This window comes from Corvus cornix, chromosome 8 (assembly GCF_000738735.6).
Source record: "Corvus cornix cornix isolate S_Up_H32 chromosome 8, ASM73873v5, whole genome shotgun sequence".
NCBI classification, from domain to species: Eukaryota; Metazoa; Chordata; class Aves; order Passeriformes; family Corvidae; genus Corvus; species Corvus cornix.
The window spans coordinates 20,605,973-20,678,061 of NC_046338.1; the positions used below are offsets into that span (position 1 = coordinate 20,605,973).

General features: G+C 36.7%; 1 long non-coding RNA gene across 1 annotated transcript; it reads right to left on the reverse strand.

The window, feature by feature from the left end:
* Positions 1-15,737: 15,737 nt before the first annotated feature.
* On the reverse strand, positions 15,738-44,541 carry LOC120410359. The gene is made up of 3 exons (XR_005602436.1): positions 44,475-44,541; positions 19,777-19,851; positions 15,738-18,680 (listed from the first exon to the last, which is right to left on the reverse strand). It is a non-coding gene; the product is annotated as an uncharacterized LOC120410359 (long non-coding RNA).
* Positions 44,542-72,089: the final 27,548 nt, after the last annotated feature.

Sequence of the window (72,089 nt, forward strand, 5' to 3'; positions counted from 1 at the left end):
TGATTAGGTTAAATAATTATTAGTTCAATTGTCATAAATCCCAACTTGAGCAGGCAGCCTCAGGGATGCTATTCTTTCAAACCCAAAAAATCACCATAAGTAAACAAAACATTTTTTTGAAATTATTACTACAATTATTATTTTTTGGTTTACTAAACAAAAAAATTTGGTCTGCACCATATTTGACACAGGTGAAAAGTATCAGCACCCAGAGAGGATGCGTGGAAGAAGCACCTAACAAACTGCAGCACATTCAACATTACTGAATCATCCCTTAATGCAGATTTGACTTTCTTGCTTATGAGGTTAAAAATAGTTTCCTTTGACAGGATTTATGTGCTAAACCTACAATAAATTACAAATTGTCCTGTTAAAAAATAGAATATAAAATATTTAGGAGGAAGGAAGTGTAGATTTACATCTATTGTGACTTAAAGCACTCACAGAAAGAGCTGGAGGAGAAAAATAAGGCTTCCAAAAAAGGATGAAATCAAATAAGTACCGTGTTGTGTTGGAAAAAGTTGGCATCTGAGACACAGATAATTACAAAATCTCTTCATCTCTTAGCTTAGATTTCATTAACTGAATTTTAGGTCTTATTAAAAAAAAATTGATGATAAAAATGAGTTCTGAGTGACCTTGAGAAGAAAAAGTTTTTTAGAAAGTTATTGTCACTTAGAAGGTTTTTAATAATCCAAGTCCTAGGAAGTACCTGACATGATGTTAATTTTAGGTATGTGGATTCTAGAACATTCATTAGCCTTCTTTATTGTCAAATAATTTTACTGGAATTCTGTAGTAGCATGGGTATCAACAGAAAATCACTCTATTTCCCTCTCTGCTTCAGCTGTCACCATAGATTTCACATGCCAACTACATAATTAAACCTCACAATATCATTAAGAAACTTAATATTTCCTTGCCGTGGTGCTGTTGGCAGAGTCAACACACTGCAGTGGAGGGTCTATGGCATTTTCAAATGCCTCAGGGATGCATGGGACTTCTAAATAGGGACTTCACATATTCAAGCCATTTTTCCAAAGGGGATCATTTTTGTTGTCAGTCTTGGAAGAACAATGATGGCAGGTCATTACAGGACAAAAATGTGATAGAATTGAATCCTGCTCTGACTGTCAGAAATGTCAAGACTGAATTTCATTCATTTTGGTAGTAGGTCTCCTTGTACAGAAAGATGTTTCTCACTGTACCTTGCAATGTGTAAACATTTGTGAGTGTACAAATACACACTTTCAGGCAACTTGCAAAACAAGTCATTCCTGCAGGTAAAAAAATTATAGTATTGGTTCCTCCTGATGGTACTATTTGCATGAATTATTTATTCCAGAGCACAATACTCAGTATTGAGCAAGCAGGATGTAATCAATTGATAGTCATCATAACTCTGAAAGTCATAATCTACATAGAAGCTGTTTTCAAGCCATGGATGTCAGTGCAACCCAGCTCTGTAGTGTTCAGACATAAGCAGCTAGACTGAAAAAGCCTGCAGATGGTAGGTTATGTCTTGGCATACTATATTTTTAGAATATTTAGGTTTATTTCATAAACCAACAGGTTTTTCTGTTACTATCATTTTTTATATTACTATTAAGCAAATACAAAGAGCACTATACAAACAGGAGCTGCTCACCTTTCTGCTGCCTACACCCAACCAGATACAAAACACATAGATGTTATTTAATGCCTGTGTAAATTCCCAAGTTTTTAGCTGAATAGGCATAAGAGCCTACACACTGTAGTAAATCAGGGCCAGAGTGTCTTCAAACAGAGCTGTGAAAAAATAGATGGGAATAAAACTGTTATATTTTGTCATTCTGCTTTTAAAGGGTAGGCAAGGCATTTACTAACTGGATGAAGAGGCTGCGAAAAAAAAAATCTAGAAGGCTGAAGTACGCAACTGAAAGAAAAATAAAGTGCAGCAAATGATATTTAAATGAAAGAAATGGAGAAAAAGTAACCATTAAAAGAAGTGAATACTTCCCTGTGCTGTTAAAAGCTGGAAGCTTGGGAAATTTGTTCATGTTTCTCTGTGATTATTTTTTTTATGTATACGTATGTCCATACCTATAAACATTAAAGACAGGAAAGGGACATTTCAATAGGCTTGTATAAAGAATTTGGGATTACCATATGACCAAATTTGGGGTGCAGAGGTAGATAAGAATAAAAAGCCAGCACGCATGAATATTGGTTTTTTTCCTACTTCCAACCATCTTATTGTTATCTTTTTTTCCAGACACAAACTGAAGAAAACAAGCCTATATACCTATACATCCTTCCATAAATTAAATCTTAATGTAGCATATCAAAACAACCCACTGGAATAAGCTGTAGAATATAGTTTTAAATTATTACAGTGTTATGCTGTCTGAGCTGAGTCGTGGACAACTCGTTAACAAAATAAAAGCTGTGTAGTTCATTGCAAGGAAAACTTAACTCTTTCCCTTTGCTTTCACAGTGGTTTTATAATGGGAAAAAAAAGCAAAGGTTGTGATACCACAGACAAGTGAACCCATCCTCCACTTCACAAGAAGCAGTGGATCCCCTCCCTCTCACCAGCAGCCAGAAAGAGGGGACCTTAGGGAAGGAGGGGAGTCAAAAGGCGTTTCTATGTTGACTCATGAATATCAAATGCAGTATTTTTCTAAATTGTCAGCGGTGTCCTCAGATTACAATTACTTATTCTGAGCAGATTACTCAAAAGCTTTATATTCTACAGACATTCACTAATATTTTTATCACTATTGGCAGTTTGTTCTATCCTAACCACCTGCAAAACTTCCTTTGCCTTCTTATTAGTTAGGATACTGCAAAATCTGGAGAATATCCTGTAAGAATTAGAGACTGCCAAACTTTAGATGAAAAATTAATTGGACTATTCTCACCTGAAACACCTTCTCACAATAGAAGGTAATTCTTAGAGGCTAGCAGACCAGTTCTGGAACTTTACCCAGACAACTTAGAACACTGAAGTAGTTCATGTAGGAAACCAGGTAAAATAAAATTAAATCTCTGTGGGGTTAAAAGCCACAAAGAAAGAATATGTGTATTATAGCCCTGCTTCTTATCAGGGATCTCTGAGTATTTGCAGTAGTGAAGGGTCATCTGAGTCAACAAAATTTTCATGTTCTATAATAAGGTTATTCAAGTCACAGACATTGATTAGGACCTAAAGTTTGAATAAATTTGGTCTGGATCTTCCCCACTCCTGCTCCTTGATAGCACAAGGTCTCAGCAATGAAAATACCATCTCTTAGAGATCCTAGGATCTTTTTGTCAAAATGCCTTCCCAGACATCATGGCTTCTCAGGAAGAGAGCAGAGGACTATTTTAATTACCATGTGAATTGCAGTAGTTGATCAAATGAGTTATTCCACTGACTGATTCTGAGGAACGGGCTGAAGGTCAAAGGACAGTGACTTTCCACCTTTGCTTCACTGTAATCTTTGTATGGATTTTTTCTTTTGCAGTTGACCTTCCAGCTCTGCCTTCCTGCTCTACAGATTCCAAGGTACTTCAATCTTCATTTCAAACTTCACTGAAACTGGCTCTTTTTCTGTAGTAAAATTGGAAATCTTAATTTTAGTAGTAGGCTAATTTTAAGTGGAATTTTAAAAGATCTTTCCAAGTTATTTTAGTTTCCTAATCTTCCAAGCAAACTAGATAAGATGGTTTCATTCTGTATAATGAAATTTTGAGCATTCAGTGAAATGTCTCCAATTTATTATTATTCCTTATGTCTTTGTTCTAAAAATTGCACACTTTTAAAATTACTGTATATCAAAGCAATTTCATCACTAAAAGCCTCCTTATAGCCTGTGCTGCAGTAACAATCTAGAACTTGTATTTTGTTGAACCAGCTAAGAGTCTGCAGAATGAAGCTCTCTACAAACTCTTCACATGTGCATATTTCTCTCCTACACAGCAGGACCGGGTTTCACACTGAGGTATCTTTTCAAGTCAACCTTGCAGGTATAATTTCAGTGTAAAAACTTAGGGAGACAAGGGAGGGAAAAAGAATTTGCTATAGATTAAGGGCCAGCTAATGCTCCAAGTTATCTTGATAAAGTTTCAGAACTGATGAAGTTTCCAAGAATTACCTTCTACTGTGAGAAGGTGTTCAAAATAAGGATAAGCCAGTAAACTTTTCATCTGAAGTTTGGCAGAGTCCAATTTTCTCTCTTTGAGAATTGTCCCAGAAAAAATGCATTAAAAAACAAAACTTAAATAAGATCAGAAATGAACTATCAAATCAAGTTGCTAAACAATCAAGCCTTCTGCTACTTAACTATGCTACAATGTCATTCCATGGCAAAGCTGTTCCTACCTTTAATTACCTCACAATCCTCTTTGGCTATTTCCATGTTCCTGTCATGAAACAGTCAATAAAAATAGCCTAAACTGTTGTTGTTACTGGCTGTGTGCACTGACCAACAAATAGACCTTCTACATCACACAGTCATCTCAAAATGAATGCTTCTATATGACCAGTGAAAAACCTCTCACTGCTGCTTTAGCTAACATAATCTGTAACTTCAGTTGTATTGTGTGCTTTTTAATTAATATTATACTATGAAAATTAACACTTATTTAAGAGATCTCTTCTGTGAACTACCAAAATTTTTGAAAATGAGGAGTTCTTTGCCAAGGTGTGCTCTTCTTTCAGCTAAATTCTCAGCCACAAATAATGCCAAGACAAGCAAGATTTTTTTTCAAGAAGACCATTTATAATTCTTTTAAATAATAAAGTGGGGGAACTGGTTCCCCAAGAAAAGTGTCAAAAGTGATTCTAGTCACAGAAGTCAGAAGCTCACTGTACTTGACTTGTGATTCAACATTCATTTCCAAGCAAGAAAATGTTGATTACTTAGAGGCTGTGCTAATTTGCAGTTCTAGTTTCAAAAACCAATTCATAAAGATGTCTGAAAAACTGAAACATTGTTCACACCAAAACAATCCCTTTTAACGAACTTTTTAATCAAACTATTTCTATTGAAGAAAAATAATGTGGAATTGAATGAATTTGTTGTAAATACAGTTTCTTATTTTCATTTAAATGAAAAGTATGTATTTGGAAATGACAGCTGGGGTTTTGGGGGCTGTGTGCAGGGTGGGGTGTAATTTTATTTCTCAACTTCAAGGATTTAATTTTTAAATTTTTGTATGAAACCAAAAACATCTGGGTTTTTTATCTTGGATGCTTCTCTCTGTCACTCAAATGAAGATATTACTATCGGCACAAGAATATATTATGACTATTTAAACACTAGAACCACATTTATAGTAAGATTAAATAGAAATATTTCAAAATATAATCCAGTCCATGAAGGAAAATTCTGCAACATCAGATTGACAGTTTACAAATATGGAAACTCTATATTACAATATCAATTATAATACAATTAATCTATATTAAAATGATCAAATTTTTAACTTTGAAACACCTTTTATTATATGTACTTTTGAACAATAAGGCAGTTACTAATAAAAAATATGCTTTCAGAATTAGGGTTTGGAGATTAAAAAGTCCATCTTTTCAATTAAAATGAAAGTCTGTGAGGATCTCTCAGGTCCTGGCACAACCTCAGATCTCTCATCTATCTTTATATCTTAGTCATATAACAGAATACTGATCACATTAGATGTCTTGTTTAGGGAAACTGTAAGTAATCACATAAATAGGGACACTATTACTATGTAGACACACAAAACAGGCAGAAAAATGGGGGAATTTTAAGGCTGCAGCTTTTGTTTTGACATTTCCAAGTTGTGAAGTACTCGACTGCATACTTCCAATAGTGTTTATACTAACTACATAGAGTAAAATGTTCTCATGCCTGACTCTTTATCTTATATTACTTCTCTGTGCTGAGTAGCACAGATGGTACCTGATGCCTCATTCTCAATGCTTCTTTTTTTTTTTTTTTGTTCCTCTGAAAGTGTTTAATAAACCTAAAATTCCTGGCTTGATCTAGTTTCCACTGAAGAAAATGGGAATACTCATTTTGGTTTAAGTGCTAGAAAAATCCAATCAAAAATTAGGAAACACATTTATATGTTTCCTGAAATATGATCCAGCAAATAATTACAATTTAGTTGTTCTCTACAACACCTTATTTATTTACTTATTTTTCCTACACTGTTAGAGGAAAGGGGAAAAACCCACCATAGGAAATTTAGAGTACTCCTCTCATCTGCATCTTGTAAAGTTATCTTTGTTTTCTTCTTTTTCTAAATGTATTTAGTCCTCATGCCTAATGTATGCTTCCAATTATTATCATCACATAACTGTAATTCAAAAGTCAAAAAACTCCTACAGTCAACTGTCCAAAGGCAAAAAAAAAACCCAACTGGCCCAGTCTGAACTAATAAACAATAATAGTAAATAAAATAACAATTGGCCCAGTCTAAACAACAACAAAGTCTTAATTTTATCTTTTTTGAGGTTCTTTTTTCTTTTTCCTTAACCAATATTTTGATATTCAAAATTTCCTACATATTTTCACAGACTAAATCTGTATTAAAAGAATACAAGAAAAAGTATATTACCATATGAATGGTACAATTATCTACACTCAAAAAAAGTCAAATATGATTCACTATCTACAAGACCTGAAAATAGATCAGTATCTATCATGGCAATAATAATTACAATTTGTATTTCAATATGTCACATTTTTCCCTGTCAGGCCCAGACCAAAGTCAATGCAAACCATTGCTGAATCACCGGATAGTTAAATATAATAAGCATATTTAATTTGGTTTTATATCCTGGAATTTGATTCTACTGCCATACGGATTTTGCTTTCTTCATAAATGATAGATAATAAAATGTAGACCTAGCCTTATTTTATTAAGAGAATTAGTTTGCCAAACTCTTTATTACTAATTTTAAGTATAGTTAACATGAAATTAGTGCAGATTTGAGGAAAGAGATCAGGTGTTTGGGTTATAAGAAGGAATAGCACCGTGATTTATGTTTAATGCACAATTTTAGGAGTTAATTTCTTCTTCAAAGCCCAAAATTAGTATTACATTAAATTCTTTCAATGCCTTAAGGACAAAAGCAACATACAAGCATCCACCATGTTGGTGTCAAATCTGTAAATAATATGAGACAATAGGCATGTAAAATTACCAATAACCCATAATTTAACAGCCATAGCTGATGAAGAGCTAAACAGATTGATTATCTTAGGCAAGATCCATATCTATTTTGTGAACACTGCAACAAAGCATGTGCATGTGTGAAACTGATACGGTGCAGCACTTGCCAAAAATACTTCCCAGAACTCTGATTCTGTATTAAGGTTGCACGTCATACCTAAAATTAAAGTACATTTTGCCCACTAAAGGCTACACGGGAAGGAAGTGTGAGAAATCAGCTGTGTAGTCCCTTCCACTTATTTTGAAGCAATTTTTCCTTTGTAATGTGCTTTAAACTGCAGCACTGACATTTTTACCTTTGAATTGGCCAGAAGGTGCTCAGACAAAGCCAAAATTTCTCGGTTGTGTCCATTTGGGATCAATGGGAAGAAGCAGGCTCTTCATATTTCCTCAACAAGGCACCTTCACAGAAGCCCCAACCAGGACAGGCGTGGGAGTGGGAACATCTGACCGTGGGCCTCTCCTCACTTGCTCCAGAAGGATGGAAGGAGTGATTTGTGCTTCACCAGAGATACCTGACAGTGTTGAAGGCTTTGTAAGGCTTATCTACATACAAAGCATTTCCAGAAACAGACCAACCCCATTAAAGACCCCATTCAGCTACACAGTCCTTTTTCTCTTCTCTCCTGTAGGCCAAATCCTGACCTTATTTATCATAGGTAAATGTCCAATCTGGAAAATGTGAGTTGGCTAAAAATGTGTGCAAATGCTTTCCTATTCCTGAGGGAAAGAGCTCTCTTCAGGATATTGCCAAGGAAACTGAAGCCATTTTCATGCAAAAGGCAGACTGCTTGGAAAGGCAGAAACCAGCACAACGAAAAAGCCCTTTGTGTTGTATTTTCCACTCGTGTAGTACCAACAGGATAAGTACTTACAACATCCAAGTGTAGGAGAACAACACCTAAAAATGGTTCAATTTAAAACTAAGTGAAAAGTAATATTATTTTCAAAAATACATATATTATTTTATCTAGCAGAGGGACACCACTGTTTGACTGCTTGAAATAAGGGAAGGCTGTCACTTTCGACACGAATATTCAATATAAGAAGGTTTAAAATTAGATCCTATTTAATATAAGCAAGGAAGATATTTCCAATGCAGCCTGCTATCAAAACTTGTCTGTCTGTAGCTCTTTGAGAGCGCAGATTATGCATTAGCTTCTCAATATTAGAATGTGAGTTGAGCAAAACAGTGAGATGATCCTTGTGCCTTAACCCCAGGTTTGCAAAGGTTACAGACACATTCACTGTAGGTATAACATATTTCCTTGCTCTTAACAAGAATTCCTGGGAGCACCATTTTAGGTTATCAGTCTATTTGTATTATTTATATGTTAGAAAAGTAATAGATTTGGTACCTATTTGTAACTCCACTGCTGGGGTTTTCTTTATCTGGTTCTGTTTGGTTGGTTGGTTTGGATTTTTTTGATTCTTTGGGGGTTTTTTTAACCTTGTAAGCACCATTATTACATGCAAAAAATATTACTTTGGTCCAGCAGTTTCATTTAACGACATTGAAAAACGTGCCACAATTACAGAATTTATTGAAGAAAAACACAGATTTCCTCTACTATGTCTTATTCAGTCACTATCACAGGCATTAATACAAAATTAAATGGAAATAAGCATGCAGCACAAAAAAATAATTTCTCCTGATTTTCCATACTCATCATTAATACTGAAGAGACTGACCCATAGTAAAGGAACTCCAGAAACATCTCTGAGGCTCTTTAGGTATATAAATGTTTCACTGTGTTGTTTTGCTAGATTCAAAGATGCTCTCAGGGCTTTATCCTGGTCCCAGTTGAGCTGATGTAAGGATTCCCACTGACCAGTCATAATATCAGGGTTAATACCAGTAGAATTCGTACAATATCACAGAGTAATCATTTGTACTGGTTATAATGTCAAAAATGGTAAAGAATCTCTGTTCCACTCGATTTACTGGCAAAAATACAAGAGTGCTTTTCCTTGGAAAGAGAAAAAACCAGGAATTTAATGTGGCTTCAAACTATGATAGGAGCTCTTGAGTTGCAATTTTTTTCATTATTGGACATTGAATGTACTTTCCAATTAATTCCCAAAGAACACATTTGAAACAGGAACAGACTGTGTAGTCAGTGCTTTACTCTCTGCAGGCCTGGAACTCTAAGGTAGGCTGTTACTGCTTCCTGCTGAGTTGTTGCAGAAACATTTCCTTTAAATTCAAGCTCTATGTTAATTTGTCATAGAAAATAACAGGACTATTAGAGGCTATTAACAGATTATTTTGACTTTTAACTAGGATAAATCTCATAATGACATGAAACAAAATCAACATTTCCTGAAATGCTGTTTTTTACCCTAACAAGTCCAATCTTGCACTGGAACTGAGAAAGAAATTTTTTTGTGTGTTTGCTTGGGTTTTTGCCTTTTTTTGTTTGTTTGTTTTTTACTTTTCTTTTGTTGTAATAAAGCAGTAGCTATCAGATCAAAAAGACAAAATGTTACCAAAATTCAGTGCCCTGTGTATTCTTTGGAAACAGAGTACCATGACAGTGAAGTTTGTAGAGCTTGGTACTTCTCAGTAGCCACATTAGTCCTGTTTCCCTAGAGTTACTTTTATAATGGACTTCTTATTGCCTGCAAATTATTTATTTCCCCCTCTTTTTATAAAAATATCAGTATTCATCATCAGTCACCTGCACCCAGGCAAGTAGATGGCCCTCAGTGCTCATGTGACCACTGCAGCCACAAGGCCAGAAGTAAATGCTAATACTTTGGGGACTTTTAGGTGGTTCTTTTTCTACTATTTTCACCTATGTCTTTGCGAAAAATAAGTGATGGTCACCTGAAAACGGGCATGCCTGTTCTGTGTGGGCACTACACACAGGAGATTTGCCCCTTGATAACTGATTCTTGTTTGCATTTTAAATCAGACATTGCAGACTACAAAGAAAAGACACTTTAAAGAAAAATTAAGACAGGACACATTATACATTCTGTCTCCAGACTTGATTTAAATCAATGCTCTAACCTTTTTAATAACCTTCTGACTCATCAATATTGCCCAATGGGGCAAATTCTTTTCTCATCTCTGATTTTCTGTTGAACATAAAAAACATGTTTTAACTTATTTGAGGTTCTTACTTGCAAATTACATATCACTATTCCACATGCAACACGTTTCTTCTGGAATCCTTTTGCTGGATTCTTCTTTTGTGTTCCTTTAATCAAAGTGCATCAACATTGATGATTCAGGTCAGACCAATACTGTGTTTCTGAGATGATTTTTTTTCTTCTCTCTTTTTTTGTTTGGTTTTGGGTTTTTTTTTTTGGTTTAATAAGTCAACATTATTTAAAATCCTTGGGTTTAGCCTTACAGCTTTCCCCAGCTGGATTAAGGTTAGAATGGACTTCATGGATTTTTATGTGTTACAGGGCATGGAAGTGAAATTTTGGATAAAGTCCAATATGCAAATCAAGGTAAATAATTCATCTAAGCAAATATCTCAGTTCTAGAATGCTTTCCTTGAAAAACTCTTTAACCTCAATCTACATTTTTACCTTTCTCTGTTGGACAATTTTTCCAAAGATAGAGCCTTATTTTACCAGCCCTCAGCTAACAGATGGCAAACAGCAATGCCATTGAGACTGAGGCAGTAACAGGCTGTAAAACTCTCCATCAGCATGGAGCTTGTCTCCTGACTGGCTCTATGCACAGCATTCTCCACAGTTTGCACTGCTCTATGGCCAATCCAAGTGCAGAGGCCCATGGCAGAGATGAACAACCTTGGATTATGCCCTCTCCAACGCCAGCCTGATTTTTCATTCCAGCTATAATTCACATTGATGACTCCTGCATTGCTGCTGGGTTTTCCTGCATCCTAATCAGGTCAAACCCTTATCAAGCAAAATCTCCTGCATTTGCATATGATAGAGCCATGCCACTGCTGGTAATCAGCAAGGTGCATGTGCAGCTTCTTAATACAGATTCAAGTTTATGGCATCATTCCTTCAAGGTGAAAAATCTACTTTTGATTCTGCTCCTCATTCATTGCTCTTTAGGTCTCATTTTGATGAAGATCAAAATTTCATTATCTTTTTGAGGCTGAGAGTTAAGATATTTACCAATTCATGATTATTAGAAGAATGTGTATGAAAATATGCTGACACATAAATGTGTTTCACCCTACAAATATTTCTGAAACTCTATCCTCAGTTAAATGGTTCCTAATCATGACTCCATTTAAATTATACCTCTTTACACATCTACAGCTGTAGCTAGACCTGATACTGGTCCACACATATGCAATTATCAATGACAATTAAGAGAAAACAAAATCCTCTAAGTTACAGTTTGAAGCCTACTATTAATTCTTAAAAACATTTTCAGAAGCTTACATCAGAAAAAATTGTTAGCTGTGTAGATTAATATCCTAGAAAAAAGAAGAAAAATAATGTGGAATAATGAGGGCACTGCAGGAAGAGGTAGAGAATTCTCATTACTTGTGAAGAATCTTTTACTTTTCAATCTCAACTTTGAAGATACTGACTTTCAGCAAAGGGACAGAAATTAGCATATAATCAGTGGTTTTGTACATAAACCCACAATCATTTAACCTGCTTAGTATTCTTGTCAAGGGAGAGTGACCTTCAAAGTAAATGTAAACAAATTACTCTTACTTGGGTAGTACTTGAAGACCCAGAGCCTTTGTTACACAACTCCATACAGAGGTATGGATCTCATCAACTGAGCTCCAAGCAGAGCTCTGAGACAGGAAGCTGTTAGAAGAGAGTTGAGACAATAGGAAGGAATATTTGGCACTTTGCTGGTTTAAACCAGAGATTAGGAAGTTAAAATAAATTTTGTCCCAGGGTACACTCAGAAGGCCTGGGACAGGCTTTGACAGCAGAAGAGAAAATCCAGCAGTTTGCCATATGGCAAAAATACACTGCCCTTTTTTTTCTTTTTAAGGAAAAAAAAAAAAACTAGATACCTTAATATAATAGGGGACAGAGATGCTGGTGAAATAGATCTTTATGGTGTGATTTTTAACTTCTCAGTTAAAATGGAATGTAGGGCAAGAAAGAATAATATTTCAGGGTCTTAATGCAGGAAGTGAAGAACAGAAATACTTGTGAACACCTTCTCCTCTTCCGAGCAACTGCTTTTTTTAGATTTTCAGCCATAGTAGCATAGAAATTTTGCTTTTGTTTTGGCTCCAAGAAGGTTTTTCACTTTCTAGTTAAAATGCATATTTATCAAGTTAATGTTGTTACTTTCATTTATCTAACAATAGCTGCAGGATCTACCTGCAATTTAGCATCTTTAAGAGTAGCTGGAAGAGTTTTACTGTTGTCAAATCTCTGATTGAGGCTACAAGATTAGAAAATCCCATTTAAAAGATTTTTCACACAAATGTGTAGTATTTTTAGAGACATGCTCATTTTTAGAGATATGCTCTTTTCCAACATTGCACTGTCTTGAATTAGTTTGAGCTACAGTGGAAATAAAATATTCTTTGGTCAGATTGTGGGCTTAGCAGAAAGTGCTGAGTCTGCTTTCACCAAGAAATTCTATTCATAAATAACATTATTTTTCACAGATAACAGCAAGCGGAATGTAGTGCCAATAGAGGAAGCCTGAATGTGACTTGCTGAAGCATTCAAGCAGTGTGAAGGAGTGACATAATAATTTCAAAAAACTTTCTGCTCTCTGGATAAAATGTTCACAGTTTGGACAAAAAAAAAGCATATTCTGAAACTGGATTGTGTAATAAAGGCATTCTAGGAACAAAATAGAAGGATCTCAAGTTTAGCATTACCTCTATAGTTACAATGGCTAATGACCATGCAATCGGTGATAGCCAACCACTACAAGCTGTGAAGAATTACCAGTACAGTTTATCCATTTTGAATCCAGAGAAGAGAAGCCAAAGAAATCACATATTTTTCCTCTAATGGAAGCAAGGAGCCATGAAAAAGCAATTCAGTGCTAAATGTCTTAGTTAATCGCTTATTATGTGGTTCCTTTCACAGAAACACTGGAGTAAAACTAATTATAGCGAAATTCAAAGCATTAAATTTTGGTAAATGTTTTTCAAAGATTATTGAAACTATAATTATTTGTTGGTATCAGAATAGCCTTTACAAACTCCCAAGTTCCATTAAACCAAGCGTATTCACAGAGCATATTCCCTCTGCACAGAAACTTGTAACCTAGAAAATGAAACAAAACAGGAGAGACACAATAGTTGTGGTTTGGTTACATGGAAATGGGAACAAAAGGAGGGAAACTGGGACATGGGAAATTACCTGCTCATGGTTAGAGGAGGAGTCAATTGCAAATCCAGCAAATAAATCCAAGTTCTTCATTGCCATTACTGAAGACCCTTCCTTCCTGCTCAAATCTCTTGTCATCTACATTTGTTTAAATAAGTTTGATGGAAAAAGGAATTGTCAGCTATCACAGCAGGTTGTCCTTTGATATTTCTATACTTTGTTATTACTGTCTAATAAATCTGGTTTATTGCAAATTCTTAATTTGGAAGACTTTTCATATATATTTATTTTTGATAAAGCAATCTGAATAAAAACATCAAACTGTGGGTAAATCACTAATATCTTTACAAAACCTTTTTTTCTATCTCTTTTTTCCTCAAAATTTTCTCTTGAAATCATAACTTATGCTACTATAAATCTTTGCAAGTGAAATACTGGAATACTGGAAACTTTTTTCCAGAACAGCCTATTTTGTTTCTTTCTTTTTTTCCCTCTTCTCAGAAAGGAATAACATCTTTGCTCAAATTCTAAGGTAATATTATGTTTTAGAAAGTCAAGTCATCAGTAGATCTCTGCACAGGTATTTATCCATCTTCTCCTTATAATTACAACATTGCCTCTTAAAGATGTTTCCATCGTGTTTGGGAGATTTTACTGTAAATACTTTTGATGGGTAATGCCAGATCTTTTACATTTTAAATCAATATTTGTTAAATCTGAATAAAGTTAATTCTACTCACAGCAATATCTTCTTGCTTATTTGTTCCAATGATAAAATCCAACAGATCATAGATAGTTTTTAAATATGACTGAGAAAACATCTCCCTTTTTATTGCCTACTCAATTACCTGTGAAACTGTCAACTGAATTAGAGCATATTCTTAGACAATTTTTCAGGTTTACCCAGGTATATAAACACAACTAATTTTTACAGCATAAATAAAACCAGGAAGGGATTGCATTTCTACACTTCCTTTTTAGTGAATTATTCTGGTAATACAAACTGATTTTTTTTTTTTTTTACAATCTTAAATATGAATAAACACACAAATAAAAATCAAACCTCTGCCCCTTCCCTGAGCCTAGAGACATCTTTTTCCACCTTTAATACTCAGTTTCTCACTGCTGGTTCTCATAGCATCTGAGAATGAGTTGCTGCCCCCAGCTCTTTCTCTTCTGGGGGAAGAAAAGTTACTTAAGGTATAGAAAGAGTCAATCATTTTTCTGTAAATACTACTCTAAGCTGCTTCCACTGCTCTAAAAGGACTCAAGAAAATGATACCAGAGTATCAAACATCCTGTAATATTCCACTTCAGGGACTCATCAACCCCCTACAAAATGTGTGTGACAGATCTTTGAAGAACCTCCACTGACTGTCAGGGTCCTTTATTTGTGTAAAACAGCTAACCTACCTTTAGCAGTCATAGAGCAATTAAGTACATAGACCTTCAATTCCTTCTCTCTGAAGAACAGATAAAACCATAAAAGTGACTGCAAAGTTTGTGCTTTCTGGAATAGAGGAATAGTAAAGTAAAGATAGAAAGCAGGTTAATAGTGCAACTAGAAAGGGGAGGGAAGCAACTCAATCTCATCAAAAGCACATCTTTATATGTCTAAAAATATACAATACAACACCCAAACCAATCCAGAACCACATGCCTTAATTCAGCCCACCCTGTATATCCCAGCACAGAGACATCTGGCCTAGCTTGAATATGGGAAACAGTAAGCTCTACATACATGAAATTAACCTGTTTAATTTTTCGTTTCAACAAGGTGTTTTATTTCCAACTGTCAGTTTTGTGACCTGTAAAGTATAGGATCTCCAAGAGTACTGTAAAACCTGAATACATTGACACTCATTTTCTGAATTGCAGCATTTTAGGCCAGAGAGAATAGGAGAAAGGACAAGAGGACACTTCCCAAGTTATTCAGAAGAGAAGCCTGATAAGTCTTGCCCAAATGCTTAACCAGCATTAAAGTTTTTGTTACAACAGATATCAAAATGTCCACACAACCCCTGCTGCACAGCACAATGCCAATGCTTTTTGCACCTTACAGCTACCAGGGAAGACAGTGATATCTCTAGAAAATTGTTCGCTTATTCCAGGAACAAAACCTCAAAAAGCTGGCAAATAGTTGGTTCAATATATAAAAAATGCATTAAAAAATCTACACTAAACTGAGAGTTAAAAAAAAAAAAAAAAAAAAAAAACCATAATTTTAGAGTGTACTCACTCCAGTAAGTTAATCTGAATTCTATTGCATGTCCTTAGTATCAAGAAAGCAGAATTTTATCAGTCATGCTGCGATCAGATTAACTTAGCCAATGTTGCTGAATTTACAGGAATATGAGAAAATGAGTAAGTTAGACATGGAAGGTAGCATTCCTACCTTCAGTGTACTTAACAGGGAGTAAAGAGATGCCAATAACACCATAAATGCAGGAAAATTAATATTTGAATATTAATGTAACATTGTATGTGTGTTTTATAAAGTATTTAGCTTACCATAGGATGATTTAATGCAATGAGCTATTTCCTATCTCAAACACAGAATGTACAGTCAGTGATCAAATTCACCAATGAAAAATTAATTTTACTACATGGTCAATAACATATTAGGCAATTAGGTAATGAAATAATTACAGTATACTTAAACACCATGCTGAAATATGCTTATGAAAGATTGCAGAAATTACTACTGAAATTTCCAACAGCACACATATGCAGAATTCTGCATATTTAACTAGTATTCCTTTATTTCAGAAGTGCCAATAAATTAGAGGAAATTTTATTTCACATTAATTTCTATGATGAAGCAGTACATACAAAGCCCATCAATTACAGTGATAGAAATAATTAGGCCTTCAGTTCCTATGAATTAACAGTGCCTCATGTTCTCAGGGATAAGTGGCACGCATGATTATCTCTGATTGTATCCATCCACTTAATTTTTAATGAATGTCATAGGATGTATGCAGATTTTAATTGACAATAAAAACAGGTAGATTTATTAGTTGTTTTCAACTTTATTATTTAAACTTGTGCTATGTTAATGATCCTTATGCTCAGTAATGGAGATTTCTCAGTGTAAAATTGAATGCTCTCAGTGTTACATATTTGGACAGGGTGAGAGCTGTGACAGTTAATAAATAGTTAAACTGCTAAATATGGAACAAACCAGCTGCATTCTGACTCTGCATTCCAGTAAATGAGAATCTATAACAAAGTCATAAAATGTCCTGTTGTGGACCATGCAAGTGCTAATAGACTCCTGTGAAAGTTGCAATAGGTGTTCAAATGGCTCCTTCTCCTTTTTTATTTTTCCACATAATACAAATATATCATTTGTATACTTTTATACAAAAGCTTTTTGCCTTGAGTATTATGGAGCACCTGAGTGTAAGAAGTGGAGAGCTTATAAAACTTAGTGTATGTTGTACCTCTTATATATTAAATATTACAGGTAGCTAATAATTTATTCTCTTTTTTTTCCCCACAGTTATGAGGCTGGGTATAAAAAGACAGGATTGGATCCATTTTGTCCCCATGGGCAGACTACTCCACTATTTTTTTTTTCTCAGAGCTAAACAATCTTATTTTATAGAATCATAAGCCAAGGAAGACATATTTTCACAGAGAGAGACCAGACAATTTAAAATATCAATATTAATGTTGACCTTGATATACATGAAAACTCTGCTATACATATATATATATGTTTATTTATATTCATTTATATCTTAGAAAAAAGTCACACAAAGTATTAGTTTCCAAAATTCTTGTTTTCCTCTTTTTTTTTTTTACTAAACAAAGCATATTCACTCTCTACACAAGCACAGACATACACACTATTATAACCTAGAAATTGCTGTAAAATCATTTAATCAATATGGTGAATTAGTGCAGTCCCTTTTCACAAGAACTGCTGAATGAATGAGAACTGTGGTCTCATTGAAAATGTGCCAACAATTCAGCTGTGATTGCTATTGGAGAAATGCATTAGAGTAATATCATTAGTCATAACATATGCTTAGGGCTTTTTTATTTATTTAAACACACTTAATTAAAGGATATTAAAGAAAGGACAGATGAGTAAGGGTCTACTTCCAGGGAAAATAATGAGGAAGGTATTAACATAATTTTGTTTTTATTTCTGCACTTGTATACATCAACTGACATTCCTTTAATAGTTTCATGCTCTCTTTCATGTTTGCTTTGCCATCTTTCATTTGCAAGCCTTTTGGCACCTAAAACACCTCGGGCAATAAACAACTTTCTAACATTTGTCATCGAAAAAACACATTGCATTCAAAGGCTGAAGGACCAGAGGCCAGGCGCACATGAAAGTCACACTTCATTTACCATCCATTACCCCAGCCTCGCCCCTGCCCTCCCTCCCCTCCTCCCTACCTCTGGTAGGCAGAGGTTCCACTGAGTGTTTATGCACCCCTTCAGGGAAGAGCTCTTGGACTCTTTTGCTATGTCATTCTGCAAATTGATGTTTGAATCAACTCATTCTTTAAAAATTCATGAATTTAATTAATGTCACATCCTGTTCCCTGTTTCACTGGACTTAGAACATTCACTTGGTGTTACTGGTCACAGCTCTTTCCTGCTGATAGAAGCAATCAAAAACAAACTGGGGGGGTGTCCTATTTTATTTTTTTCTCTTATTTCACATCAAAGAAATAAGTGAAAAAAATCAAATTTAATATACCACCAGATATATATTTTAGAATTATTTGTAACTGAATATGGTCTTTCAAGAGAAGTAGCCAATTGGTTGTCTTAAGGTATAATGCAGCTCTCATCATTAAGTATTTTCTACTTAAATTTGATCAAGTTCCAGAGAAATGAAATTTCACAAAATTCTCTTTTCTTTTTTTCACTGATTACCCAAATATCTTTCTGAGACATAACTCATCAGGAAATTAAAAAAAAATCATCTTATTTTCTCCTCTTCTCTTTGATTACCTTTTTTTCTTGTCTTATTCTCATGGGATTTTTACCTTTATTTTAGGAGGTGCCTACCAACCTCTGCACACAGCTGAGCAAGGAGCAAGATGTTATTGGGTGATCCAGAAGTAGAGAGATTCCAGAGCAGTTCTCTTGTCTGGAAACACTTCCACAGTTGCACACCCAAAGATTACGTGCAGCTCATGAGCCGGACAGCTGGGCCTCTCCAGTGCTGGTGGGCACGGAGCTGTTGAGCTCCTGCTTCCAGCCTGCAGGGATACAGGAAGGTCATTGGGACTCAGTGGCACAGCATTCACAATTTCTTCATAATAAAGTAAAACATATCTAAAGTCAAATTTTAAAGCAGTCTATGCTGGCAAAAGTAGGGTCAATGTTATCAAAAGAAGTTTTCACTTGACAGTGACAACTCAGAAATATTGTAGGTTAAGGAATAATGGAAATACAGTCCTTACATAAAACACATGTTATTTAAGTAAATAGAAAATACGAGGCAGGAACCCCATGGGAGATATATTGGAATTTAATAATAGATTACAAAATAGCTTTAGAATTTCCCAGAAAAGGTTTTAGAGAGAAGATATAAACAAACCTCATCAAATTAATCTCTTCATTGTTCCTAATCTCATGTGCTGCCATAAGATTACCAATGCTTGTTCTCATATCAGATATTAAATTTCACCCCTACACAATGGCTTGTTGGAGAAAGGGGTGGTTTAGTGGAAGACTAAACTAAAACAGAACAAATTAAATGAAATTTTTTGGTACTCTCTAGTTGAGATTTTCTCTCCTAGCCCATTATTAAGTAGCCACAGGAGCGTCTCTGAAGAAGGAATCAATGCACAGGATATCACAGCTGGAAGACATAAGCGACACTAAATAATAATTTATCTTAGGAACGTGAAGGGTAGTTCTACATTTAATGTGGAACATGTCCAGGAAACAGGTGATAGTTTCATACATTTACTGTGAAGGTTTTTGATTACAAACATGATGAAAGATGGGCAGCAGCAGCATCTTTATGGTCTTTGTTGTTCACCTTTCCGTTTATTTGAACAAACAGGGGTAGGGAAGACCAGATCTGAAGTCCCGTGATGATCTGGGAGATTTTACAAATAGCATAAAATGATAAGTGATACACGCTCGCATGCAAAGTGATATTCTCATAGTCCCTGGAAAAGCCTGCTTTAAACGAGGTTTTTAGTTCTCCATTTCTGGAAACTTAATGGTTGTATCACTCTCTCTACTGTAACTCCTTCATATCTTCTTTTGTTTTAATTCTACACATTTTTTATGTTTTGAAGGACACAGTATTTCACTCTCCATTTTTGCAGAGCTGCAAAGTACCTGTCTTTGTGCCTGCTGGTCCGGTGGGTTCCGGGAGAATGAATCCCACTGCTCGGCAGCAGAGAGAGGTGCAAACTGTACGGAAGAATGATTACCAGAAACCAAAGGAAAACGTAAAGAACAAAACCAGGTAAGGATAAGGACTGTAGAGTTATATTTTTTAAAATCCATTCAACCATCTGGTTTGGATTAAGCATAAATCTTCAGCCTAATCGGATAGGTTGAAGGCAGCACATTAAATATCTCTGCCATGTGACTGGGCTATTCAACAGGTCAGAAGAGAAATTCAATGCAACTAAATAAGCAGGTTTCAGATGAAGTCTTGCTCTGTCAGCCAGGAGTCAACAGCAGACACAGTGCTAACAGACAGGCAGGACTGTCTACAACAAAACCCAAGTCTAATACATGCACCATTTGTGCTTGCATTCTGTACTTTGCAGCATTTGGTTCATTGTAACAACTGTTGTTAAATAATATGAAACACCCCAATATACATTTACAAAAGTACTTTGTGGTTTTCAGAGTCACTTAAATACCTTAAATAGGTACTTCTGGAAAGTCTCACTTTTCAAAGATTCTCAGATTAAACATACAAAATTTCAGGTGGTAATATCTAAATAGAATCATTCTGCTCACTTCAGCTCCTTGATTCTTAAATGAATTTCAGTTCAAGAATCCTTAATGTATCATTAAGTCAGATTCCTGTTTACCAACACATCATGTTTTTTACAGATTCCAGGACATATTGGTTGTTCAATCACCAGCTTTTTACTCTGCTAAAGCTTGTTGAGTTCTACTTTACACTTTTTAAACACGAGCTTCTAGTTTGTAATTTGCAGAGCTTCAGTTTCAAAGACTGTCAATTAACCACAAATCTTTGGAAAGTAAAGACTTGAGAAATCTCCTAGCAGGACCAAAGAGTCCTCAACTTTCTTCCAATGTAATGGTCTGACATTCACCAAAAATAGGAAGCAGTGTATGATTCTCATACTCTATAATGTCCAAAAATTAGAAGATGAAAGTGCATTCAACAATGAACTATTAAGATTGCTTGATCATAAACTGAACAGTGGGGTATCAGCACTGTGAGGTTTTTTTTCCCCAGTTACAGACACAAACAATCTGACCCTATATGCAGTATTTCCTTACACCATTTGACTGAAAACATATAACTTCATAAAACAACCTTTTGAAGTATCACAGTATTTGATAAAGGAATTGGATCAGAAATAGAGGAAATTTAGAATTCTCATCATAGGCACTACTAATGATTTGTTCTAATGAAGTCCCTTAGGTAAAATGAAAAGAATTAACAACTGCAAAATACTGGGGTACAGACAAACAGAAGAGAAAGCTGGTGAGGCACTTTGAAAATTCCTCCTCAGTCTGCCTGGCCTCAGGGCTATTGCAACCATATGATTGTAGCCACCAAACCTATTGTGCTTCTATTTCAAACCTGAGCCTGAAAGTCCTGGGCAAAGAAAATACTCCTCTGGAGTAATAAATAGTACTTTTATTGTTAGGGGAATTTTTAACTGTCAATGTGAAAATCATTGAGAAATAGAGGAAATTAAGAATGACTATATTTAGGCATTGAATGGAAGATTTTAAAAATAACTGCCTAAGCAGGGTGAAATACCCAGGCACATGTTTCAAGTACATCATGTACAAGAAAGGATCAGAGAATGAGGGAGAAAGAGGGAGGCAAGGATACTTGAAAGCATCTTGCTACAGATCCTGAAATTAACCTGACTTTAAGTTTGTGCCCGAAAGCTATCAACCGAAGAGCAAACAGCAATTCAGCCAACTGGAGTGAAGGGGTTTACTGACTGCCCCTCTCTGTGCTGCAGAAAACGGAGGGGTTTAATTGCAGGAGTACAACAGACAGCTAGATTGAGGTGGTTATCTGAGCTAACAGTGATTAGATGCCTGCAGAAAACCACAGAGACAAGATTAGAGCAGAGATCCTCAGAGGCATTTTCAGTCCACTGACCAGAATAGACATTCACAGACTCCATCACCTACTCTGAAGAGATGGTTGAGTATTTTCATTGCTGCACTGCTTTTTCTGAGTGCAGAAGAGTGGACTGGCACAGACTATGGCTCAGCAAAAGCAGTTGGACTTTTGCCCTTTGGTATGGGATTCCTCTCCTCTTTATAACCAACAGGGTGTGATGGCAGCCTTTCCTTAAGCATAACTTTATTAAAATTAATACAGAGGAAAAGAGCATTTCAGAGGAATCAGAAACTGGACAATACCATGAGAAGGAAGTAAGACAAAACTAAAGATCTGTATGGGAAAATAGAGTTAGCCTCCTGAAAAGGAAAGAGCAACATCAAATAGTATTGGTTGAGGGTCTAGCTCTAGTTGTGGAGTTGGTTTTTTTCCTTCTTTCTTGCAAGGAGCTACTAAGAAACAAAATTACTGAATATAGTCCAAGGAAAAATTGTATAAGCGTTGTTTCCCTTTTCCCTCAACTCCACACTGATATAGTTTCCAGAGCTGAAAGTGTACCAGCAGCAAAATGATTCTTTAGTGATTTAACTTCAGATAAAAGCTAATATTTTGTCATGAAGTAAATGCTGCCTAGGAGTCAAAAAACTGTAGAATTGGTTGGGTTGAAGTTTGTAGATGCCAGAAAATCCATCTGCAAAGCAATCATTTAATCTGGGAAGCAATAATGTAATTTACTTTTACACCTTGCTATGTCCCAAAGTGTGCTGTAACCACTTAGACAGGAAAGTTGAATGTTGTTATGGACAACGTATTGAAAAGTTCTACTCAATGTGCAACCAAAATTCAAAAAGTAGGGTACCAGGAAAAAAAAAAGAGCATATTTTTCTAGGTTGCAACTAGGTAGCTAAGAACAGTAAGACCCAATGAAGTAGAAAGATACCAACAGTGGAAACAAAAACATGGGATTCCTTCTAGCTGATGACATTTAGTCAATCAAATCCATAACTTCAAGGTTTCTTTAGAAGGGCAGGTGGTGTATACTTTCCTTTGCTCTCAGGCTCTTATTTATTTTTGTCAGTCATCAATATCTCAGGTAAGATTTTGATACATCATGCAGCACCACCAGTGAGTCAGTGGCATTTTTCTTACTGCAGTTTAGATGGTAGGAAAATACCTAAGCAGAAATAATTTAATTTGGACTGTGCATCTCAAAGAAGGGACACTACTTGACCAATGACTTAAGAAGAGTGAATTTACAACATAAGTAACTCTCAAGAAACTCTGCAAACATCAATAAAATAGAATGAGCCTCCAAAAGCAAAAAAGAACAAAGAACTCAAACCCCAAAGAACTTCTACAGCACTTGATTCTTGGTTGAGTAAATCCCTGTCTCACCCATGCCAACAACTATTTCAATCTCTTAAAACACTGCACTTTTGCTGTTGCTACTGCAAACCAAGATATCACTGACACAAATGGATAATGGGGATAAACCATGCACCCTGAGAAGGTTTAAATTTTCCTAAACAGAGATGTTATAATTTGGAAGAGATTTAATAGTTTTACTGTAAGCTCTTGGTTACCTGTAGATTTTTTGTCTTACTCTTCATCCCTTTTTCAGAATTTTTTCTCCCCTATTTTGTTACCTGGTTAGACCCAGACTTACTAACATGGATTCTTCAGCCACATAATTTGTGCTTCAAAATACTAAATAATGTAAATCCAATTATATTTTCTTTCATATTCCGGGTTATTTTAATTTTATGCATATTTACCGTATCCAAATGAACATCTCAGTAGTTAGTATCTGAATCCTGATAATTTAGACCTATGCCTTAGACCAAATTTTGTTCTGCTAAAATCACCCACAAACATACCAGCTAAAAATGATAACAAAAATAAAATTTCTTCTTTTTTGAATCAGTAGGCTAAAATTCTAATTCTCCTATTTGGATTAGAATGGAATTCCTGGGTATGCTACAAGCTTTCTTCACTTTCTTCACCAGCAAGTTAACTGGGCAATGATCCCTGATATCACAAAACCCTTCGAATGGGATTTTTACCCTGAAATACAAGGCACTGGAGCCATTGAAACATAATAAATATGCTCTACAGTGGTTTATATGTACTAAGAAAAGACTAAAAACCCTTCTTCCTGTGACAGTTGTACGATCATTCATTTCATTTGCTTTTATAGAAAATTTGTATAGGAATATCACATTTGTTTAGCCTTAAAGCAAAAATATTCTGATGTTCCATTCTGTTCTGCTCAGTTGCATTAAAAATTTACATAAAGCAAACAATTTTTTAAAACACCAATGAAAACTTTTCTAGATTAAGAAAATGTATTTTTAATATGTTCTAGTAAAACACTTCTTTGCAAATATATATTTTAGAAGAATAGTAAGTAGGAATGAATTTAGAGTAAGGTCTGCAGCACAGTGCTAGGCCTGGGCTCCTTGAAGCTGAAGTTGTCCTTTAAACATGGTATTCACTGACTACACTTTCCTTTGTACATGTGAAATATCATGAGGCTAGAGTTCCATGTCCCTTCCTAAAACTGACTGAAAGAGCAAATCACATCTCAGTTTTAGTCCAGGGAGTCAAAATAATTCTTATACCATATTTTTGAAGTCATAGCTATGATTTCACAGTATTTCTCAAGTGAAAAGCACTAACAATTAGGCAGCTTCTAATTTATTTCTGACACTTAAAATCTAATGAAGGTAATTGGTTTAAATTACAGAATTTACCTGAGGAATCAACACCAATTTAACAGCTGATGGATCAAGTTTATGATATGGAAATTTTTCCACTTAAGAAATTTTCAATTTAAACAATTAGGCATTTAGAAAGTCATTTTAACAGTAAGAAGGAACATGGAGACGTTCATACTTAATTTCTGAGGCTCAGAGGTCTCTAAAAAAGTCAGAAGTCTAAATTCCTTTACAAATAGTGGTATTTCAGAAGTCCAGATACAGTGAACTGTCTAAAGTTCATGGCAAGTTTACAAGTCCTCTACCCTGACTTAAGCATGGTAAGGGCAAAAATTAGATTCCTTTTAAGTCTTTTGCCTCTTTACATCTGTAACCTAGAAATGAGGATGAGCTAATTTTTCCCTGCTTGTTTATGACTCTGTTAATTGAATTCATACACTAAACTCATACATTAAGTTAAAGCCATCTTGGTGTTTGTTTTCATGTCCAGATCAATATAGGGAATCTTATTTAACTATAACTGAAGTAGTATCCTGCAAAATAATAACATATTTTCCTCTTTCAATCCATCAGTCATGTGCTCATCAAAGCTAGACACTGGGATGCTTAGAGGTCAGGATGTTATTGTTAGTTGTTAAGTAAAAATTTTAGATTTGTTACAGAAAACATAGATGTTACTCGCTGGATGTCTGCAAGATATTACAGTTTTGAAACAACATCCCACCCCATCCCTTAGAAATACACACAAAATTCTTGGGTTTGACCTTTAAGAAAATGCAGATCATGGGTAAAGTCTGAAAATGAAATCACAAGTCAGGCATCTGATTTTAAGTTTTTCAATTGTTCTTGATTCTAAACAATTGTGAGTTTTATATTGCTCTAATTGTTCAATCTAATTTTGCATTGGTGTTGTTATGAGGAAATGTAGGGGAAAGAAACCATAGAGCTCCTGCCACTGAGACCAAAAAAATCCATTCTGACTCAGATCAAGCAAATCACCCTAGGTGTAAACAAATTATAACAAAGTGCAATTGTAGAACAAGAGGACGGGTGGCAGCTCACCTATTCTTATGAACACTTCTGAAGCAAACCAGAAATTGATGTGGCACTGCCATTATGTCAAGGAAGCAAAGAGCAGAGGACAGACTTTTTTCACTTTGTTTTTCCTCTGCAGACCAGCTCATCTCGTAAGATTTGTGAAGAAAAGGCGTCTATATTGGAAAACATAGTCGTGACAAACAATGTTCCTTTTTATTGGTGAAAAATTGGACAAAGAAACCCCAAAAATCTGCTACAACTAAGAAACCCAGGTCCCAGCAGCAAAAATAAGAGATGTTAAATTATTAAGTAAGAAGCAATGATGAGATCACCCACATATGGTATTAAATTCAGAATACCAGTGAGCCATCATGTAAGAATAGCTTTTGATAACTAATAACCCCTATGTGAAAGGCTCCTTATCCAATTTCAGTTCTGTTTTGCCTTCTCTCCTTTCATGCATCCTTTCCTAGTTTAGAAAGCAACTTTCATAGGCAACAGGAAATTTTCCACTGGGTTTCACATATCTAATGAATGCTGATAAGTTATTTTTCTGCCCTACTGGATACTGGAACCAAGCATCTATCTGAGAGCAAAATAACAGACAGAAGTTCATTATATTCAGAGATTAGCATCGAAATTCATGTCTGCAGTTACAGAGAATTGTGTTGTAATAGTTATTTAAAATTTATATTATATCTGCTGCAGATATACGCTTTTCCTTTGAGAATTTCTAAAAAAGCCAGAAAAGGAAGTAAAAGTTTCCAAAGCCATAGGTCAATAAACCAAACTCTACTGAAGTTAATTCAAAAAATTCACATTGCTTTACTTGAGGAAGGGAATTTTTTTGAGCAATCAGCACAGTAATACCTTCAGTACTCGTGGTGAGGAACAGATAGCCATTAGCCTTCTGCCTTGCATTACCTTTGGCTAAAATCATTTATTTCTCCCTGCTAGCTGCAAACAGATGTGGAAGTGAATTCTGCTGCCTCTAACTGAGCAATCCACTGCTCTGACAGGTGACCTCCTGCAGGCTGTTAGCATCACCAGAAGGGTAATCAAAATCCCCCTATTCAAGATACCACTGCAATGTTTTTACTCAGGTAAAAAATGGCAGCGCTATTAAAATCAGTGGAGTTATAATGGTAAGACAAGATAATCTAGTTCAAAAGCCTTACAAGAACTGTTGACAAAAGTCTAGTAAAGCCTGTATTCTTTTCCTCTCAGGAACTCACAGGTCAATGGTTACCACCATAATGTGGAAAGGTTTCATTGACAAAGTATTAGATATCAGCAAGGTCCCATCAATTTCAATATAATATTGATAAAAATATTGATAAAAGTATTGATGGAAAATTATTGATAAAATACCCCAAACACAATTAAAATAATAGTATAAAACTAAGTCATTAAAGTCAGAAACAACACATTCAGGTACTAACATGCAAATTACAGTTCAATCTAAGCATTTGTTTGTGAAAGGTTGTAAAATACCTATTTTTGCTTGATTACTGAGAGATTAAAGCAGAAATGCATCCTCTGGGATTTTGTTCAAGAGGTTTGTATTGAAAATGAGGTAATAGAATCACTCAGCATATGCATGTGATTTATACTACTAATGTTTTTTAAAAGCATACTCAATATTTGTTTCTCTTCCATATAAAAACTGAAGTGGGGAGAGGGAGGAAGGGGGAGAACTCTCATCATTTGCTTAAATCGTTTTGCAGGCTTTCCTAGGCAAGAGAGGCACTGCTTCAGCCTGAGTTTAACAGGTGCAAATTGGCACCAAGCCATCATGTGCAATATAGTTCTGAGAGGTGATGTGAACCACAGGCCTTGGCCCCACTGCCTTGGGAGAGAAGCTGTTCAAATGTGAAGCCCAGGTAGCAGGGAGGGCACGGACAAACACCCCGCAGCAGTGTCAAGGTGCTCAGAGTGCCCTCCCCAGCTGTGTGCTGCCACCCCTGCCCTGAGCCAGCTGTAGGGCCAGGCTGGCACGCTGGCATTTTGATGCACACCTCTTGGTAAAGATCTGTTGTGTGATTTCTTTTTCTCTTTCCCTCAATCTCCCTTTTCTTAGGGCCATTTGGCCGAACCCACAAGCACACTGACGTGTTCTGCCCTGTGCTTCCAGCACTGCCAGCCTCTGGGTGAAGAATGCTTTAGTGCCACAGCTCCTTGCAAAACAGCACATGTCAGTACCAGAGCTGAGAGTAGAAACATGTTTCATCTACAAGGAAGCCATGCACAAGGAAAAAAGCTGATGCAAAGGACGTACTGGAAACTGCATGTTGTACAAAACTCTTACATCAATTTGATTTAATTTTAACATCTCTTAGGGGTTTATGCTGTTATCACCACATCCTGACACTTTGACAAGAACAGCCAAACCCCAGAACGACAGGAAAATTCACAGAGCTGCTGCTATTTTCTCTTCTCTGAGGGAGTAGGCTCTTGGTAGCATGTTTTTATTATGGACATAAGATGAGAAGAGAATGTATCCATAACAAGAACCACTTGAGGCACTACAATTTTAAAAAAGAATCATTATGTTACCTACAACAGAAAATGCTGCATTCCTGATGTTTTGGAACAGCATACAAACACAGAGTTGCTGCTTTCAAAAGCTAGACATGAAAGAAGAACTAACCCAAATATATACTGGAGATCAAAAAGAGTGAACAATGCAGGAATACTTAAGTCCACTGTGCCACTTCTTGCTCAAGCCAAATAATAGTTTCACTTTTTTGTGGAAAGATAAACTGGAGGTGGAGGACAGAGGTGTGCCCATGTTACAGCTCTGCAGGAAAAGCTGCACGGTGACATCCTCAAGTGAGAGGAAGACATTATCCTGTCTGAATTCCTTGACCACTGGTGCTCTAAGTGTCTTCTCTATCCATTGCAAGGAATGCCAAGATCAGCATCAAAATTCTTTCCTCAGAAAATAAACCTAATAGCACATCAATGCAGATTTTGTCCCCATCCCAAACAGGGCCACAACCAAAACAACACCTTTTAATAGCATAAGGCCTAGAACTAGTTTTGAGCCCATTTTCAATTTATAGTTATTAACACTGCAAAAATAACCCAGAAAATAACAACCATTTTCCTGATGTGAATTTCTTCTCAATCTGCCATACCTTTGTCATTCTCCATGAAGAAACTCCATTCCAAATGGGAAGTTTTCAAGTTAGGCAATAAACCTCCAGACTATGGTTAAGAGTTCAGAGCAGAGGTCAGAAGAAAAACACCACTCTGCATCTTCTGTACATTTAAGTGTACTTAACGGTGCAACATTTCCATAGCTCTAGCATCTGGGAGCTATATATAAAAATCAGCTTTTATTAACTGAATTTCAGCTTTTTTTCTAGTTGTGTAGGAACAGTTTTTGTCCACAAGCACATATTCACTTAACTTATACCATAGCCACAATTCATTTTGAAAAAATCAGACTCACAGGTTGCACATCCATAAATGCCCGTGGCCAGCAGTGTGTTTCTTAAATTGTTTGGTTACCACAACTCAATGCAGTTCTTCAGACACCTTATATTAGTAGCCTGCACTCTATCATCATACTGTGGTGCTACCAGTTTGTCATTCTTTTCAGTAGAATAATCATAAGCACAGTGGAGAAAAAGAAGCTGAAATCACTGCTAAAAAGGAAAATAAAGCCTATTTATGCTATTATACACTCAAACCTCAGTGTTAACCACACTTCATTGCAACATCAAAATACACAACAAATAGACCATAACTTTATCTTAGACAAAATACTGCACAGCACCATGGAATGCTATGATCGTTAAGGTGACAGCACACAGTACATTATTTCTAAATATTAAATTACTGTATGATTCATGACCAAATCACTGACAATCAAAATACACAGAAGTTAACTGCTCACATATTGATAATTTTCTCTCTGCTTTGATCCAACACCATCAAAATACTTGTTAACCTTTCCCTGGATTTGTTAGAAATTGGCATCAACTTATCTGTTGTATTTTCTTGGTAAGCCTGAAATTGCTATGCATTATTGCCTTTGTGTCTGTAGAACCAGTGTTGCTGGGAGTCAGCTTCTGTATGTGTGTGTCTGCATATGTGATCTGTATAATTATTCTTCCTAAGTCACTGTTAATTACATCTGTGTTTCTTCATTAAAGAGAATAAACTTATAAAAGGTGATTGAGACCATAAGAAAACGTAGCTCCACAGATAAACAGGCAGATGATGATTACTGATCATAATTAATAAAAACAAAATAAAACAACCGAATTTATTGTTCTAAAGTGCTCTAAAGAACCTGGAAACTAGAAACTCAAAATATGCCTCAGTTGTAGACTAAGTCTTGTACACGAAAGTTACTGACTAGGAATTGAGCAGAGTCAGTTTTAAAAGTTCAACAGCAGTTTTAAAAATGTGCATTCAGTCTTAATGAGATTAAAATAAATTTAAGATTAATTTGTAGTATCTTCCAGGTTCTTTTCAAAGTGCTAGTCTTGCATTAGCTTAAAACACAATTCCCCTCCTTTTTTTTTTTTGTAAACATAAATATCCGTGGATATATGCACATACACATTTGCATTACATGCATTTATATCCAACCATCCAGAGTCAGAAAGGAAGGCTCTGAAGACCGGGCTCTGAAATGTGTTGAGCCCAGTTTACAACCAGAAGAAAAATAAAGCAAAGAAAAAAACAGACCAAAGGTCCTTAGAGCTCCATCTTCAGTAGCAGCAAACAGAATCTGCTGAATGGCTCCATTCACTGAGTTGTCTGTATTTTAAACATGTTGCTGTTACCAGTACAGCAACTTCAAACCAATACAAGCCAATATACTCAACTTCAGTGGGATGTAATGGACAAATAACAACAAAACAAAAAAATAATTTATATATGCCGGTTCTAATCTCACTTCTAAAAGCACTTCATCCATCCTTAGCAAGATATCTCTCAAATGACAAAAAAAAACACAGCCAAAATCTTGCCAGGCACTAACTAGCTATGTCTTTGCACTGTTTGCAAATCTGTAATAGCATTTCTTCCATCTGTTCTGCAGTTTCCTTCTATACATTCCATTTTCAAAATGAAATAAACCACTTACAGATTTGTTCCAAAGACCTATTCCAAAGAGGTCTTCAAGCATATTGACTATTGTGGATAATACTGTAAAATTTTGACAAAAATAATAGTGCATTGTATAGGGAAAAAAAAATTAAGAATTGATAGGGTTTTCAGGGGAAAATTTTAAAGACATTTATATCACTAACATCTCAGCCATTGACTACTTCTTCAACATAATGTACAATCAGCTAACAAAGCTGTTTTGTTTAAAACCCCCATGTAAAAAACTAGCCAGTTTTCAAAAGCAGAGTTAAGTGGAATTCCACACAATATAATAATTTTATGGTAAAATTATCCATTGCATCTGAAATCAGAGGAAAAAATTCCCTGTTACTCTAGGTATGACTCTGCAAAACAGTTTGGAAGTTGATTTTAAAAGGCTCAGATCCCTCTCTGAAGAAGTTCAGAATTATCCATTACTTCATGTAGGTGATGAGTCTTGTCTTGCTCAACACTCCCTAGATAGGAGCAAACATTGAAATAATGGTCACAATTTAAATTATTTTTGTATATAAAGCCTAAAATACATGCTAATGGTTTACATTACATCATGAAAAATGACTATTACAGAACTACAACTCTTTTTCTGATGTAAAAAAGAAAATGAGATAACAACAAAGTTTCTTTAGGAAAAAATATTCCTCAGGAAGAATAACATTTAATGTATTTTTCACTGGGTGACTAGTTTGGGTTTTTTGTTTAATGAGCCAAGCATTCAGAACGGGATCAGATTAGAATTATTTTTATGGTGAGTATTAAACTCTTTTTAATGTCCGTGTATGTGCTTCTCTCTTTGTTTGGAACTCATGTAACGGAGCCAAAAATTAGATGATGTTTCTGTTATAATAAGACACTACCTTTGCTATTTTTGTTATTTTTGCTTAAGCATGGCACTTAAGCCCACAGCTACATCTAAAATGCCAGTAACTCTGTTAGGCATTACTACTGTTACTACTAAGCAAGGGCCTAACACTTCAAAGGGCTCAGTAGCTGAGCAAATCCTCCAAACACTGTTAGAATTAAATAACATGGCACTTATGAATATAATATGAATATAGCTCATGTTTCTTTCTTCATTTACAAGATGCAGTGAGTCAGAAAAGTAGCACTTTCTGACAGCCTGCTCTGCAGTGAATAGTGAGCACTGAGTCACCAGCACCACCCCAGCACAGCATCCTTTCTACTTGATATTTGCCATTCTATAATTAGAACAAATGACATTCTTGGGACACACCAAAATGCTTTTAGTTAACTTTCTGCTTAAACCCATTTACAGAGTCTTTACTGTTCCTGCCTCAAAAGATAAGGTACACAATCATGACCTGTCCTATCTCCTCTTTAGAGACAGACCTATTATTATAAAAGTAAATGCCACCCACTTGCTAACGCTGGAGACTAATTAACTCTGCAATTGCTGCTTAGCAAAGAGGGTAAAAATCACACTTGCCTATACCAGCAGCTATCCTAGAAAATCAAGAGGATGAGATAATACTTTATCTTTACCGATCCCCTCCAATTCTTTTTCCTTCTCTCTTTCTTCTTTAATTTTTTTTAATTTTTATTTTTAATTTCAACTTGTTTTGCTCACAACTATGATTTAAATATTACTTTTTGTAAAAGTATCAAAGTTCTCTCTGTTATGGTTCTCTCTGGTTGTGAACCCATTTCCTAGAAAAATGTTTTGAAATCCTTTTTATTTCTTCACCCTCTGATTCATTTAAAAGTTTTCTCTTTTAAAAACAAGTCAGCTTGATTTCAATAGCTATACTGAAAACTGACAGCTATATAGATTCATTAACCACGTGGTACTGAAAGGAAATCTTTAAATCCCAAGTATTTAGGCCAAATTTATTAAAACAAAGGACAGAAGTTTAACTTGCACTTCACCATCTACATATCTGTTTAAACCAAACTTGCTTAATTTGACAAAAAAATTCCAAAAGGATGTCAAATAAATACGCGACTCATCCAAAGAAATAAGACCCAAAAAAGTAATGGCCAAGGCTCACAACATCAACAGACACATACCTGGAGGGGAAAACATTAGTTACACCAGCATCAATAAAAATTTTGCAGTTCAATTAATTTGCATTAGGAATAATAGCATAAACAACCTGCAAAAAGTGTCTGAACTGGTTTAAGTCAGCAATGTGCTTTGGAACTTCCTACTTTACTTATATTACTTTCTGTCTCCAGCAAATAGCGAGCAAATTAGCTTGTCCTGATTCTCAAGAACAACCAGCAGCAGGGAGGGCACGAATACAAATACTTTAGAACTTCAGTTCTATGAACACTTTTAATGAGCACTCTTTCCTTTTTCTATCTTACCATTTTTTTCATGTCTAATACTGAAACCTTTTGAAAAACAGAAATGGGTTTTATGCAGGACAGAGCTGTTCAGAAATGGACTCCAGTCACTGCTGGCTTCAATGATCAAGTGAAACACATCTCTGCTACCAACTGAGCTGGTGGCTGGCTGTGAAGAAATCTTCTTTTTGCTGTTCTAGTGTTCTGTCCCAGATCTATAATACATAAAGAAGCAAGAGAGCTTAAGGTGTATCATATTGCTGGTTTAGTAGGACTTGCATGATAGAGCAGCATGGCTAAAATGACCCTCTGTTGCTACTTTTACAATCTCTTGCTGTAGGGAACAAGAGGAAACAGGGAAAGATGTAGAGGAAAACTGGAGGGGTCCAATAGTTAATATGTGCCACCAGCACCACCCTGGTACAACCATCTTGTCAGACAGTTATAGGAGATACAAAATAGCTTAAAAGAAATGGTGTCCCAACAGATTCCAACAAGAAGCACAATGTGGCTGCAGTGTAGGAAGGGAAATTTTAAGTATGAGGTTCTGCTTAGCTTATCAAACATGGTGGCTGAAGTCATGCAAGAGTCACCCAGACATGTCAAGTTCTCTAGAAGGCCTTGAGAAACAAACAGGAATAACTTAGCAATTGTTGAACTGGTATTTTTCAAAAAAATAAGATATGGCCTGTGAAGGCTTCTTCTTCCTTTGGATCTAGTCCAGTAGTCAGGCAGATGAGTTCATCCTTGCAATAGGGCATAATTGCTAGAGAAAAAGTGCTAAAGATTCCCCTTTGCTGCTGCTACTACCAGTCTGTCACTGCTACACAGCCCTTGGTCTGTCACACATGACCTGGCTCAGGAGTACAAGCTGTCCCTGTCCCGTCCCTGCAAGTTCTGCCCAAAAACCCCAGTGCCTCCTCAGAGTGTCCAGAGAGTCAAAGCTCCCTGCCCAGAAATCACACTGATTTGCTTTCCACACACTTGATATTAATAATAAGCCACAGCAAAGGAATGAACATCCCACAATTCTTTAATACAAAAATCAAAGTGGAATCATATATTTATTTCCCGTTGCGGTAACTTTTGTGGCTAACCAATACATTATTTCATATAGATTATGAGCCCAGGTTGGATGTCCTTTCATGGAGTATACAAATCAACACAGACACACACACAAGTGACAGCAGTAACCATAGCAGCAATAAAACTGCATCTGAAACATTAAAGAATTGTTGTTGTATAAGATATTAAAACATAAATGGATCCCTCACTATAGTAGTTAACTGTCATTTTGTTCATCACCTATTGAAAATAATTTTTTCCTGTTCAGAAATATTCCATCATTACAAGATTTTGATTCCAATCATGTAGGAATCTTTGCAAATTACAGAAATTCCTGATTTAGGGACAGAATTTTATTTTCTTGTACCCTGGAAAATATACTACAAATTTTCTTTACTCTTGAAATCAGTTGTGAATTAGCCCTGCTCAGCTAGTTTTCAGTTACATGAGAAAAAAATGCCTGTCTTCTGGCAGGATAGAATCAAAAAATTACAAGAAACAAAGTGTCTATTTACTTAACAATTACAATAACTAGATTTGTTCTGTCAACTTTGACTTGATCTAAGTGACAGATGCTGTTTCTTTTATACATAATTATGCAAAGAAACATTAAGGATAATAATTAATAAACAGGGACAAATGTTAGTGGTTAACTCATATAACCAGACCCAGTAAGGAAAATTAGTTTATTTAATGTTCCACTGAATCTTGTAAGAAATCAATATCAAATACTTTACTTATGTAAGAGCTCAATGTTGTAGACAACAGGGTTGGCTTGGGCTATAAATAAAATTAATACTTCAATATCTTTGGGTCAGTATTTCATTGCATATTTATACAGCACTAAATATAACAAAGACTCCATCTAGATAAGATCTGTGGGTACTACAAAATATATGAATACATGAAAAATAAAAAATTAGAAACAAGCTACTACTATCTAAGTACTTAATTTGTTTACTCAGTATAAACTGTGGTTTCCGATTTTTTTTTTCATGGCATATCGTGAACATTTATTAATGGAAATCTTATTTATAATTAAGAATCTTACCTTCTTTCAAGTTTTTTCCCCTACAAACTGTGGTCCCATTTTCACTTCATTGAACACATGTAAGTTCTATTAAAACTAATGCGAGTTTAGCCTGTACATGAAGGAAAGGCAAAACCCTTTTATGTTGAACATTTAATTAAAGTTCTTTAAAGAGTTTAATGTATGCTATAATGTACTAATTATTTTCATACCTAACAACTTAAAAACATGGAGGGAAATAATAGAAGTTTTCATTCTGACCACTAAGAGTGTCCATACATGTTCACAAAAAGTCCAGGTTCATGTAACCACAAAATCAGGGCACAGAGGGTGATAGAATTAATTTCTTGAGAGCTTTTTGCATTTTATCAGTGCAACACTCACAACAGGTTCTCCAAACCATCAGTTATGCCTTACTTAACTCTAGTAGACAAGCTGTGTTTGGGGCTCTGTGTTTTCAGCCTACGTCAATGACTTACCAAATATATATTTTGTGATGAACACCTTAATTTCTTCCTTGTAGAATGCTGGCAAGTGTCACATATCAGAGTTCTTAGCAACAGTGTGTGCACGTACACCGAGTGTTGTAGCAACCAATGACAAAAATAAAATTATAGTGGAAATAAGTATGTAGGACTGAATGACGCCCAGAGAGTAATTGAGAAGGGACAGCCTGGTGATTCAGTGGGGGCTGAGCTGTGCTTTGTACGTTGTTCTTGTGAGGCAAGAATGGCTCCCATTAATCATTCTGAAATCAGGCTGAGAAACCACTCATCTGACTATATCCTACCCTCTGCTACTGCCTCATCTTGGGGCTGCAAGACAGTTATGAGATGTTTGAGGTTTTCTGAAGTCCCAGATTTTTTCCTTGTTGCTTTCATCCAAGGGACATTGAAGGATCTTTCCACGCACCTACTCAGATGTACATCTACCATGTGATCTACGCTCAGGTGTCCCCAGAGTCAGAGGAGATGTAGTGTGTGTGTTGGTAGACTGGCTGTGTAGTTCTCTCTGTAGAAGAGAGCCTTGCATAGTCTTTAGCAGTTCATTAAAAATTACAACACATTTCACATAATTCAGAGGCAACCTGGCTATTGTGAGATTTACTGTACAAAACTCTCCAGCCAGACAGTTTTTAGCCTAGGAACTGAGACAAAGCTGACTTGCTAACAAAAGATTTGATACATGCACCCAGTGCCAGTGAGGCATTTTGAAAACTGCGGGGTGTGGGAGGAAATGCAAAGTGAGGATTAACTCAATCTGCAGACATGCAACATCATCATGCAGACATGCTAAAGCCTCTCAGTGGATGAAACCGATTCATTCTGCATAACTCCTAGAAGACTTTAAGGAGTGGCTGATGGAGGCCTGAGAGGGGGGAAGAAAAGATGGCCATGTCCTAACAGCATCAAAGAATAATGGGACTCTGCAGAAAACAACACAAGAATTAGGACTGCTCTACGGCTATGCATCATATCTTATCAAATGCCATTTAGCTGTAGATTTACTGATTGTTGTAGGTATCAATATATCAGATTTTGAAGCTATGAATTATAAAATCACACAGTAGTTGACTCTATTTTCACTTGGAAATGCCATGAAAAGCTGTGATAACCATTTACTGTCGCCTTGGGGGCTCCCTTGCTCCCCTCCCTTACAAGGCAAAGGGTCAGCAGTCAAAAGGATCTCAGTCAACAGGCTCAGCACATGAACAGCCCACAGCACTATCTAATCAAATATTTGAGCATCATGTTCTTAAAATTTGCTCAGACGGTGAAGGACATTTGATATGTTTGTTAAATTGTTTGTATCTACTGCTGGCAATTTTTAGCTGTGGATTTACTCTAGAAACTTGACACCAAAAGTGAAGTCACAGGAAATTTGGATGTTGATATTGGCAATAACAGTACTCGCTCTAAAGTGGGAGTAATAAGGATTATATATATCATTGTCATTTGACCAAGTGTTGTTCACCTGAATTCCCATGTGTCTGTTCCCATGGGAAGCCTTTTTGCGTCCCTTGTATTACAACACCTGTTCCCAAGTTGAGTCTCCAATTATTTATTTTCAGCCCTTTTTGAATCAGTAGTTAATCTAAAAGCAAATATGTCCTTTGATTTTGTATCTGTGTGAGAGCTGGGAAGCTAAATGTTGACCAAATTTATAACTGCCAAAACTAATAACATTTTAAAACACTGACATTAGGGAAAGGGATAGAAAACCATTAGGACATATCCCTTAACCACACTGCAAAGGACAGAGGAGAAAGATAAAGTGTTTGAATTGGAGAAAGCAGGTCCAAACTCATCTCCTCACAGTGTACTGGCCCCATCTCTTCGTGCAGGAAGGGTGCATAAAAGGGATACATGAAGATTACAGAATCTGTGATAAAAGAATTTGCTAAAAAGATGATCAAGCTTATCAGAATTCCTAATGTATCTTTTCACATCAAAACCCTTAATGATACATATACAATTATTCCCATAACTACTGCATTCACAAACCCATTTGCAAAACAAGGCCTTATTCTCTACAAATTAAATGCAGTCCAACGTTATTTTTTGATAAAATCTCCAGGCAGTCTGAAGTGTGCTACACAGGCTACCCAGCCTTCACCATCTGACGTAATCTCAAACTCTCTATAGCACTACAGCCATCTTATTCTCTGGAAGACAAGGGGAAAGCAAAACTCTCCTCTTTCGCCACCATGCATACCATTTCCTCTAACAAGGACAGTGTCTCCTTTTGAAGTTTGATTTACAGGTGCTGCAGAGCCATTGTGCTGACTGCATGTCAGTCTCCAAGGAAACTGGTAGCATATATATTCTAGAAGCATCCCTAGAAGAAAAGAAGTGTTATCAAAAGTATTCTCAGCATAACCTCTGCTATGAGTAGGAGCAGAGTTCAAGGTCTTCTCTTGAATGGTTGAAGGATGCTGTGTTCAAATAAAAGGCTCCTAAGGAAATAATAGCAGGTCAAGCTGTGGATCTGGCAGTTGTATAGTCTCCATTTCTGAAAGAGTTGGAAATTGAAAACTAATGTATTTAAAGTTTTGGAAAATCTTGATATTTGTTATAATTCAGCCAAATTTTACGTTGGCATCTCCTCTTCCCGCTTATGTGTTAGCACTTTGTGTAATACACTGTCTTTTTGCTGGTATTACACTTCTCAGCCCAATCCATACCTGCTTGCCCATCTGTATTTAAAAGTTGATGCTCAACTTCTGTCTAGATTTTTGTATCACTTGTTTAGAAACTGAAGCACAAGGTATTGCTTCTCAGCCATCTCTGCAGCCCTGTCTGCTCCCAGGAGCCAAACAGACAGGTGCCCTATAGCTAGGACAGACAGACAGTGTAGCAGCAAGACTCTATTTTTGGAAAAGGCATCACATCAAAGTGTGCATTTCCATGATCATTAAAAACTGTCCGTGGCACTTTTAGAGTATGTGCAGTAGAAGCAATGTCATACTTGAATTTTAAATGAGGAAATAAATTCCCCTCTAAGTTCCCATCTGAATAAGGTATGCTTACTTTTTTTTTGTCTTGAACAAGTAAGGATTATTTTACCTTTGTGAGCGTTTTAGCCAAGAAGAGATGAACTAATCCAAATCTAAAGTTACTAAAGCACTTTGGGAACACATGAAATTATTGGTATTACATAGTATGAGATTTTAATTACTGTTGCTGTTGTACTGACTGTTAGAAACAAAGCTGCTCAACATGCAAACCCATTTTCTCTCTGAGTGGCACGGTTCAGTATAACCAAACAAAAGACTACAGCAAACAAAGCAAGTAAAAAGAGAAAAGAATGCCACGAATTAGATCAGAGAGTTTTGTTCCCGGGTTGGATCCACGTGGTCCATGCTAATTCCAAGCATTTCCACAAAATAATTTAATTTCATTTTATGAAGAAGTTGCAGTTTCATAACCCTCTCTGCCCAAGTGTGTATCAGAACAGACACATATTTGCAAGAAAACATCTGAAGACTGAAGAAGGAAGATTTAGGCATTAGCAAAATTCAAATATGATAGTGAATTAATGGCACTGGCTGTGAGATGAAAAGAGTTAAAGAATTTTTGCAGAGAAAAAACAGTTAATCAAATAAATATTGCTGGCAATTCTTTCAGTATTTTTGTACTACTAAACCAGAAAAGAAAAAGCATGTAATAGACTTAAGGTCTCATTTGCCCCTGTTGTGCTGCTTATCTTCACCTTTCACATCTATGAATCCTTAGGATATATATAAGCAACAACTTCAGTCACTCTAATCAACAGAGCAAATGAAGCTGCTGCAATATAACAACATGGCCAATCTGTAATTTTCTACAGCAATTCTATCAGACCCAGAAATGAAACAACTGTAAGCTTGGTACCATGGAACAAGAGCTATAATTTTCTGTATACAGATCCTTTACCAAATAACAATCATGCATACATCTTAACTTGGCTTATATTTTCTTCTCAGAATTGGCAGTAGGACAAAATAGTATTGACAAGACAGTCCTGCCAATACTTGTTCCCAAATCACCTACCTTGTGGGACATCATCTGCAGTATCATTGCATTATTCTCCCATTATTAAATATGATTTAACACGACACTGTGCAACATGAGAATGTTTTCAAATCCCTATGCTACTTTTTTATATTTCTTATTGAATTTGTCCTGCATTTGCCATATCAATAGACCTTTGTTATTTGATGGTAAAACATTTTAGGTAAACACAGATATATTTTTCCATTGATTTCCACATCCCACGTGAAAACCAGATTAAATTTACAAGATTCTACCAAATGTTAACACTTCATGTGATATTTTATGCTCAAAAACATGCATCCAAAGTAGACAGCAAAGACACACTGTCAGAAATAAAATAGCAGAAAAAAAAAATTCAAAAGCCTTTTCATCACGATTTGCATCAGTTTTTCTCTTTTCCTTGGAAAACCTTTTGCAAGCAAAGAGACAGGTGATGAGAGTTTGATATTCATATACATAACAGCATCAATGCATAGCATTTTACTTGATAGAAAACACAAGTCTATCTCAGCACCAGAAAAAACAGACAGGGAATCTGACATGCTTGTTTAGAATCATGCCCAAGTGGGGAAAGCATAGAAGATCAGATATTCACAGGGCCTAATCTAGTAGAACAGCAAATACATTCAGAGAAATTGCCTATTCCTCCTCTATCTGAAAGGTGATCAAGTCTTCAAATATCAGAGGAATAAAAGAGCAATGTGCAAATTTACCAAACTCAAATTCTAAGATCTCTAGTGAGGGAGACAAACAGGGAGCAGAAAGTAATTTTCACCACCTGGCAAGGATGCAGATTTATGTCAATATCTGAAAACTGACTCATAACAGCATGAAGAAATAAAGGAGTATTAGTAGTAGCTTGCTCATTATAAGTTGCTCACCAAAGTGAACGATCCAAGTCATCTAAAGAACACAGCAACAGTTAATTTTCAAAGAAGCCACAAAAAGGTTATATGAAATTATCCTCATTAAGAACCATTAACATTTGAAAACTCTTGATGGCTTTATGCAGAGAAGCACGAGAGATATGCTTTTCAACCTGTGATGATGAAAACATAATGAGAGTGGATTTTGTCTCCTGCTATCATGTGTAATACAATATTGGAGGGATAATGAGTGTTCCTTCAGGTATCTGACCACGTGTAATAGAAAATCCTTTTCTATTCAAGTCCAAAAGATCTGAGAAAAACCCAAGTCATTCCCTAGATGAGTTAACTTCTACTTAAGATATTTAGTTAATAATTCCAGTTCTTCTCCATGCACTTGCCAATTAAAGGAGAATAAATTTCTGCTGCAGTTCTGTTCTTAGTTTAAACAACAAATTCTTGACCATGTATTGACATAGCACTGATGCTGAAACCCTAAGCGCAACACAGCTCTCATTGGATAACTTAATCAAATGCTTAGGATGCTTTTAAAGCTGTAGAGATTGACCAGTGTACCTTGATTAATCATAAAATTTTATTTTTTTTATTTTAGAATTCAAATGAAAGAACTATCCTCACAGTTACAACAGTAATTGTGCACAGCAGTCATAAAGTCAGGAGGATAAGGTTACGGATAATTGGAGAATAACGTGAAATTACTCCAGGAGCTATGCTAGGCTTGTTTTCTCTGTTAGAGACTAGGCTATTTAGAGAACTGATCCAAATAATGGAAACATGCATGTTACTAAAATAAATTAATTAGTTCTTTCTCTAGTTACTGTAATAGAAGGCAATGCACTTTTTATCTTAATTGGACAATATATCAAACAATACGTCTAGCACTTAAACAAAAGAGAAATAAAAAGAGAAATCCCAGAAAAACTGGTGTGGTTGGTATGAACATCTGCTGACATCTATACAGGTGCTTAGTTTTACTGACACTTCCCACTAAAGTTCCTAAAAAACCGACACACTAATTATTCAAGCTGAGACTATCACAGTTTTGAATATATTTATTTCCCTTTATTTACACAGATTACACATCCTGACCAAAACAATATCCTAAGTGATAAAACTGGCTTCCAGAAAATAGATGTTAAGGTACTGAATGTCTTTCATTTAGTACCAAGATTTTCAAAGGTTAAAAAAATGGTCATAGTATCTAATAATTTTGAAACCAGCTGTTAATGCTCAAAGTATCGCTATTAAAATCCTACCATTGCCTGCTACAAGTATTAATAGTAAATGAAGTACCTCCTCTCCAATTTTGTGAAAGGCAGCCAGTGCAACTGGAGAACATGACTTCTGCCCCACCAAGTCAAGTGTGACATTCATTAAAGTAGGATCAGATGCACTCTCCCATTGGGAGACACATTTTCAGAAAACAGGACTCTCTTCTCCACCTTTTGGATCCATCAAGCCCATGTATTAATACATTTGTCTATTTCAGGACAAAATCATTCAATCTGAAGAGAACAACTTCTAAAAACCAAATAAATGTAACTGTCATGGTTTAGCATAGTTTGGGTTTTTAGTTAAAGAGGGCTCCATCAGCCACGGAAGTGATTCTTTGCAAAGAGGTGCTTACAGCTTCCTCTAGACCCAATAGAACCAATCAATTGGCTAGTTTGAATATTGGCTCTTTTTAAAGCCACTTAAGAAGCTTGAGACGCCTCTGTGATCCACATTTAAGAACGAACAAACCCCGGGAAAGTTCTCTTGTCTCCAGCTTTTGGAAAGGTAAGTCCCCTTTTGGGGGGAGGCCCGCGGTGCAGCCCAGCGGGGCCGGGCCCTGCTCGGTGCGGCCTGGCCGGGTCAGCCACGGTGTGGCTTGGCTGAGATCTCAGCTGCTTCTGCTCGCTTGGACAGCCGGCACAGCCCCCTCAGTGCGGGCTGGACCAGCCAGGAGACAGCCACCCAGGAGCCACACGGCCTGTTCCATCCATGGCCCTGTTCCATCCATGGCCCTGCTCCGTGCAGGTGGCCCCGCGGCTCGGCCACCCCCTCCCAGTGCAGCCGCTGAAATAAAATGCGACACCGAAACGAGCTCCGGCTGCCACTCGGCAGAAATTACCTGACCAACAGCAAAAGGCGAATTCCAGCTGCAAGGCCCAGGTGAGATTAACTCTCTTAGTGCTGTAAGATTCTCCAGAACAGATGAGGCCTGCAGACAGCAATCCTCTCCCAAGTCAAAGGAAGAGGAAAGGTGAAGGCATGTGAAGAAAACACCATAAAGACACCAAAGTCAGTGAAGAAGGAAGAGCTGAAACCCCAAGAGATGAGAAAGAGGAGATGCTTCAAACCTAGAAGCTGAAATTCTGTTGTAAAGCTGTGGTGATGGACTATGATACATCAGAGTACCCACTATAACTTCATGGAAGCATGGGGGGTAGAGCATTCAAACTGCAATTGTGAGCAAAAGTACCTGTGCTGAAATAAGCAAATGTTGAAGTAGCTGTGATTTGATTAGAAGCTTGAATAGAGAGAGATGAAAAAGTGATGAAGACCCTTTGCTCCCAGAAAAGAAGACCACCTCTGTTCCTAGAGATGAAGATGCCCCCAGAGATAGGTGAAGAGAACCTTTGCTTCTGAACAGTTAATCCTTAAAATGGTACCCCAGTAGCTCAAGACTGAACCCTCGAAAGCAGCTGTGGGGAAAGCTGTAAGTCGAAGGAAGTGACTCACATGAGAGCAGAGAACCAACCCGGGCAGCTGTCTCGTGGTGACATTGAAGCCATGAGAGAACTGTTTCTCGGGGAGATGTCTCCATAGCATGAGCAAGAGAGACTCCTCTCCCTAAGTGAACCGAAAAAGAGATTATTATAGAGGTGGTAAACTGACTGAAAAAATCTCAAGGGTTGTCTTTTTACGTTGTCAGAGGCAGAAGAGAGAAAGGTGAGGAGAAGTGTTCTGAAGGTTTATCTGAGTTTTTCCCTTTCTTTTAGGTCTGTTAATAAACTCCTTTATATTAAGTTTTGTGCCTGCTTTGCTTTCTCCTAATTCTTATCTCACAGAAGGAAAATAAGTAAGTAACAGATATTTTGAACCAAACCACTACAGTAACACAAATAAAGATCAAACCAAATTTGCTGCTCTATTTCCTTTTGTTTCCAACCATTAACCTTCCCTCTTTCCAGTTTGGCCTAAAGCATCATCCTCATCCCCATTTCCTGAGAGGAAAATGGAGAGCCAGCTTCACTATTTCAATTCAGTTGAAGAAATCTGGCTTTCCATTTTTTGCCCCATGAACAAATGTAGCAGTCAGTGGTCAGCTAGGTTAGCAGACACCAGACTGTAAGCAGAGGCACAATCCTCCATAGGGCACAGAAAATACACTTGTATTGTAATCTCTTGCCCATGCCAGCAGGTACAGCAAATTTGATTTCCATAGATAAGCAAAGAAAAGAAAGACTGATACCATCATCATATAATGTCAACAGAACACCCTTGTCAACAGAACCAGGACTGTAATTCCCATGTTTGCAATGGAAACCAATGTACTAATAGTTTAAGAAGCTGAGCTCATGAGTATGTGAAAAGAGATTTCCCATTTTTTTCTGTCTTTACCCTCCCACTGTCTAAATTTCTTGAAATGGAATTTTACATATGTATATATTTTTACATCTGTTGGGATTTTTTAAGTGAACATTTGAAAACGTTTCATTCATTGGTTGAAATCTATTACTGCGTGACAGAAAACATCATATGAGAAAAGCCAACTTCTATTTGAAAAAACGCAGGAGTTAAATTTACCATTTTACTATGTCTGTGATGTAACATTAAAGCACAATGTTCAGACCTTTCAGATTAACTGAGATGAAGCTTTAGATCTCCCCACAAACTTTTAAAGAAATTTAAAAATGATAAACCTAAGCATGTGTAATGTTTTAGTCTTCAGAGTCTTTTCTTCTAAGTCACCACTTATAAGTGATCTAAGGTAGACAATGCCCTGACTCTTAACTGTATTTCTATTTCAGTATTTTTAATGAAGTTACTTACTGTATACTTATCTTCATTCATAATGCTGAAATGCATTTTACTGCTTCCCTGTTACCTACAAGGAAAAAACAGAAAAATAAAAACTGACACTGTAAAACTTCAGCAATCTCTCAGTTTACAGACATTCACATCTTCAATTTTACACTTCATTAATGTTCCAGGTAGTGTTAATAGGCCCTTCTGATGTGTGCACGGATCTTGCGTGATTGGCTCTATTCCCTGACCTACACATTTGCAACTGTGGCCCAAGAAACATCTAACACAGATGAAGTACAACAAAGCTTTTGTTCCCAGATCACAAGCACCAGTCATGAAAAAAAGGAGCCAGCTCTAATCCTATTCAAGGAATTAGAGCTTTATAATAATTTTTTTTTGTAAAGGTCTGCAGCATCTTCCCCACTTGTTCAGGGAAGGGAGACTTTTACTGGAATGAAATAAAATGAGGTACTGGTGGAGACAGCTGTGTGACGCCTGAGAGATTGGGGTTACCCTGGGAAGCTGAATAGCTCCAGTAGCTGATGGGCAGGGTACTCTGGGAATTCAAGGGAGGACAAAAGTTACAGAGCACAGGTCTCCCACATGCAAGGTAAGTGCCTCAACTACTCTCGCAGGGCTGGCTATGGTTCAGTCCTCTCTGCAGGTTTTATTACATTGGATGTAAAAACTGGATGTTTAAGAGTTAAACAACGAAATAAATCTTTATGTCAGTGGTGCACTTCATTGGTTACAAAAAGATTCAAGTATCTACCCAGAAATCAAATAGATACAGCTAGGAATATACTAAACGGTTGATGGCATGATTTTATCCTTTTTATCAGTATCAAAACCCAAATACTGTAGTTTGTTTAATTGCAAGGTATTTGAATATAATTTGAATTTTCTCTCTGTTATTAAGCCTAACCAGATAATTAAATATAATTTTTTTGCAAATAAAGAAACTGAGGCAAAAGGTTTACATATCCAGGATAAAAAAATAAGATCTATGAAAGAGTTATTAACACAATGTACCAACATGGCAATCCTACAGATTTTCATCTCACAAAGAATATTTCTGTATGAGAAATGTATTTGAGATACCATAGACTATTTCCTTTCTACCAACAAACATCACATACTCCTTTTGCATCAGGCATGAAATACACCTGCCTTTTTATTCAGATTAGCACATCATCATCCAAATTGTGTCGATCCATCTGTCACTAAAATTTAGGGCTATGTTATCAACATCATGTATAAGAAGTTATGCACACAAATTCCTGCAATTCAAAATGATTCAGTACCCATAAGAATATTAAAATATTAAGAGTTTTTGTCAATGTGGAAATCTTATGTGTCTAATGTTCCACAGACCTCTCAGACTTTTTTCTTCAAAGCTTGAGAAATAGAAACTAAGATACATTTCACAGAGTAGCTGAACAAATGAAAAAATTAACTTTTTTTTTTTTTAACGTGAAAATGTAACTGCCATTCCTGCATCCAAGAGTTGCTAGGTCAGGTAATTAATAGAAAGAGTAATAATGTCTGTAATACCTGGAACAAAACCACCTGTCTTAAGAGTACAAGTTCTTGCTGTAGACTAGTCTCATAGAATACTTAAAACTTATATTTGGGAACCACGGAAGCAAAATAAAAACACCCCAAAATTTCACATATGAAGGAAGTATGTATTAATTAGGTTTTTTACACCCATACTCAGTGGAAAGGCTGACATTTCTTCCACTCTGCTGCTCCATGAATTGTTTTGTAATTTTTTAAGAATTAATTATTATTAATTTGTAATAAATAATTTGTTTAATGTTTTGTATTTAAAAAAAAGACTAAATAAGTCTTCTTAATTTAAAATTACTGAAAATAACAGCCTAGGAAATTTGCTTCAACTGAATAACCAAAGATGTCTGACATAGTGTCCAAGAAGTAACTTTCTGCAGTCTATAATCTTCATTTGGATTAAAGTCGGCCTAAACCTCTCCCCATTTCCTATGTTTATTTGGTGTTTTGAAATTGGGATGTTATAAATTTTAGTAAAATATGAGTTGGTGAATAAACACAGGGCTACTTTTTCCTTCCTCAGTATGTCTAGTCACCAGCTGCTGAGGTTTTGAGTTTTAAACTTTAGCATATAAAGCATCAGTATGACATGGCTTCTGGTTCCCTGCTGAAGTGTTCTCCCTGCTTCCCAGAAAATCATTAGATGCCATTGTAGCTCACTCTATTATTGTAGGATTTTGCTGTCAACTGGATAGGAAAAAGAAAACTAAAAAGCTGAGCCACCTATTGTTTCTCTAATTTTCTTCAGTTGATCCCTGGTACCAAATACTTCTGACTGAATGAATCTGAGATCTGCAGAGCCAGTACATTTTCCAAATTTAGGCCCAGGTTTTAATAGTTTAATGAAATGCATAACTTCTGCTCTGTTGCAATAAACACTTAATGCACAGCTATGTGCTAAGGCTCCTGTTGTTAGGGATGATTACAACAGAAGGATTAAAGGAGACAACGTTTTAAAATCCTCTAATAGTCCCTCAACTTGTCCACATCTTACAATAAAGGACAGATGAAAACTAGGCGTAAGAGTCATAGCGTTGCAGTTTTTTATATATACAGTGGCTATCTGCTGTGCTGGCCTTTATGCCACACACTCCAAAATCAAATCAAGGCACTTCTTTGAGCACAAGCCCCAGCAGGTTTGGGGTACATTATTTAAGTCCCCTAATGCTGATTCATGGTGAATGTGCTTCATTCGCTGCCTGGATGTATCCTCAGACAGAGAGTGAGGAAGGAGTGAGATCCACCTTACGTTAGGCTGCATTTGGCTGTAAGAGTAATCCCAGTGAAAGGGGAACAAGATGAGATTATGAATGCCAGGCATGATGGATGGACACTTTACAAGGAGAAGAGAAGGCATCACCACCAGCACCATGGAAGAGATATCCATAGCACTCTAATCCAAATGGCAGAATTTAGTCCACATACAGGTCCTTTATAAAGTTTTGGAGGAGTTAGTATTTAACTAACAAATGGTTAAAAGGTTTTGCTAGCTCTTTTAGAGGTGTAATGAACAGATGAAACAAAATTATCCAAAAAGCAATAAACACAAACCTTAGGCACACAGAGAGAAATATTTAAAGACAAAGGTTAAAAGCAACAGTTCAGACAGTTCTTATACTAAGACTAAAATTAAAATGAAGTTAAAATTGTAAAACTATTTCTGAGTACACAGAAAATGTCTGATGCGTGGATTTAGCAGCACTGAGAATTATGGTTTGGGCATGTCAGGAAGGTAGAGAAGAGAATTTTGGAAAAGGGATGAAAGGTAGCCATGAACATCAAAGACTATGACCCGTGATTAAAAGAAGCTTTAAAGCTAGCAGACAAATGTGACTTGTTAGAGTAATAACAGATCAGTCAAAAGATGACAGCAATGTCATCTTAAAACCTCATGTTTCATGTCCCAAGCAATCTGTTTTAAAGCCCTAAGAAGAGCTTTAATGATGAGCAGTCTTTCAAAAGAAAGAATAAAATACATATTTTACAGTCTCCATAAAGTCATTGTGCTATAGTTTTTCTTGATGCAAATTGGAAAGTTTAGGTATGAAATGAAATGCACCAAAAATCAGATTAAAGCTGCCTGTTCAGACAGAAAGCCAAAGAGCACATCAGTATTAGACAGTCTTAAAAAAAAAAAATTTGTATTTATCTTAAATTATAAATGCCCCATATTGTAGTAAATATAATCACTTTCCTGTTTCTTTATCATCTCCTCTCTCCTGCTGCACTGTTTTTCCAGACTATTCAGTTTCATGAAGCAGGGAATCATCTGCATTATACATATGCATACAATGACTTCCTTCTGTTTTTCAATAACACTCCTTTCAGTGGAGCCTTGAGTGTGCTGGTTTGGCTGCAACAGAGTCAGTTTTCCTCACAGTAGTGGGTATGGGACTACTTTAGATTTGTGCTGAACACAGTGTTGATGATCTAGAGATGTTTTTGTTATTGCTGAGCAGAGCTCGTGAGGAGCTTTTCTGCTCCTTGTAACACCCCACCAGCGAGGAGGCTGGGGGAGTGCAAGGAGCTGGGAGGGGACACAGCCAAGACAGCTGACCCCAACTGACCCAAGGGATGTCCCAGACCATACGGAGCCATGCTCAGCACAGAAAGGTGTTTGCCTTTGCAAGTAACCATTACGTGTGATGGAGCCCTGCGTTCCTGGGGATGGCTGAACACCTGCCTGCCCAGGGGAAGCAGTGAATTAGTTCCTTGTTTTGCTTTACCTGTTAAACTGTCTTTATCTCAACCCACGAGTTTTCTCACTTTTACTATATCTATAACAAAAGACTACAATGACTCCTTCTCATGATGAGAAGTTACTCTGTTATTTTGTTTTTAACAGAGATCTTTAAATATTTATTCAAACTGTCTTTAAAAAGCCAGCAACGTGTTTTTATTCAAACGCTGTGAGCTAACATTGTTTTCCATACTACACGTTTCTGATTGTGCAATTTTTGAATGCACAGCTGACCATCTGGATCTTATAACTCATTTTGTAGCATCAGTGGGAGACAGAGGCAATGCCAGTGATGTAATTAGTGAATTGGATCTCTCTGGAGAAAACGGTCACTGCATTATGCAAAGCACAAAACCTAAGGTCTTAAGCAGATAATTGAAGGGTCCTTTTATTCTTCTCTGTACATGAAATTTACCTGATTCTAAATACAGACTCTAAGTCTGGATGAAACTGAGTGCATGCCTAAGGAATCAGCAGAGCCCGGTACCACCAGATGTGCTGCTTGTATGGACCAACAGAGCCCCCTGGAAGCCCACAGAATTCATTCCTCACATGACCTGTTTCCCATATTTAGCCACATTATTCTCCCAGCACACCACAGAACTGAGCACAAGACTATTGCCCCTGCTGTGCCTATGGCTTGGTTCTCTTTCAACTCATCAGTCTGCCGGAATTCCAGAGCTTCATTTAAGAGATTTTGAAGGCCTCCCCTCCTTTATACAACAGCAGACGCCTGCAGAATTCCTTCACTTCCATTTCATGCTACACCAAATCGGTTGCCACAAGCAGCATATAGTATGGTGTCTTTCAATCTTATGGTGACAGTGACTTGTAGGAAAAAAATATATATAGGACAGCTTTGCTTATGGTTCTCATGGTACTTCAGGACAAAAAAATTAAAACTAAAGTTCTAAAGATCAAAAAGGAAAAAAGATGAAGAAGTTGCTTTACCAAGAGAGGTGAAAGTTACAAAGTTTGTCTTCTTTCGTTGTGTATAGTCAGTACATGGAAATTCCATATCTGTAGATTAATTTTTTAATAATTTCCTTTTAATCTGATAGCATTATCTTTAACAAGCAGTCCTACTAGAGTTTCGCTGCTTTTTCCTTCTGCTTATAGCATTAATTTTTTTCCAGAAGTCATTTTTAGCTTTCCTTCAGACAATATTTTCTCTCTGTCAATTGCATTTTCAAACAATGAAAATGTTAAAAATTAAGTTTAGATTTGAGGCTGCTGACAACAGGAAAAAAAAATTCCATTACAGTACACCTGCCAATGATAATAAAGATGATAATAAAACTTGATTCATCCATTCTTATTCTCTCCAAATTCTATAAGTTAGGCTGAGGCATGAAATGAATTAAAATAGAACAATTAAGTCCTTCTATTTAAGTCCCCAAAGAACAGACACTAGACCTATTGCCATAACATCTGCAGAATAATAGTACAATAATTCCTACCAAACGCCTCCCATCTCTTAGTATCTCAGGGAATATCTCTTTGCCAGCTCACTAGACCTAGACCTTTAATGCCATTTCACTCTGGCTGATGTTCAGTCATTTAGCATAGGAAGATGAACAAACCTATTGCAAACCTGCCACATGTGCTGTGTCTCTTCAGCTGTACAGTTTCATCCATCAGCTCAAATTTAAAATCGCAGACTGCTTTCAGTAGAATAATCAACAAACTGAAGACAAAATATAAAAAGCATCATCTAATGCCACTACTATTTTACAATATCCAGTAGGGCTAAAACTCTACTTAAAAGAGATCTGTCAATTTTCAAAATACATTGTTTAGAGATGGTGGTGGAACAGCAGCAGAACTGGCAGCAGCACCACACAGCAGAACTGTCACTCCTGCTTAGCTGCACTTCAAAGCATCCTCAGGAACCAAGACAAAGAGCTCTCCAGCTGATCTCAGGATCCCCTCCCCACCTACCAAATTAAAAAACACATTAAGTTATCTATATCACTAAATCTTAGAATTTTACCGAGTTGGATAAACATTGTGCAAACACCTTAGACTGACAGCATATGCTCATAGAAGGTTAAGTGCTATTGAGAAGTACATATTTAGCTGTGTATACACATACAAAATTACAGAATAGGTAATCTAAGCACTAAATTATGTTGCATACTAAGTAGGGAGACGAGCTCTTCCTGTACAGTAAACAGTTTTCATTCTGTGTAAGAGAAAAACATAAAAGGAAAATAAATGTTTAACAGGCAGTTCTGCTGAAATCATTCAGTGACAAAAAAAACAAAATAAAAAAAAAAAAGATGGCAATGCTTCAGGTGTACTGAAATTAGTTCTAACAGGAGGCAATTCTCAAAAAAAAAAACCCTCAGGATATTTTTGGCATCTTTGTTACTCTGTAACAAATAAATAAATATTTTAGAAAAGGTAAAAAACTGTAGAAATTGTGTGTCTTGGCTATGCATATCCTGTCAGCCTTTCGAGCATAGCCCTTTCCTCATAGACACACTTCCTAAAGCTCAGGCTGCCCTCTTGCTTTCCCCTGCTTTATCAGAAGGAAGAGGGGGCAGAGGCATCATTTGAAAGACTCCCTGGGGGTCTTGAGCACAAGGATGTGCCCCTGCCCACCCTCTTGCAGGTTCAGGACTGAAGGTTTGAATTTCTGCTCACTTTTGTTCACTGTAGGAGAGGGGGCATATCTTATTCACCATTAGAATTTTCATCCATCCCCTCCTGCAAATGAAAGTGGGTGTTGTTATGGAAGCCCCCCACAACCACACGAGTAAAGAAAGCAGGTGTGAGACAGCAAGCAGGACACAAGAAGATGAAAATTTGGTGCTAGGAACCACAGCAAGATTTATTACTAATTGGCAACTTCTCTCTTCCAGCTAGTGTTTCTTTTTAGTATGTATAGAGTTGAAAAAAAAAAAAAGCAATTTTGATATCTTCGATAGAAAATATAATCTACTGAAAGGGCTGAAATACACTTTTTGGCTATAAATTAATCACCAGGTTACTTAACTGATAGCTAGTGATTGCCCCCAGCCTGTGTACCTATGGAAAGATAGGCAGGCAGGTACTATAACTCCCCCTTCTCCTCCACCCTCTTTATTTTTTCATATTTTTCACAGGTTTCTCCTTTTCTCTCATGTTTCTTTCACAGCCCTATCTAAGTGGAAGGTAAACCAAATAATGTCTGAGTTAGAGGTTTGTACCCACTTTGTTAAACTTAATTGGAAATCAGGCAAAACAAGTATGACCCCCTTCAGTTACTGCTGTTGAACTATGATTTCACAGTGTACAAGCATAAGAGCAAAGAATATTTACTTAAAATGAAGTAATCCCTATACAGTTTTGTCCTTCTGGCTAGGGAGGGTGTATACCTGGGTAGGACAATGACCACTTAATGGAAAAATAAACACAAAAATGACTGTTCTAAGAAAGAATATTCAGCAGGCTTCCACTGAGAATGCTTGCCCACCAAGAAACGTCCACATCCTTTCTGATGCAAGGATCACATTCCTTTTGCTTTCATTCCAGCCACAAGTCACACATCCAGCTCCAGTTTAGCTCTCCCTGAGGAAAATGCTCATAACAATTGATGTGCCTTTCCCCTTGTTGCCACTTCTCAGGTGCCCTGCCCCTTTGCCAGTCTGGGAAAGTCAGCAGGGTAAAATCACTCAGGTGAGAATATTAGCATTAGAGGTCATGGCACATGGCATTTGTGGGAAGAATTCAGTTACTAACACTTTGTAGGATGCCCAAAATATTAACAGTAAGTAAGCATGACAAGCATGACAGTGAGCAGACAGGGGAAGCCAAGTGTGCAGCCTTGACTGAAAACTCACACAGTGGCAGGGAGGGGATTTAGGGCTGCTCCTCCAGTTAACTGGGTGATACTGATGCCAAATTCAGATCCCTGTGTGGGCACTGTGTATAGCCCCTGTGTCAGGTCTCTGTCAGAGAAAAGATAATGAAACCACAGGTTAATAACTTGGGGTTCATTTAATGTTTCTGTAGTAGCTGGAATATATCAGGAAAACCTGAAGCAGCACCCTCCCTACTCTGTCTGCTCCCAGGGTGACAGCCCAGGAGTACACTCAATTACTTCAGGTCTTTGTCATACAGCAAATGGAAAGGATGGAACCTAAAGCTGCACTCCAATTAGATATAAAAGTAATTCCAATTTATTAAATTATTGCAGACCACACAGTTCTTGTGAAGCTACTTCAGAAGAGCATGTCTTACTAAATCTCTTAAAATATATTGACTTTGCCAGCTTTAGCCCACATGGCAGCTCTTCCATTCAGTAACCAAACTGTTTCATGTAGAGATTAACCCAGTGATCCCACACTTGAAAGGGATTGCTGCAGGACTTCATTCATATTCTAACACCACCATTCTGTTGGGAAAGGCTAATTAATCCACAGTAATAGCATGGTGATGAAACCTGAAACCCGAAGGAACTGCTGAAAGACGGCTCTGCTAAGGTGCTTCAGTCAAAACAGCAAATTTTATATATGTGCTAGAAATAAGTATTATGTTATCCTATAGGATCAAAAAAATTATGGGAAATAGACAACTAAATCATTAGCTGGATATTATATTCATAATTGTGCCAAATATGCCACTTCTGGCATGGTGTTTTTGTTATAACACTGATGTCTGTGTAAGAGGCAACAGCTAAGTCTGCAACAGCTAAGTAGGATTTTTTTATGGTAAAATAAATTGACCAAGAAATTTTTTCTCTTTACCTTATCCTTAGAATTCAAAAGATTCTTTAAAAAAATTTCCAAATTTCAAGAGCTGTTTCAAGAGAATGCAGTCCTCATCCAAGATTTTCGATTCACAACTTTACAAAGTATGCAAGTTCTGAGTGAGCCTAATTGTAAATTTGCTCTTTGAACTCATGCAGCAGTGAATAATTGTTGGAACTATTTGTTATACAACTTCTTGTGAAATACAGTTTAAAATACATGCACATATGCCTAAAATTCCTAGTATCATATATTTGGACCACAAACTTGGAGAGAATTACTAAGGCACCTAATTTTGTACAAATGAGTAATCTCAGCAACTACAAATTTCCACCTGAAAAGATAATTATTCTTAATTTGGGGCCCTAATGCAACACAAAACATTTACCTTATTAATCTTAATACTTAAAAAAAATCAATTCTGACTGCTTTTATTTACCATTTTTTGTCCTTGGTGACCAGAATAGATTTCAGTTCATATTTTCCCTATACCGCCCCATTTTTAGCATAACACAGAGAATTAGACCCAAAAGTTCTATTTAGACCATCTCCTTTAAACAACCAGTTTCTGTACAGTCCAGAGCATTGCCAGGAAGCCTAATGTCTCAAAGTATTACTGGAAAGAGAGATTTTGTCAGGATACAGTTTAGAATGCCCCAGGTGAGACAGTGAGAGTACTCCCAGGTGGTGAACACCCAAGCACCTTGGGCATTCACTAGTACAGGTCTTAATAAACTGCATGTCTCACAGTCAGACTCCTAACTTCCCTTAGAAGTTAGACATTTTAGGGGGCTAAAACTACACACTCAGGCACTTTAAGGGCATCTGAACAGTCTCCTTTCTGGGCTTGTGAACAGGTAGGAGAAGAACTTCAAATGTTTTCCTGTATTTAAAAAGACCATCTACAATTGTATCCTGCAGTGACTAATCAAATATTTGCATATAGTTCATTAGAATTAAGCAATATTGTGTTTCTCTAAAATTGTCCACAGGAGAACCAGGACAAACATCTTCACACCCCAACTTCTTGACAAGAGCTGCTGCAAACAACTGCGTCAGAACTTGCACCACAGCTTTCCAACGAGTGAGAAATATTTGTCAGAGAAGTAGGCTACCTAAAGGTCACTTCACCTCTCTTCACCTCTCTCACATTTGCATTCCTGTCCAGGAGAGTTTTAGTTTAAGATCTTCAAGTTCAGTCTGCAAATGAAATTCTGCGTAAAAGTCAGAAGACGAGAAGGAATGTGAGTGACACCGCAGAGCCTGTTTGCCAAACCAGTGACTTTCACAGAGCCCTGAGCAAGCGCATGCAGCTTGTGCAGTGGCACCACACTGCTGTCTTTACCTGAGCAGAAATCATTTGGCTGTCTGAAATAACAGCACAAACCAGAAGAAACAGCTTTCTGTGAATAATTTGAATTTAGACATTCTTCCTTTCACCAGATCAGACTCAGAGATGATACTAACTCATTCTTGCATGTGAAAAGCCAGTATGGACAATCAGATGCAGCTGTTACTCACCTGAAGAACAGTGTGGGGCCCAAAAATACAAAGGGACTGTGAGGTGAGGAGTAGCGATGGGAAACAGGAAGTAGCAATCCAAGAACCGAAGAAAACACCACCTGGGAATGACACTGTGCACTTGCTATAAGCCTGACAAGATTTGACTTTGCACTGGAAAATAATTAGGATTATTGCATTTTTATAGGTGAATAAAGTGAGATCAGGAAGTGGAAGCTGCTGATAAAGTTGTAGGAAAAAATCTCACCAAAATCTTGTCCTCTGTAGAATGGCCCAAACTCATAAAATTAGGGAATAATAAATAAATGCCTCAATAAACAGATAATTGCCTTGTTCCTGTTCAGAGACAGTGCACTCAGCCACACTGTCTTTAAAACAACATTTAAATAATCCTTCTAGAAACCCTGAATATAAACAAATACTATTTATCTCTTCTCCAAAGCAGGAAATTGAAGTAATGAGATTAAAATATTTTTCCAAAGCTACAATTCAAGCCATTTGCAAACAGGATTAGATCTCAAGATCCTAGACCAGCCTTCTGCACACTAGAATATATGACCTCTTTATTAAGCTTTGCGGAATACTTTCTTAAAATAAGAATTAAAAAATAAAATCACTTTGTCTAAATCTGTGTGTTACACTGTAAATATAGTAGTAAGAACAATCAATACACCTTACTGATTAAGAAAGGATTTGTTGATAAAAAAAATCTGATCAGATGGCTGCACACACTGTGGACCAAAGAAACACTTCAAGCAAATGAGAGTTCAGGGGCAGGGGCACAGATTATTCTGCAGAGCATCAGATGTAACACTTGGTTTCACCTGTGCTGGCTTTAATTCTGTGGGTAACCTTAAAACAGTACGAGGTGGGATTTTTTTACCTTCCAGTCTTTCTTGATTTGTAGTTCTGATTCACTGTAATCCAGAAATTAATATTAGTTACAGGGAGAAAATGAGAAGAGAGAGATGCTTATCAGGGTGTTCTGAGGCTTAATTAATATTTGCAAAGCTCTTTGAGCTTCTTTGATGAAAGAAACCATAGAGGGCAAAGTGCTATTATTATTTTTATTATTATTAATTAGTTTTCTATTGAATTCATTGTGTCAATATAGGAATTGTTGAACCCACTTGCTTCGCCAATTGTTGTACTGTGCTCTTTACAAGTGCTCTTTAGAAGCTTCATTGTGGTGATTGAGAATATTGAGGAGAAAATAAAACAGAGGATAAATAAAGTCTACTTACAACTTACAGACACAAGTTTGGAACAAGCATTTTATCCACTGATCTGGAAGATACTGTTGCCATAGCAATGATTACACCCAATTACACTGACTATTTCCTTAGATAACTGATGTGACTGTCCCTTCAAACACTGAGCTTCTGGATGTTTGCAAAGAGTCTGCCAAAAAAAAAAAGAAAACCCAAACATTTCTTTTGGAAGTTTACTTATGTGTTACAGTTATTACTCCCTATCCTCCCCAAGAAACACTCCTGTGGGAGCATGGTTAGGGTGCTGCACATGGAAACTGGCTGTCATCTTCCATAACAGGCAGATGTATACAAGCAATACAAATTTTTACCACTAATCACCATCTAAACCTCCAAACATCAGATGAATCATTGAAAAGAAAATCCATATCTAGAATTCATTTGCAAATCAGTCAACTTTGACTTCATATTTAAAAGTTAGGGTGACTTGTTTGGGTGTCCACATACTTAATTTTTAACACTTCTTTACACCTTTCCTCTTTGCTGTAAAGACAGGAGTGTTAATTAAAAATATTAATTTAAAATTTCTCCCTCATTATTTCTCTTTTCCATTAAAAATAGTAACCAATCTCATCACAACTAAGCTCATTTTGGAGTCTCTGGGAAATAAATATTTTTGGCTCACTGTTATTTTATGTACTCTCATTAACTTCAGATAGGAAATATGAAATTACTATGATTCTTTATAATTGTATTTTTTTTTAAATATCAATTACTGTTTTCTGTTCCTGCTGAAGTTAAAGTACTGGTTTGTCAGCTTATGTAAATCTACCTTGTTCCAGTGGAAGTTCATCTTCCAGCACCTGAGAATCAGGTTTCTGCATACCAAATTCAAATATTTTAGCTGCATATGATTTACTGTGTTATTCAAAGGCTGCATTTCCATTTAGAAAAACCATGGTTATACACTTTAGGAAGTGTCCATTGATTTATTTCCTCAGCCAAGGATACTGAGGAGCACTGACTCTATGGAAGAAAACTGCTTTTTCAAGGGTCACCACAGCAGCCTCTCTTGTGCCAATCACTCACTGCTATCAGTCACTATTCCCACAGTCATTACTGTACACAAGACACTTTTCCTGTTAGACACCAAGTTTGTCTCCATTGCACAGATTTGTTTATAGCTTATGCTTCTCCCCTTTCCCCTCCCCCTATTTATGCCAGGAACAAGCTGCATTATTTCTCTCTTTGTAAGGACATCATTCAGTTTTCGCTCAGCCTTTAATAAGGTTATACTCCCATTAAGAATTAAGTATGTTTTGCCACCAACAGATTTGACCGCTTGAACATACTCATTTTTTAATTTAATGCTGTTTCAAAAAAGGAGGGCAAAGCTAAAATCATTATTATGAAAATTAGACTAGCATTTGTAAAGAAAAGACAAGCGCTTTCACAGCAAACAAAGAGATCTGTAATAACACATCTCTATAGTCAGCCAAGTGCTTTGATTATTTTTTTTTAGCAGTCATTTTCTTTTATTTATAAATTTGGGATTATAATGAAAGTTGGCAATTGAGTAGGTTACAATTTTAAAAAGAGCTGCCAATAGGAATGGCAGTGAGAGTACTGAAATGCAAAATGAATAAACACTGTGGAGAATATATAGACTTTTACTCTTTGGAAGTTTGCATAAAGCTTGGAAACCAAAGGAATACCTGTTGTTGCAGGCTGGAGAGCTGTGGGGCGATGTCCAAGCTGCTGTGCCCACAGAGCTCAAGTACAGACTCCTCTACAGACCCCTGTCCTGCAGTGCCCTGCTTTCTTTAGCAGAACACAGCACTGGACCTGACAGCACGTCGCTCCATGGGCTGCTCCACTCAGACACAGGGATGTGCTCACACACAGCTCACACTTTGCAGTTTTACCTCAGAAATGCTTGCAAGCATCTGCTTTGCATTATAGACACACTGGGGGGGTTTAAGTGTTGTGTGCCTTGTTCACACTGATTTCAAAACTCACTCTGACTTCCTTGATTTCCAAGGAAAATTCATTAGGACCAATCTCATTTGTTTCTTCCCATTGACTACCAAAGGTGCTAAATCATTCTATAAAATGTTTCTCAGTTTTATTACCTAGAATATTTTATGGCTGCAATAATTGCAAGATTTAGTTCTTTAATCTTCAACCCATCATCTCAATGAATTCACTTTATTAGATACATTGAGGCCTAAACTGCTTTTGTATTGAAAAACCCTGAAAAGTATCTGAATAGACTTGAAATATCAAATCTTATAACATAATTTCAGATAACATAATAATAGCTACGCCATCCAAGAATACATCCCACCAGAATGTTTTCATTCTCTAAATGAAGGATGAGAGCAAACATATGTCTTATTTAACCATTTGATCATTTCTTTATAGGTCTCATTGCTTCAAAGGTAACACCAGCCTTTCTAACAATTGAAAATGTGGACAAACAAGATTCTTGAAGCTGCTGTTGCTTTTAATACCTGAAAGCTGGATGGTGCAATCCTCAAAGATCCTTACTAAATGGAAATATCGTACGTAGAACTTGAAAAATTTTTCACCACAGTGCAGATTTCTGGCTCCTGTCCAAGAAACGTTCCTTTCTCCTCAGCCTACTTCTCAAACCCTGTAGCTGTTCTTAGCAACTGATGATATCATCTGACCTTTCCCTCTATTCTTACTCTTTAAGAGTATGTTCAAATTTGCAATTGAATATACTATTGAACTGGATCTGATATTTAATTATTAAATATTAATCTTAAAAGAAGAGAATGTGCACTGACTGGCCCAAAATGGATGCCATATGTCACTAGGATAGCTTATACATAGAAAGCATCAAAATAAACACACAGCCAGGAGGCAAATTACCCTCTTTCAAATAATATAATCCTGTACTTCACCTACTTGGGTTTTTTTCAAAGATATTAAGCGTTATACACAGGAATAATATTTAATGTAATGGAATTTCCTAGTACTTAACTGTTTTGCTGAAATTCTTGTAAACTTAGAGCTTGGTGTCCCCCACATAGCAGAAAGCTGACACAGGAGTGACCCCTCAGGACAAAGCCAGTTGCCTGCATAGTCTGCCCTGTCTTGGAAGGTGTACAATGAATGTTGTCAGAGGAAAATTTTAAAACCAGAGCAGACCTACAGCTTACTTTTCTAGAGTGCCTCCCCAGTTTCAAACTTTGCTTTTCAGAGACTAGCTCAGGCAGAAGTGATACGTGTACATTTAAGAGTTAGCTGATTTGCTGTATATATTATAGCATGTATACCTGAGTCTTGTTGCTTTTTGCTACATTACTATTCAAAGTACTGCAAGGTTTCTTTCACACTGATGTCTTAGATACTGCCACTTTTGCAATTACTAACAAAATACTCGGATGGCATAAGCATAAACATGTCACTTTCCCCTCCAATTCCTGCATTTTTAAATGCTTTGAAACAAATTTGACCTTAGCAATAAAAGCTAGCACAAAAGAAAATGAAATAACTTAATTGTGGAAACTTACTTGGAATTTTTTTTCACTTTCGAAGAAACATTTATACTTCTTCCATATTTAGACACTCAGAAATCTCAAATTATTTTCATTGCTGTGAGAATTTTGTTAGTAATTTCAATTATACCAAATACTGACTGCCTTTGCCAAATGGAATTTTTTTCATTGCCTTTGTTTAATTCAAGTGATTGAAATGCATACACACACCCTTGTCTCTCTAATCTCTTTTTGTCTAAGTGAATCAGCTTTCCTAATATTCTGTAGAAAAAAATAACTTCACAGAAATCTCATTCTCTAAAGTAGTTTTATGTTGACAGATTTATTTCATTGGGTCTCTAAACACATTATTCCTTTACAGATGCTAAGTATATCATTTCATAGGCCATTTACCTTTATAGTTATGGACATTTTAGGACTATTGAAGTATTAAAATACTAGATCTTAAGCTTTATGCACTTTAGGTTTAAAGATAAATAAATAAGCTGAATAAGTGTATATACATCTACCTCTCTGCACACTATACAACAAAGGCACATACCAGCATAAGGTGGTATGAAGATTTTCTCAGCACAAATTTAGAATAACCTCATTAATTCTGAGTGGTGCAGCCTCAAAATGAATTATGTCTGTCACACTATGAAGACCTATACAATTCCAGTAGAGGGTATTATTGAAAGTTTTGCAGAAATGCATAAACTTGATTAATACTGTCTTCTTGGTAACCCTTTGCACTTGAGGTTGGCACTTTCAAATCAGAAATTAATAAATTTCACACATCCAGTCGAGATGGCCAGATATCTGTCTACCTCACAAAGTCTGACTTCTCTGCTTTTTTATAACAATTTTATGCATGAGTGAAATGCAAGTTTTCCAATGGCATCTTAATAACAAAACCAGGTAAGTATGTTTTATCTCTAGGTTAGCAAAATTTCTCAGGACTACTGTGAAGTAAATGTGTCTCACATAATTCTGCCTACATGTTGTGCTCTGAGGAAAACCCAAAAGATGTGAAAACTGCAGTGATTTCTGTCTCCAGAACAGACTTAGCACAGCAGATTTGTCAGAGCTGCTCGTTGAGATGGCACTGGCAACACAGCCACAGCAGCACACGGAGGGGGCTCAGCAGAGGCTGACTTTCATTGAATGGTCTTGTGACAGCACAACTTGGCCTAGATAAGCAAGTTTAAAGCCAGCTTTACGTACAAAAGTGCAGGGGATCACTTCACACCTGTCACTCTTGGTTGTTCAGATGGTAACAGGGGAACTTTATGACCATCCAAAACTAGAACCAATTCTCTACCTCATGATCTCTTGCGTGGCAACAACTCCATGACAGTGATCTACATTTCTGTCTTCACCAAGACACTTTATACAAGAAACTCTACTTAAACAGAATCTCCAGGGCATCCTGCTGCAAGCCTTTCTGGTAGAAATCACAGAACACCTGTATTCCATTTCCTACATAGGGGAGTAAAAATAAAAAATCAACTGTAAGTTTAGAGTAAGGTCAGTAATTTTAAAGCCTTCAAACTGGCATGGGTCAAACTATCTTGTGGTTTCTTCTGTCATCCATTACACTTTCTGGAAGTGGTTATCATCTAAAGTACTACGGGGAACATTCCCCAGAGAGACATTCTACCTAGCAGAGGGCAGGCTGCTCTCCATCAAAGCCCACAGCTGTGAAATATACTATACTATTGCAGAGCACAATGAGCCAGAGTCTTCACTGACATCCCAGGGTAAAATTAATCTTTTTAAACAGACATTTATCCATTAAATCACTAGTCTGATAGCCCAGTTTTCTTATAGAAACAACTTAAAATTAATCCCATTTGAAGGAGCATTTAAATAGTATCAGAAAAGAAAAAAGAGAATGGCATTTACTTTTTTATGTCATTTTCAGTATAGATAGCACTCACAGAAATACCCATAGTTAATATAAGAAAGCACTTCTCAATGTAATCTTGCAGTTGCTCTCATTACACTACACTTTAAATATTTGAGATTAAATTCTCCCTCCGAATGTCATTTCAAAAATAGTTTTAGGAAAGTAATTCATCCATTTTTGAGACAGGGGCATTTTTCAAATGTGCAAAATAAATTGGTTATGAGAAAGCTTAACGGCTTCATGATTTGCAATGGGATTCTTCAAAGTTTGGCAGCAACTTGATTTTTAGGGTACTGCATTGAAGGTAGCATATCCTTTCTACCAATCAGTCCTAACTGAACTGCAAGGTTCAGAATTATTATCTGTGCATGCTCTTAAAAGGAGACATCAAAATCCCCTAAAAATTTAATCTGCACTGAGCAACCTCTTCCCTTTAATAAACATGCCTAACTTTAATTTCTCCATTTTTTTTCTTTAGCATTAGAAAAAATTATGATGCTGGTAAGCAGCCACTACATAATAATACAGGAGAAATATGGCCTTTAAATTTCTTACAGAGAGAGAACCTTATGCAAATAAGAAATGTAGCTTATTTAGATTATATCTGTAGTCTATCTTGTTAAAACAGATCAGAGTTTTTCCCTGATTCAGAGCAAGTCAGGTCATAAAAATAGAAACCATCACTTTTCACTTACCTAGCAAGATAATTTACCTCTCCAAACCCTCTTCAAGCAACTTTCATTATTAACAAACTAGCTCAATGTTACTGCAGATCTCCAGGTGCTGTAGGAGGATTTTTTTGGTTTTTTTTTTTTTTATGTTGGACTTCAGATACAGAACTGATATTAAAATATTGCTTATTTAAAAGACAGGACCAAAATAGAAGAGAAATTGAAGATGAATCTGAATTTCTTTCTATTCCCAGGTTTTATCACTACTGGCTTGATTTAAGACAGCTACCAGTTTGCTCTTAAAAAAAAAATCCCACTGTAGCCATAATATTAAATATTTATTAATGATGTAATCTTTCCTGTTTATATTGTAACTGACAAAAACTTCACCCAGTGGCACAAAATACAGCTGTACTGTCCATGGCAGGATGGATTGTAAGGGCACTTCTGAGAGTTATAAATATTTGTGTGCACTCTAAGTCTGGGTCATCTAGCCCAGAGAAGGATTTGTGCAGTGGACAAGGCCACCATCAAGTATATCCCCAGTCATCCTTTCCCTCAAAGGTGAAGAGAGGGAGTCCTGATCTATTGGAATTCTTGGGTTGCTCAGGCACGGTGGGGCAGAAGAGGAGTTTTCTCTCCATTAACATTTTATTTACTGCCCTGGGAAAAAATGTTTCCCCGTTAGAAATTGATTTAAAAGTGTATCAAGAGATTTTAAAGAGAAAGAGCTGCAAAGAACTCACCACTGTTACAAGCTTTATTATGAGCTATATTGTAGTGCTACAATTCAATAATAGTTGGAGATACTATGCTGGTTTGAGGCATAAATTTCCTGTAGTGGTCTCCTGTTCAGCGCTTAGGTCAGGATCATGAAGTCAGACATTCTATAAACAGTTATTATAAAAGTATTAGCCTTCCTGAGTCTCAAAAAGAAGAGAAAAACAAGTCTAAACTATAAGTTATTTTCCTGGCTTAGTAAATCACAGACAGGGTTTTGGTTTTAGTGAGTTGTAGCTCAGCAAGGTATTCCACATTTAATCTACTCCAGTCTTGTCATTACTTGTCCTTATGTCACTTTTTCTAAAGCTGCAGCAGACACATTTGCTAGCACAGGTGTATGCAAAGCTCTGCCATTTATCTTTAAACACAATAGCACTGATTTGGCCCGTCAAGAGCAGGCAGGATAGACGATGACAGAGAGAATTAAAGTCTCACTCTGGGGAAAGTTTGATGAGGTTTTTCCCATTGCCACCTTCAAAATACCACCAAAGTGAAAGAAATTCCTGTACAAGCTATATCTATATTGGAGGCCCTCCTTTGGGGTGCAGGGGTGACCTGCTGGGTTGGGGTACCTGGTGTCCCAGCTCCTGGCAGATGGTCACGTTCCCCTCTGCTCTGTGGGGCACAGTGAGTCCAAGCCAGCTGCTGCTGATGTGCTCACAGCTCAGGCTGCAGCCGCTGGGCTGGTGCAGAGACTTCTCCTAACACCTTTTCATAAAGGACAGACACATGGACATGATGAAAGGCACGGACCTTTCTGCACCATTTGGGAAGCCAGAAGTAGAATCAGATAAATCTAGGAGCCATGTAACCCTGTCATTGTGATTCTGCTCCCAAGCAATTTCCCATGGTGTAAACTGAAAGCGCTGAGCAGTCACTCAGGCAAAGCATGAGCTGTCTGGGGCTGTGTATTAGGATGGGAACCAAGGAAGAGTAAGCACACTTCTAGCTCACCTAAGCAGCTCTACGACCTTTGCCAGAAACTTTACTTCATTTAAATCCATTTGATAGCCTACACTTTTGTCCATTTGGGCTCATTAGACTATTAACTCTTTAAGCAGGGGCTGTTCCAGGAAGCTGAATGGTTTTTAACGTGTGGTACTATGTGCAAAGGGCTTCCTAGAGGTTTGCTAAACTAGTAAATAGCCAAGCAATTAACAGCATTATATCATGGTCACTAAAACATTTCAAGACACACAACATTTACATTTTAGAACCCACTCTTATATTTCATATTAGTTTCAAAATCTCCCACCCAATAATAAGAAAATGTCCATAGTCCTTGAATGGCACCTTTTACTGTTTATGAGCATTGAGAATGGTTGTTCTGTCCTTGAATACACTTAAAATCTACACAACAGGGTAAATATTTAGTCCAGTACACAGGGATTTAGCTGTGTGATTCCTATTTGCAATAATAAATCCAAATATTTACAGTATATTTCTCCCAGAATGTTTATGCTCAGATTTGGTGGAATAAGAGAATCATGGGGAATAAAGTACCAAAAAAGTATTCTTCCATCAAGAATATTTTCCAATTATCTAATTCCAATAAATATCCCACAGGAAAGACCTTAGCCTAAGAGTGCCCTAGGGTGCTTTTCAAAAAAAGTATTTCTCCATATTAAACCAGCAATATCAGAGGTAACACGAGGAGAAAAGCAGAACTTTTGCTGCTTTGGAACCAGCACTTCTGTACCATACGAGATCCTTTTCCTATTCACTTTCAGGCTAAACCAAAACTTTGCAGAAACTGCAATACAACTGGCACACCTGAGGCATTTTTAAAGCAGCTAACTCAGGTACCAATAGCAATGTATCCATGACAATGCAGAATTCAGTAAAGATAGATTTGTCCTGTGCCACCCCATCTCATACTGGTAGTATCCAGCTTCCTTAGCAGTTTCTATAGTCACGTACATGACCGCACTGCAGCACAACTTAAACCTCCTTTGCAGGAAATCTTCCTAGCTCACTCTAGGTGTCTAAGTTTCAAGAGTTGCCTTTTCATTGGGAGAGACAAAAAACAGCATCAATAAAAAAAATATGTATTGCTCAACTAACTAACTTAACTAACTGTGAGCTGAAAAAGCTCAAACACGTCAAAGATCAGCTCAATGTTTTAACACAGCCAACAGTGACAACGCTATCTGAATTCAGTATGCTGTGTGGTGGCTCTGGCTCTTCTTCACGTGTTCACAGGTCTCAACAGCAGCAACACTTCCTGCCCCACTGAGCTGTGGTGTTGGGTTTGGCGCCAGCACATTTATGTTTAGCACTGAGCCAAACAGGACTCAAATTTATGCAGAGTTACAAAGTTCTGGTGAGGATGGACCCTCTGTATCTGAGATGAGAACTGCTCCTGGCTGTCCTAGTCAGGTGACCTTGGTTAATCAGCACCACAGTGTGAAGACTAACACCACAAGAAGCTCGATTTTGCTGCTTCGCATGCTTTGAAAAGATTCCCACCTAAGTCTCCCATCAGCACTTGGCAAAGCCACCTCCAAAGTCACTCGGATCTACTTTGTTCTTACATGCATTTTTGTTTTAAAGGCTTCCCATGACAAAACCCTGAAGGAATAATTTTTCCTTTTTCCCAGTAGAATTCATCTATTCAGTGTGCCACTATAATTTCTAAGAGTTGGTTCCTTTCTCCTTAAATTAAAAGGCAGTGGGATGGTTTTCACTCGCAATCTGAACTAAAATGCAAACTGAATTAAGAATGCTTATGGCAGAATCACAATTCAGTGACAGAAAAATGAACAGTGAGTTAAGAAATTCCCCAGATGACTGCATCCCATCCACCAGACGGTGATACACAGTGCCTGCTCTATGCTGCCATTCCTGTGTGTTGTCCTGACATCAGATGCACCAGCTGCTATCAAAACTGCATTTAAAATAAAATGCTCACTTTGCAAGCTGTGAACAACACTTGCGTGTCCAGCTCTCCTAATCCACCTTTCTCAACTCTCAATTCTCCAGGATCAAGGATCATATAAAGCCAGCTGTACAGATAACACAGCTGGAGCCAACAGGCATTCCCACAAGTCTTAAAGCTAAATTTCCTTTTAACAGTTTAACAGCAAAAATCGAGGATTACAAGGATATAGCTAATAAGCAGCTCCAAAGCATTGTCTGAAAAAGAACCAATAAAAGATTAAAAATGAACCCAGTGATTAAATAAAAATATATGTAATAAAACAAACACAGTCAAGCTATTGACCCCACAGCATAGGCAAAGCAGCTCTTCTCTGCAATGAAGAACGGACCTTTTTCATTGGTCACTTATGTTCTTTTTCCCCTAAGGAGAAAACTAAAACCAAAAGCTACAATCTTAAGCCAACAGATAATTCCCATCTAAATGGTGTTTTAAAATCAAACCCCTCAGGTGTCTGTTCCCTTGGGAAATGACACACGTGAGCACAGACTGCAAATGGCCTAACAGTTCCTGTTTGCACCAGTGTAAGAATAAAAACAGCTAAAGTACTGCTATGGATTTTATTTTATTCCTTTGTCACCAAGATATACTTTAGAGGAGCTGAATTATTTCAACTTTTTCCCAAATTTATATGAGAAAAAATGGTTTTCATACATACCAAGAGGGACTTTGATACTATACAAATTTATCACCGGGTTTTTTTCTAAAAATCAGGCATCCTCCAGGTCATTCTGTGCCCTCACACTTCAGAGGATGTTTGAAATGTTAAGTTGGTATTTTTTTGTCAATCCTCAGTCTGGGATGTAAAACTGCAGTTACTCTAACATTTCTGCAGCTTTTGTACAGATAGAACTTTTATTCAAAAACTCAGTAATAATGTTTTCAGAGTTCATTAGTTAATCTACACAGCCTGCTGTACAAAACAGATGTTATGATGCCCATTTCACAGATTGGAAATCCAGTTTCAGAGAATTATTTCTTGCATAGTACCAAACTGAAGCAAAAGTTATGTCAGTATTTCCAGGCTCATTCCTTTAAACTATATTGGAAAAAAAAAAAAAAAAAAAAAACCCAACAAATGAAAAAACAGAGACACAGACCGAGTCCAATCCGGTTTGAAATTCTGGGTGGTTTTCAAATAAGAATGGATCACAGAGCCACACATAGAGAGACCACCTAAAAATTAGTTAAGGAAGGAACTGGAATAAAAATATAAATACAGATTTTTGATTGTGTTCCCCTACTGTTCTCTGCCAGTATCACCCAGAATTCTCAGTGGAAAATAAAGGGCACTTCAGCACACATGACTTAGAGGACAGTTATGTCTCAAATTTTAAAAGCTGACCATTAGTAATGTGAAATTCTCAAGATGGAGTTGATAAACAGAACAATTAATGTATGATTAAGTTAAGTATTTGGATGTTTTTGTCTTTCAGCTTTGAAGCTAAACAGCTCGTGGGGTACACTCTGTCTTCTCTGTGGTCCCTGAAGTATCAAATAAAATGCTTCACCAAGAAATTGTTGTACATACATGGGGCTCAAGTTGGGGAAGAAATATAAGGAAACGTGAAAACATGGGATTTAAAGCATCTAAAAGAAACCTTATCCATTTTTTCCAAGACATTAATTAGCTTACTTCCCTCTTTGCTGCAGCACACCCTCCAACAGAGGGTACAATCCCTTTTTTCTGCAATAATAATAACAAAGAGCTTTTTCAACAGACAAACTTTGCAATATTAGAGATAGAAAACTTAGTATTTTCCTACTAGTCAAGTAAAACAGCCACAGGGAGCATCAGTAATTTGTTCACAGTCACCAGGAAATTCTAAAATTATTTATGTCTTTTCAAGGTCTCACTTTCTACCCCAAGAGCAAAAGATTACCCTTCTCATTTTACATAAAGGTTAGTTTCAAAGGAGAATCTAATGTCTCTGTCTTCAGAAGAATCATAATTTCATTCAAGAAAAGAGAAATTCCTTCAAAAATAATGCAGTTATCTTATTGGTACCATTTTTCTTCAATTAGAGCACAAAATGCACAACAATTCTCACATTTGTTCAACATCTCCAATTTTTTCTGTGTACCCAATTAAATGTGTCTGCAATAAACATAAATAGACCTTCCACAATACTGTAACCTTCTAGGCAACAATCTCACAGTACATCAGGTTTCCTATCATCACAAAACACCTAGGAAGGTGTGATGTTTACAGCTGCTTCTGTATTTCAAACCTTGACTTTTTGCACCTCCCACACATGACACACTTTTTGAGATTTTTCACAAGGTGATGATCACTGATTGTTTAACACTTGGTGTACAGCACTGGACATAACCCCTTAAGAGATCATGGGACTGACACAGGGATTAATTAACCTAAAATGACAGTAACCAAGCCAATGAGACAGGGGAGTTTTGTTTTCTGATCGAATTCTTCAAGAGAATGATTTTTTTTTTCCAGTTTGTGAAGGAGTCTTGGTCTCTGTTCTAAAACTTGCAAACTGCCTATCTTGAGCTTTAACACCAAAAATATTTGCCAGCTGGACTGATTATTCTCTTCAATAGGGTTTACTGAGCCAAAAATCCAAGTCTTAGGATCCAACTTCTTGTTGATCTATACATTGTTAGAAATTAAAACTTCCTGTATTGGCATGGATTGCCTACCCAAAATGTTCAATATTTTAAACAGAGAAGAAGAGAAAATACAAGTGTCGTGCAATGTACGGGGATGGATAAAATCTTCAACTGCAACAGACCATCCCATGGCTGATAGTGAAACTAACAGTGCCACATAGTGATTCTCTCGGAACATTTTGGGTCATTTCTAATGATGGATGCAAGTCCAAATTCTGTATATAGACCTAGGGCATGCCCACTGATTGCAGAGGCAGGCATCTGAATTGTATTTCAGGTACAAATACCCAGAATTCAGCTCTAAATGTTTGCAATTATTTTTTGTATGTGTTTTGCTGATAGCCCATTACTCTAACCAAAAGCAGATGGCTACGAGGTGACATCCCTGAAAATCAGCAAGCATTTTGTATTTGGCAGTTAAGGCCAGGGAGTCAGACTGATGAATAGTGCAGAATACTGTAATAAAAATGCTTGATTCATATCAGAAGAGTGCATTTGATGGGAAGTGTTGTGTTTATGTCACACTAACAAGTATGCAGATTGAGTAGATAGTGTTAGCATTTTCATCAATCAATCTTAGCCACTCCAATAAATAATGCTGGTTTGTGGTTGACAGGACTCTTTTACTGCAGTATCTCGGATGAGTATATAAACATTTATACTTATAGCCACACTGCTTTCCTTTGTAAAGGAAATTAGGTTTAATCCCATAATTTATTTGCCATGAACTTGCCGAAGGTCACGAAAACGGCCTTTGGGAGATCCTGGAAAAGAGCCCAGGTTTATTGCACGTAAATCACCAAAACATTTAGCCCTCAAAATCCGCTGAGTAGAGAAATATAAAATATAAATAACTTGAAATGGTTTTCCCCATACAAAGGTCTAAGCCACAGAATGGCTTTGGCTTAGATTGGATCTTTTTCCATTTTATCATTTAAATAGTTAAACATTTCTTTCTAATAAATAATAAATGAATTGAGCATTTCCTCCCATATTTGGACAGTATATATTACCTATGACTGGATAAAAGATACACCAGAAATAGATTAGAATATGAAAGAAGACTAAAGGATATAGAAACTTGATTTCTTTGAAAATACAGCAGTAGTCCAGTGCCTGACTGCATTAGGTTCTAAAAAAAAAAGTCTCAGATAAATACCAAAATCACTTTCCTCTTCAAGTATGTGTTTACCTGAAACCAAATGTAGTGGCTCTGTTGTACTTCTCTGGAATTCCAACCAGGTTATATTTGCCAAATCTGAAGTACCCCTCAATTTGCATAATTTTCAGAATCTCTTTTCTCCTTAACCTTAGTGCAAATAAAATTATTGATGTCTATAAATACTGGAAATTAATGCAAAAAGCAATTTGCATAAAAAGAGATTAAGTACTGTTAAGGTACTTACATATAATTTTATAAAGTCTGGGGACCTTTTTTCCTGTCTGTCATTTGAAGAGTCATGTCTGGAAGCTGATGATCCAAAGCATGACTAAACGCAAAAAAAATCCATTAAAATAGGGTAAACATGCAATAGTTAAAATGTCCTTTTTATTAATTAGGAATAATTTTTAAAAATCAAAATATAAGCTGGAGAGAGAAATGATACAGAAGAGAGTCTGGGAACCAGAAGAGATGTTGATAATGAAAGGGTTTGATTTGTTGAAAAGGTGACACATCAGAAATTTGTCTGGCCGAAGCCTGGATTTCAGCCTCCCCTTCCACATTCAGAGAAGACAGTTCGATGTGGTGCCATGGTTTAGGAATGGTATTCTCCAATTTAGCACTCTCACTAAAACCAGGCACCACTTTCCATCCTTTCCCGCTCCAGAGGGAGGCATAAAAGGCAAAGATCATGGGTCAAGATAAGAATGAACTCCCGGAAAGAGCAATGAGATAAGACAATGAACAGTAACAGCAACAATATTAATAACAAAAGGTGTAAGAAAGGAAAATGATGTACACATAAAGCCCCTGACAATAAACAAACACCAGACTGCTCCATCTGCCACCTTTCCTTGCCTGGCATGAACACCTTTTCCCTGGAAGTGAATTCCTTTCCCTCTGCCCCCAATTCCACGAGGTGGTGTAGAATAATCTCTGTGTCCCAGCCATGCCCTCTCCTGGATACTGAAAAAGACTAACCCTGTCCTGGCCAGAACCAGGACATCTGGACAGACTTCTGAGTCATACCCTTACAGCAAATGAATATTTTATTGTTAATTTTGGATGAACAAGGAAACCATGTACTAAGTTTTACATGCAAAAAAGTTCTTATCTTATTGTACAAAGTTCCTTTTTGCACTCTCGGGTTTTAGCTGCTGTCTAGAGTATGAGGTGTAAGAATTTGTAAGCTGTAAGGGCTGTATTTAAATCTCATCTCTGTCAATCACAGGACTGCATTTGGCCACCAGGCTGGGGGCTTTGCTAATGGTTTATCTGCTCCAGAGCCTATGTGTTGGCAGACCTAAATGCAGCATATTCCACAGCTCATGCTTGATACTGTCCTATAAAATAAAACTATGGACATTCATAGCTTCAAGCAAACTGATATGTGGGCATTCAGAATAGAAAGAAAACATCAACTGCTTCAAAAAAGCTGAAATCTATCTAATGGCTTTTGCAGAAGAGAAAATAAATAGATATACAAGCCCTACAGAGCAAGTTTCTAGTCCATGCTGAAAAAATACATATAAAATATATATAAATTATCAAATTATCCACAAGAGCAATAATTTCAAAACCAAATCAATTATATGTTTACTCTTCCATATTGCAATTAGTGATGCATTAAAAAAATTATTTTAAGCATACCTCCTCTAAAGGCACACTGGACAACAACCCTGTGGCACCCAGAACAAACTATTCCAGAGTGTTAACAGATAGTGTCTTAGAAAATGTACTAAAAGCAAGACATAATGTAGTAATTCTCCATTTTCATTCCTGTTTACTGTTTAATTACAGAGAGTCTTTTCCTCTACTATATTTTCATGTTGCTGAAATAGAGAAAGAATTTCTTTTCATTGATGTAAGCACATTTGCTTTCTTAAACGAAAGGTTTCTTTAACATAAATGATAAAAAAAAAAAATGAGAGTAGCAGTCTGAAAGAAAAATGAACAGTTCAATGCAGAAAATGACAGCAATATACAGAAACCCTGGGCCAATGTTTTTTCACATATAAGATTACAGAGAACAAATAATTCTCCTAAATGCACAAAGGGTTAAACTTACCCTGTTTTAGGCAGTTTGTAGGAGTCTCAGAAATCAGGAGATAAAACCTCAGAAGACGTACAAGTAATTGTAAAAGAGTAACACATATCAAACCCAACACCACCACTGTAAAATGTTTCATTATAGGAAAAGGTAATATGATATTAACAGCTGCATGATACTATAACTGTGTATGCAGCCACCTAACA